The 66,808-nt window shown below is 34.8% G+C and overlaps 1 long non-coding RNA gene across 1 annotated transcript; it reads left to right on the forward strand.

Annotated features, from left to right (window-relative positions):
- The first annotated feature begins 38,736 nt into the window (after positions 1–38,736).
- Positions 38,737–39,822, forward strand: LOC141661867 (uncharacterized). The gene is made up of 2 exons (XR_012550155.1): positions 38,737–38,973; positions 39,136–39,822. It is a non-coding gene; the product is annotated as an uncharacterized LOC141661867 (long non-coding RNA).
- Positions 39,823–66,808: the final 26,986 nt, after the last annotated feature.

A 66,808-nucleotide genomic window follows, 5' to 3' on the forward strand; every position in this document is an offset into this window, starting at 1 on the left:
AACATTAGAGTAAAGAAGCCAAGGTACTTCAGGAATAAAGGACAATCCTTCAACAAAGACAACAGCTGGAAAGAGAAAGGGAAGTACAATTCTGACAACAAGAGTGGTTACAAAACTGGATCTGTTGACAAATCTAATATAAGGTGCTTTAATTGTGATGAACTAGACCACTTTACTACAGAATGCAAGAAACCCAAGAAGGCAAAGAAAGACAAAGCTTATCTTGAACTGGAAGCAAAGTATGAAGCTCTTCTGAAAAAGCAACAGAACAAAGCTTATATTGTAGAGGGAAAGAGTTGGGATGACTCAGATAATGATGAAGATAAGGAAGTTGGAAACTATGCTCTAATGGCCTTGGAGCAAGGTGAATCATCCTCATCAAAAGGACAAATATCAATTCTTACCACTATTGATTTAAATGTAAATTTATCAAGGAAACTGTTGAAAAGATGAGCATAGAAATGTTTCACATTCACACAAGCATGGTTGTTGCTAATGAAGAAGTTGGCAGATTAACAAAGATAAATAAGAAGCTTGAGAGTGAGAAGCAAGAAACTGAATTGTTGCTGGTTGAGCTTGAAGCTTTAAAACAAGAAAATACTTATCTCAAGAACAAGCTCAAGTGTTCAAATGAAATTGAAGCAGTGTTAAGGGAGAAGCTAGAAAATAATGAAGTAAAAATGAAATCTTTCAGAAATGCATCTGAACTGGTTGAACAGTATCATGAGAAGAATAAGCCATGTGCAAACATTGCTATTGGCCTTGACTATGAAGACATGAGTGATAAAAAGATGACTGTAGGTGACAAAGGGAAAGCCAAGAAGACTAAGAATGCTCCAACCTTTTTGAAAGAGGTTAATGCACCTACATTCAAAGCATGTGTAGTCAACTTCAGTGAAGAAGAATTGATAATCAAGAAAGAAATTGTTGATGTAGATAAAGAAAAGAAAACTGAAGAATCAGTTCAGTCTTCAAAAACTGAAGAGAAGCTCATGAACAAACACAATCCCAAGACTCATGTTCAAGAAACCAAAGCTGAAGATGCAAGAAAGAAAAAGAGAAATAGAAATGGAAAAATCGGGATAAACAAAAGTAATAATTTTGTTTATGTTGCAAATGCTCCTAGAAAGAAGTGTGAAAAATGTTGCTCTTCAAATCATCTAACTCACCTTTGTAAAAAGGTTGTTAGCAAGCCAGCTGAAGGAGCTTGCAAATACAATGAAGCTAATTCTAATGATCCCTATTCATTATGTGACAAGTTTGACTGCATTTCTTGCAACATGAAGGTAATGAAGAGTTGCCATAAACTGAGAGTAGATCTTAAAGAATCAAGAAATGAGTCTACATCAGAAGGAAAACATGCACAACAATTACTGAATTCTATTTTTTGTAAAATTACTCATTCTACTTCTCCTGAAAAAGTTATCAAGAAGAAACTACCCAACACTGCATGGGTTTCCAAACACACTTAAGACTCATTGTGTGCAGGGCAAGTGAAGTAAGTCATCTGGATCATAGAAAGTGGGTGTTCCAGGCATATGACCGGTGGTAAAGCCCCTGCTATCACAATTTGAGGTGAAAGTTGGCCCATTTGTGACCTTTGGAGACAACAGCAAAGGATTTAAAATGGGATATGGAAAGGATGTTTTGAAAAATGTTGTCTTTGATTAATGTAGCACTGGTAGCTGATCTTGAAATGAGTCTTTTCAGAATTAGCATATTATAGTCAATGGTCTCAAGTCTTATTCTACAAGGAGAATGCACTGTTATCAGCAAGAAAACTGGTGAAGTTGCTCTTAAGGGAGCAATGAAAGAAAGCTTGTTTGTTGAAGATTTTGACTCAACACATAAGAATGGTATTTATTGCTTCTACACCAAGGTATCAGGAGAAAGGAACAAGCTTGCTCAAGTTGAGGTTTATAAAGTTTGTCAGACTAAGGAAATGAAGAAACTACTCAACAAGAGAATCATGGAAATGAAAGCTCATCTCACACATCTGAGTTTGATTGCACAACCTCATGGGGAGAAAGAGGATCTTCGGATACTGGAAGAAAGCTCAACTTGGGATTATGACATTCCAAGGGAATCAGTTTTGGAGCTGTTGGTTTCACAGATACAAATTCTGTCTTTTTAAGACCTGTATCCTGATTTAACATTAAAACTATTTTTGTACCAACAGAAAAACAACTAGCTGACATTTTTACTAAACCTTTGGATGAAGAAACTTTCACTAGACTTTTAAGTGAAATTAGATTGCTCAATTCTTCATCCTAAGGTAAGAACTCAGCTAATATTTTGCAGCAGATTAATCTCTAATAAATCAAAATTAATTTGATTAAATTGGAAATTAACTGAAATATGAATTATAAATATTTCAGAAATCTCTGCATATTTGTATTTCAAATTCATTTAACTTGGATTTTTTTCAAAATTCTGAGTAAACTGCTTAGTTGTTAATTTACATCCTTAAATATGTAAAATTAACTCAACGCAGAATTACAATAACCAAAAGTATCTAGAGAACTGAGTTCTCGATGAGTATAAATTGACTTCTCGACAAGTTGTTAGGTCACACACACTGTAGAAGGGGGTTGAATACAGTGTTTACTACAATCAAATTGAATTTAGAATACAAGTAACTGAACACAGATTTTATTCAACACAATAAACTCTGTTACAATATGGAACTGTCCTCTCTCAGTGATGAACAAATTATCACGAGAGCTGATAGGGTTTCAATGAATAATAAACTCGATTATGATAACACATATAGTGTAAACCCTACGTCTGTGTTTATATACTACGCAATTATAAGATAATCTTCTAATTGATATCGAATATAATTCTGCTTCCTAAAATATATCAATCAGTTATCTTTTCTTCCAAGTATTCTATTCTTCATAGAATTCCTTCTTCATGTATATCTCTTCTTGCGTTTGTATTGATCTTCTTTCCTTTCAATCAGCCGTCTTCCTTATCTGAAAGTCTCCTTAAGTCCTGATATTATCTCCTGATAAATATCTCCTGATAACTTAAGTTCTAATATCTTAAGTCCTGACTTCAGTATAAGTACTGATTTCCAGTTAAGTACTGGTTTCTCCTGTTAAGTAAGATCTGAAAACTAAACACAAATCATCATTAGACATGACATCACAAATATATCAAACAATCTCCCCCAACTTGTAAATTAACATAATATACAAGTTAAACAGATATTTGATGATGTCAAAAACATTAAGTACAAATGCATGAAAATTTGACTAGATAACTACAACTTACAGTCCTTGCAGCTTTACCATCCTTAAAGTCTGATATCTGCTTCAGTCTGTATACACTTCAGAATTTAAACAGTTGTAGATATTCGACTTGGCTTCAATTTCTGATCTCTATGATGTCAAGATTTGTTCTGAGATAATTCTTCAAAAGACATCTCTCAGCATATTCAAGTTCATTAACCATCCTCCTTTTAGCATTTTTCAATTCAGCTGTATCTTCACCAGTTTGAAAAATAGTAGCCCTGAGATAATTTATTTTAGCTTTCCTTATTTCCTGATCAAGTCTGATCAGATATGCTTTGTCAGACTCTAGATTGAATTCCACAGCCTTATAACCCAGAAAAGTAGTTATGATCGTAGCAATGTTAGACTTCATTTCAACAATATCACCTTTGTGATCTCTGTACTTGGGAAAGTATGGGTTGTCAGACTTTACAGAGTAAAGCCTCTTCTGTCTTTGAATATTTGATTTTAAATAATCTGCAGCACCATTTGTAGATCTATTTTTCACTTGAAGTAAAAATAGAACATGTTCCAGTTCTTCAAAATACTTCAATGGAATAACATTCTTCCTGATCTGGAATACCCTACCATCTGTCATAAAATATAACATGATGTGCTCTTTCAAAACAGAATGGTAAACCATTTGTACAAATTCAAGTTGATTCAATCTCTCAGGAGTTGCTCCTACTCCTGGTTCACTTAAGGAAGTTGGATCATTGGTAGTGTTGTGTACTATTCTTTCATCAGAACTACCCAATCCAGATTTATCTCTTGCTTCCTTTCCTGTAACAACTCTTGCTTCAAAACCACTTGTTGCAGTCTTCAAAGGTTTAGTCTGTTGAGCTTTTGTGAATCCTGGTAGGAGTATCTTTGAAGGTTTAACATGAGCAATGTCAGAGGTTTCTTTTTCCTTAACTTCTGATATCAAGTCAACTTGAGCTATATCAGAGGTTGCTTGCTTCACTGTCATATCAGAACTTACTACATCTTGACTCTGAACAACATGAGCCATGTCAGAGGTTTTTTGAGAAATCTTCTTTTTCATCAGAGTAAGACTATCATCTTCTTCATCAGTTATTTCTTCATCCATGACTGGCATATAAACCCTTACAGGTTCATCAACTTTTTCTTTGCCCTTGGACCTTGGATCTACTTCCACTTGTGATTTAGCTTTGGTTGCCTCAGAATTTGTTCTTTCCTTTATCACAATACCCTTAAGCTTTGGAAGTTTCTTTTCAACAACAAAAGCTTTAGATTTAATCTTGACACTTTCTGCTCTGAGTCTAGCTTCTTCTTCCTTTAGACTCTCAAAGTCCATTCCTGAATTTTCTTTAAGAAATAATTTCTTTGAAATTTCTTCATCAAGTTCCAGATGTTCACCAGAACTTATCCTTTTACCAGTATCAGAACTTATTCTTCTCCTAGTATCAGAACTTGTTCCTTGACTTGTAATTCTAGCTTTACTTGATGAAAATCCTTTTCCTTGACCTTGACCTCTACCCTTATCAGAGCTTCCCTGGTCATCATTTCCATCATCCTTTGCCTTCAGTGTCTGAATAGATTTGTATTTGGACTTAATCACTTTCTCCCCCTTTTTGTCATCGGCAGGTAAAAGAAGAGAGACAAGCAATTCCACTGAGGATTGGATCTCATTGAGTTGAGTTTGCTGAGAAGCTTGATTCTTTAGAATTTCATCAATCTGAGTTTGTTGCTTCTCCTGAGTTTTCTCAATGTAGGCAATTCTGTCAAAGGCAGGCTTGAAAAATCTGTTATTTTCAAGTTTCACATTCATATCTTGCTGGATCAAGGTTTCTTGAATTTTATTCACCTTGGCATGAGTTATTGAGTGTTGACCTTGAAGGTGCCTAGTACTCAATGCAGTAACTCTCAGCTGTGCCTTGAAATCATCATTTATCATCATTTCATCAGCTTTTGCCAGATGCTCAACAAGAATCTTTTCAGTAGGAACAAAACTAACTGTGTTCCATTCCTTAGTCCACTCCTTTCCTCTAGGAGTTTCACTCCAAGGTACTGGTACTTCCTCTCTAACAAACTTCTTAATTAGATTAGCTTTATTAACTGTTTGTTGAGGTGCATGTCCTGATGGACCAGCTGCATCAGCATTTAAATTGGCAGCAGCTTCACCAGTAATATCCTCATTGGCAACATCATAACTTGTAGATCCTGCAGTATCAGGATCCTCTGATAAAATAACAGTATGTGAGGCTATAGAGGCTTCAACATCATCCTCTTAATTCTGATCTGCAGCTAAGTTCTGATCAACATCCACATTTTGATGCTCACCGAAAATCTGATCTTCAGCATCTAGATCCAGAATTGGTGTTGATGGAATATTGGCATTGAAATCAGCATCCAAAATTGGTGTTATTGGTGGAGTGAGTTGAGTTGGTGGATGTAATATCCGGGATATATCGTGTAATTATTTTTGCTATTAAATAATTATTATGTGTGTTCAGTATCTATTCTGTGAGTTAATTGTTAAGCGTTATCTGTACTTGGATATTTAAAAGTAATATTAATTGAGTATTTTAATTTTTATATGTCCAAAATAAAATATAGATGATTGTCATATCTTCCTAATTATTTTTATGTTGATTTATGGATTTATAAGGATCATATGAAATTTATAAAATCTTTTTCCGAGTATTTAAAATCTATTTTTATAAAAACGGGAACCAACCGACGTCACCCGTTGTTACGTTTTTGGAACCCAAAACTCTTCCGAGAACTCCTTCCTAACCCAATTGTAATATTCCGAGCATATTCCATGTTTCGACTTTTTCGATCCGGTTTACGGTTTGTCCTGCGCGGGTCCCGGCGCAACATTTTCGATACAATATTCGTTTCGGTAAATCAATAAAACCCGTATTTCCGATAAACGGGAGCTTTTTATTAAACTATCCCAATTATCACTTCGTAGTACGTGTAACTAGGCGCTGATACCAAGACCGCAGTACAAATTATACTGATTTGGATAATTATCCCGAAAACCGATACCGTTTGGATCAGTTTTTACAAATAAACGTACCGTTTTATATCCGGAATGATCCAACGGGATACTAATTTTCCGTAAATATAAATAGCCTTTTTCCGTATTTTATTTCGTATCAAAATCATTTGCAGAGAGATAAATATATAATTTTACAGAGAAAAATCCTATATTCATAAACTGTTTCAAGAATCAAACCAACTTTTGAAGGTGTTATTGATCTTTGTTTGAAAAACTCGAGTACTGGATTTGAAGGTCTTGAGAAGCTCTATCAGAATCTGTAATCCATACACCTGCAGAATCAAAGGTTTAATTTCTAAAAATTTATTTATTTTCGAATTATTTTTATGAAAAATATGAATTTTTGTTCGGATGATTGTTTGTATGATTTGATGATTGCATGTTATAGAGCTTGTTTTCCTGATGATTTTGGTATATTATACGTCTGATTTGGAGTTCAATAACATGTTCAAATTTGAGTTTGATTTTCGAATTTCAAAATTAGGGTTTATAACCCGTATGAATGTTCTTAATTGAAATTTGGGGGTTTCTTATTCTGGAATAGATTGATGTTGTGGTATAGTGGATTGTATTCTCTGTGAAATTTGTAATCTAGTCGTATAAGTTTCATGAATCACCGAGGTCTGTAGAGAAGGGAGTTGTATTTTGAATATTTCCGAAGTTCGCCGGAAACTGACAAACTTCACGGCCAAATTCCGGCCAACTCAGAGATGATTAGAACGATTTGTTGGCTTGGTTGTGTTCCTGGTAAAGTATAGATGTGATCTGGAGGTGTTGGTGGGGTGAGGACGCCGGGAACGTGTTCTCCGGCCACCCCCGACGTTTTCCAGCGACTGGACTGTAATATTTGCAGTTTGGTCCCTGAACTTTTGGGGACGATACAGTTAGGTCCCTGAAGTTTCCAGATTTTGCAAATTTAGGATTCCTGTTTATAAAATGTTTAAAAATCATATTTCCTATTTATTTTTATTATAAAAATTCATTTTTAATTTCTGAAAATTCTAAAAATTATTATTTTAATTCCGAAAATTATTTTTAATTCACAAATAAATCTGAATTAATTAGTTAATTAATTTTAGTTAATTTTTAATTGATTAATTGGTCAATTAATTCAAAAATTAATTGATTAATTGATTTAATTAATTATTAATTGATTTTAATTAATTATTTAATTAGATTTAATTATTTAAAAATTCCAAAAAATAGTTTCGAGCTTTAAAATATTATTTTAAATTATTTCCAAGGCTCGATAATTATTCTAAAATTATTTCGGAGCCATAATTGGCCAACCGAACCCTGTTTATTAACTCAAAATTGATCCAACGACCCGTTTTAATTCCGAAAAATGTTTTAAAAATCATTTTAAATACCAGAAAGCCTATTTATGACCCGAAATGTCTTTATAAATGATATGTCATTGATTATGTGACGTATTATGTGTTATATGTGATATGTTGGTTGACTGTCGGTTTATATATTCGATGTTTACTGATTATTGCGTAACTTTCAATCCGTTAATCGGATTTGGGTAAAGCGAAGGGTAGATAGAAGTATGTGTTGAATAGAATTCTATGAGTCGATTATTGATAGATGCTTATGATATGTGAGTAGAAGAGGCAAGGCGTAGAAAAGGGAAACAGATAGTTGAGGAGTAAGACAGTTGTAATTGGAAGCGAGTGCAGTGTAGTAAGCTAATACCATGCAAGTGTTCTGAACTTTCTCGAGATATTGTAGTACTTGATAGTCTTGTTGATATTGCAAGTGCTTTGAAGCACTGAAACCCAAACCCTGATTCCAGTTATTGTTCTTGAGCCATGAACCTTATTCTTTCTAGACCATTGATTGTTCTGTACCCAAACACGAATCTCAAGCATACGATACTACTCTACAAATACATGCAAACAAAATCCCAAACACTGGACTGAATTACTTGTATACTCAATCATTGCATCCTATGCTTTGAAAGCCCAAATCTTTGAAACCCTGAAATGTTGATTCCTTTGTTATCCAATTCTTTCATTACCCAACATCCAAGCTTTTAAATTGACTTATTGATCCTTACAAGGATTGAAACCCTTTCATTGTTAAATACTTATTGTTGTTATTGATTCTGGTTATTGTTTATTATTGCATATTCTGTTATTATGTTAGAATTGGACTGTTTTTATAAAATTGTGGACCAGATTCATGGTCAAACCATATAATGGTCAAGTTAGGCCAATGTGTGCCTTGGATCCAGTAGTTAGAGCAATGTTGTGTGCCTTGCTCGGGGTTAGTGCGTGACTGATCAGCAGCCTAACCTTGGTTTTTAAATTAAAAGTATAATATCCAATTCTAAATCATAATCCATTGTTCACTTGATATCATAATCATGTTCACTTGATGATCATTATACTCAGTTTTGTCATTGTGACTTGCTGAGCTAGTTAGCTCATTTGTGCAATGTTGTTTATATTCTTTCCAGTTAAAAATGAACCAGTTGGTAAAGAGGATCCCCAGTCCAGCGCGAGAGCTAGGGGTTCAGGTTGAGGAAGCTGAGCTAGTAGGCTTCTTTTGGAATAATTTAAGTCTGTAAAAGGTTGTAATAATGTTTAATACTCAGTTTGAGTTTGGAATAGTTGGGATTTGAACGGTTTGTAATATTTTAGTGTGCTTGGCTTGTGTGCATACTTTAACCTGTTGCGATCCGTGGTAGTTAGTAAATAGGGTCATTGCATATTATTATTATTTTTAATATTGTTATAAGCAGGTTTTAAATAAGGTGTGTGTGGACCCCAAACTTCTGACCCGGGTTTGGAGGGCGCCACAGTGGAGCTTCCAAGTATATAATCTCCGGCACATTCAAGTTGTGAATGTCAATTTCATCACTAATACTTGGATCTGTAGTGTGTACTTGTTCAATTATAGGTGACACAGGAGGTGTAGGCACTCTGTCTTGAGCAGTTTCTGGTTGTGCTGAAGGAAGTGATTCAATAACAATTGGTTCTGTTGGGATCATAGATTCCTGACCCCCTTCCTTAGCTACTTCCTCATCTTCTAAATCTGACTCAACTGTGTCCCTGTGAGCTCTTTGCTTTTTCATTTTCTTCAAGGGTGGAGACATTGTAGGAGCTTTATCATCAGGATTTGGCTTTCTAAGCCTTTTGAGAGGCCTAGAACTCCCAGTTACAGTATCTTTCTGAGAAGAGACCTTCTCAGCTTCTACAACAACAGGTTCTGATATGGGAACCTGTTCCTCAGTATCTGATTCATCTCTCAGAATAATTCTCCTTTTCTTATGTTGAGACTGAGGCACAGTCTTTGTCCTCTTTGGTTTGGAAGATGAAGGCTTCACTGTAGGTGCTGAAGGTTGAGGTTGAGTTGACTGTGTTGGTTTGAAAAATGTCCTGATGGAGGGTTGAGATGGTTAAGGTTGAGAAGTTTGAGATGTTGGTGTAGTTGTGGTAGGTACTGATGGAGTTTGGGTTGGTCGTGATGAGTTGGTGGGTTGAACATCAGGATAGACAGATGTGTATGTGTGTGGGTCAGCATTTACCAAGACTTGTTTTACAGGCTGAGGTATCTGTAAGGGTCTAACCACTTATTTCTTATTGTCAGCATTTAACAAATCATTAAAAGCCCTTTTTGTAAGCTTAAAGGGTGGAATTAAATCAGTGGTAGGTTGGGGTTCATCAGCACAACAAAAAGTATATATAAGCTGACAGAATCTGGAAAAGTATACTACATTCCTATCCTCTGTCATCCTATCCCCTATGAAACCTAGCACAACACTTGCAAAATCAAAGTGAGTTTGAAGGATAAGAGCATACCCGATTTGCTGACTCATGATGGGAATAACATCAAAGTTGGAGCATTTATTGGCAAATGCCTTAGTGATACAATCAAAGAAAAAGCTCTATTCCTTCCTGATATTGGATCTTTTCAGTTATCCAAGCTTTCCCAAACTTTTCTCATAACCCAGACTGGCCATAAGCTGTTGTAGAACAGGGTCCTCCACTGTTGAGAATGTACAGCCTTCTGGTAAGTGGAGAGCTTTACGAACTGCTCCAGGAGTAACCACATGCTCAACATCATTTACTTCAAATACGATGCTTGGAGTACCAGTAGCACCACCATTATCAAAAAGCCCAGTCCTCTAAAACGTCAGTACTTTTTGGCTTGAAATAGTTTGAGGTTGGGTCAAAGCATACCCAATCTCACTATTTTCTAAGAAATCTTGCACAAAGTGCAATTCTGATGGAGCTTCAGCCTTGTTCAAGATTGCAGCATAGTTATTTGGTACAAACTTAGCTCCATCAATAATTAAATCCTTGGGTGCCATCAGAAATAAATGAGAAATTAGAGTGCCTGTAAGGTGTTTGAGAAAATGTCTGTAAAGAAAACCGTCAGAAAATGTGAGAGAGATTAAGAAAAGAGAGAGAGTAGAATAAAAATAAAAATAAAAGATGTGAAAATCTTTTATCTCTTTTACTTAAACACCCCACGTGACAGCAGTTAATAAGAAGTGGAACAGACCTTTATACATGTCAGGCATGCAGCAGTTAAGGCAAAAGTTAATGGGCACAGTAAATAAGTAATAATTACATTGCACGTTCAGTTTTTGAAAAAAAAAATTGTTCCCACTAAACAAATGATTATGACTGCTTTATCTCACATAAACCAATAATCTGTAAAAATATGACCGTTCAAGTATGACTAAAAAATAAACCAAGTAAATAAATACTGCCACATCAGCATCAGAACTTGATTATTATCAGGATTTAAAAGTCATAAGAATATGGCTCCTTTACTCGAAAAGTGAATGTTTATTCCTGTAATTCTTTACACAAATACTGATATGGGTACATCAGAACTTCCATCAGAACTTATCCTCAGAATTCATGCAACTGACACTTAAACTGTTCATCTAAAATAACATTTATCACCAAAGTAATTTTCATCATTCATATGGAGTGTATGTGTGTGCATTAAGCTAAATATCAGACAAAGAGTAAAGTCTGATTCACTTCAGTACATCTTAGAAATAAGGCATAACTAAGAACTTTACTCAAAATCTGTCATTATTCTAAAGTTTACTATAGAATGAGTTCATGCATGAGTCCACCTCAACTATTTTGTGCTCATTTTATGCATCTTTTGAAATTCCATTTTACAGTGGCTTCTCAATGTAAGTGAGTCATGACTGCTTATCAGAATTTATGTTGTTATCAGAGTATTTCTCCAGTAATTAGAGAATGTGAAAAGTCACCAAGAAAATTTTATTTTGCTTTTCTAATGCATATTACTTAATACCAGCAATGCACTTGGGTCTTCCCTTTCACATTTTTACTCTAGATCTCAAAGGAGTACCTGACACTTATTTCTTTTATTTTTCTTTTTCTTTTGATAAGTGAGGCTTATCAACACTTAATACATCCATAAGATTTACTAACATCAGAACTTAACAGATAAGAAGTACCATTCTAGTTTTTGACTTAGTAATAAGATACACAAAGTAAACATAACTAAGCTCAATATCAGAATTTGCTTGTGTAAAAATATTTCCACATAAACAATTACTTCAAACATGGGACTTTAGTATATTTAAAGACTACTAGGTCAGCATCTAGCACAGTTATCCTCATTGGATTGAATAGTCACAGAAACATTCATATCACTATCAGAGTTTAGAAATTCACATCAGACAACAATTAGCACTTAGAAAATTTTAAATTAAGCACATAATACACAAAGATAGTAATATCTGTAAATACTAATCATAAAGTCTGACGTATCAGAATATAAACTAAGCAGATTTAGAGAAAGAACCTGAAATCATTCCAAGTTCATTTACCAATCTTGTAAAAGTAGCTTCACATAGTGGTTTTGTGAAGATATCTGCTAGTTGTTGATCTGTTGGAATAAAATGCAATTCCACTGTACCTTCATCCACATTTTCCCTTATGAAGTGGTACCTAATGCTGATGTGCTTTGTCATTGAGTGTTGAACTGGATTACCTGTCATAGCAATAGCACTTTGATTATCACAGTAAATAGGGATTTTAGAATATGTTAACCCATAATCCAGTAACTAATTCTTCATCCAAAGAATTTGTGCACAACAGCTTCCTGCAGCAATGTACTCTGCTTCTGCAGTTGATGTGGAAATTGACTTTTGTTTCTTGCTAAACCAAGAAACCAATCTGCCTCCAAGAAATTGGCAGCTTCCACTTGTGCTTTTCCTGTCAATTTTGCATCCTACAAAATCTGCATCTGAGTAACCTATTAGCTTAAAGTATGATTCTCTAGGATACCACAATCCCAGATCAGATGTACCCTTAAGGTACTTGAAAATTCTTTTCACAGCTGTTAAGTGAGGTTCTATTGGATCTGCTTGAAAGCTTGCACAAAGACAGGTAGCATACATGATATCAGGTCTACTTGCAGTTAGATAGAGTAATGAGCCAATCATACCTCTGTAATCAGTAATATCTACTGATATACCAGTATCCTTATCCAATTTTGTTGCAGTGGCCATAGGAGTGGATGCATTTGAACAATCTTGCATTCCAAACTTTTTCAACAAATTTCTGGTATACTTAGATTGACAAATAAAAGTTCCTTCTTCATTCTGCTTGACTTGAAGGCCCAGAAAATAACTAAGTTCTCCCATCATACTCATTTGATATCTTGACTGCATCAGCTTGGCAAACTTTTTACAAAGTCTGTCATTTGTAGAACCAAAAATGATATCATCAACATATATCTGCACCAAAAGTAAGTCATTTCCATGGTTGAGGTAGAATAAAGTTTTGTCAATGGTCCCTCTGTTAAATCCACTTTCCAGAAGAAACTGAGCTAAAGTCTCATAACATGCTCTTGGAGCTTGCTTAAGGCCATAAAGTGCTTTGTCAAGCCTGTAGACATGATTGGGAAATTTTGGATCTACAAAGCCTGGAGGTTGTTCAACATATACTTCCTCTTCCAATTCTCCACTAAGAAAAGCACTTTTCACATCCATTTGAAAGACTTTAAACTTCTTGTGAGCAGCATAAGCCAAAAATATTCTTATGGCCTCCAATCTAGCAACTGGTGCAAATTTTTCATCATAATCAATTCCCTCATGTTGAGAGTATCCTTTTGCAACCAGCCTTGCTTTATTCCTTGTAATTATGCCATCACTGTCAGTTTTATTTCTAAACATCCACTTTGTACCAACAACAGACCTGTTCTTTGGTTTTGGCTCTAGGGTCCAGACTTTATTTCTTTTAAATTCATTTAACTCTTCCTGCATTGCTTGCACCCAATCAGCATCTTGAAGAGCTTCTTCCACTTTCTTTGGTTCAGTCTGAGAAAGAAAAGAATGATAGAGACATTCATTTGATGTAGCTATTCTAGTTCTGACACCTGCATCAGGATTTTCAATAATTAAGTCAAATGTATGTGCTTTAGTCCACTTCCTTGCAGATGGAAGGTTATCTCTAGAACTGGATGCTCCCCCATGATTCATGCTGTCTCCATTAACATTTTCTGATGCTCCCTCTGAAATTATGCTCTCTGAGTTGGATCCTTCAGAATTTGAGTTTCCAGAAATATCTGAACATGAGTTTCCAGAATTATCAAAACTTGGCCCATCAGAACTTGATAAATCAGAACTTTAAGAGCCTGTTGTAGATTCTGATGCTTCTTGAAATGTGGTTGGATCTTCAATATGCTCCCCTTGCACAGGTGCATCTTGCTTTGGCGTAGTCACCACAGTTTCAATAACATCAGAGTTTAATCCATCAGAGTTTGCAGTATCGGGATTTAGACTGTCAGGATTTACAGAATCAGAATTTAAAACTTCATTTTCAAATCTCAGCTGATCATGATCATTGAAATATTCAAGTCCAGTAATCTTCTTATCATCAAAAGAGACATTGATAGATTTCATGACAACCCTTGTTCTTAAATTGTAGACTCTGGAGGCTTTTGTGGAAAGTGGATATCCAACAAAAATTCCTTCATCAACTTTTAGATCAAATTTGAATAGTTGTTCAGGATGAGTCTTAAGAACAAAACATTTGCATCCAAATACATGAAAATACTTCATATTTGTCTTCTTTTTCTTCACCATCTCATATGGTGTCTTTCCATGCTTGTTGATAAGTGTTGCATTCTGAGTAAAACAAGCAGTTTGCACAGCTTCAGCCCAAAAATAGGTTGGTAACTTTGCTTCATCAAGCATAGTTCGTGCATCTTCAATAAGAGTTCTATTCTTTCTTTCAACAACTCCATTTTGCTGTGGAGTTCCAGGAGCAGAGAATTCCTGCTTTATTCCATGGTCTTTGCAAAACTCTTCCATAATCAAATTCTTGAACTCAGTGCCATTATCACTTCTTATGATTTTCACAGAGTCTTTGACCAATTTATCCAGTTGTTTGACATGATCAATCAAGATAGATGCAGTTTCACTTTTTGTGTGCAAGAAATACACCCATGTGTATCTGGTGAACTCATCCACTATGACCATAGCATATTTCTTCTTTCCAATAGACATGACATTCACTGGACCAAATAGAACAACATGTAGTAGGTGATAAGGCTCAAGAATTGATGTTTCAGTCTTGCTCTTGAATGAAGATTTTCTTTGTTTTGCCTTCTGACAAGAATCACAAAGGCCAGCAGGAGCAAATACTGATTTTGGCAGTCCTCTCACAAGATCTTTCTTGACTAGTTCATTTATGTTGTTGGAATTTAAATGAGAGAGTTTCTTGTGCCAATTCCAGCTTTCTTCAATTGATGCTCTACTTAACAGACAGATTGCAGAACCATCAGAACTTGTTGAAAGCTTGGCTTCATAAATGTTACCATGCCTTTATCCTTTCAGAACAACTTTGCCTGTAGATTTGCTTACAACTTCACAGTGTTCTTCAAAGAAATCCACATGATAACCTATGTCACAGATTTGACTAACACTCAGCAAATTGTGTTTAAGTCCTGAGACAAGAGCTACTTTTTCAATGATGACATTCCCAAGATTGATATTGCCATATCCCAGAGTTTTTCCAATGTTTCCATCTCCATAAGAAATACCTGGGCCAGCTTTCTCCATAAAGTCTGATATCAGGGCTTTATTTCCAGTCATATGTCGTGAACATCCACTGTCCAGAACTAGGATGTTTTTCCTGTTGCCCTGCAATCACAAAGACCACTAATGATTAGTTTTAAGGACCCAGACTTGCTTGGATCCTTTGGCCTTATAAAGTTAGTTAACATTTGCAGCGGATTTAGCATCAGAGTTTATGTTAATAGTTTTTTATCAGAATTTACAATATCAGACTTTGTATTATAACTTACACTAGAAGGAATAATGCTAACTTTCTTTAAAGACGGTTTTATTTGATAATAATCATAGTACAAACTATGATATTCCTTACAAGTATAAATGGAATGCCATAAACTACCACAATGAAAATAAGGATTTTGTGGCCTATATCTAACAGACTGACTCTAACTCCTGACTTTGAAGGTAAGGAGTTTATGTTCTTATTCTTCCTGCAAAAATAAGCCAAATGGTTAGAATTTCCACAGTTATAACATTTCTTTCTAGGAGCATTAGGAACAGGCTTATAATCATTGCTTTTATTCACACCTTCCTTTCCATTCCTATTTTTCCTAGGTGGCTTTACCTTGTTTATATTCTTAACATCTTTCAGCTTATACTTAAGCTGCTTCTTTGTCATTAAGCCTATGTTAACTTCAGATGGCTTATCCTGTTTTGGTTTGTCAGAATTTAATTTCTCTTTAACTTCTGATTTATCAATATCAGACTTTACAGCTACAAACTTAACAGGATTTACCTTTGGCTTTTGTTTAACAACTATAGGCTCAATTTCTACAGTTCCTTTATCATTCTTATCATCTCCATAACCTAAACCCTCTTTCCAGTTTCCACTACTTAACAAATTCTGAGTTGTTCTGCCAGAGTTAGTCCAAGTCCTGATAATCTCTCTTTCCTTTTCTAACTCAGTTTTTAGAGATTCATTCATTTTAAGTACTTCATCCCTAACATAAAAGGCATCATCTCTATCTTTCTGAGTTTGATGGAACATGACTAACTTTTTTTCTAAATAATCATTCCTCTTTTTATTAGCAAGATTTTCACAAGTTAATCTTTCACATGTTAAAGTTTGATCTCTATAACTAATGAACATGGTTTTAAGATATCTTCTCAACTCAGTAATATCATCAGTATGAAAGGCATAAGTAGTTTGAGGTACCTTTAACTCAGCAGCATCAGAACTGCTATCAGCATTTGCCATTAAGGCATAGTTCACCTCACTTTCAGAATCTGAAGTGTCTGTCCAGCTTTTCTTCTTTGTGACAAGTGCCTTGCCTTTGTCACTCTTCACTTTCTTGCAATCAGGAGATATATGGCCTTTCTCACCACAGTTGTAGCATTTGACATTTGAGTAATCTCCTCTGTCAGACTTTCCTCCTTTGCCTTCAGATTTTCTGAAACCCTTCTTATCAGAACTTGCACCTTTCCTGGAAAATTTCTTTCCCTTTCTGAATTTCCTGTATACAATCCTTGTGATTCCTTTCACCATAAGAGCACACAGCTTCATCATATCTTCATCGTGATCCATCTCAGGTAAGCTTTCAGTTTCTGAGTCATCATCACTATCAGAACTTGATGACTCAGTATCAGACTTTGTGATGAGAGCTTTTCCCTTGCCTTTTCTTGAGGCAGCTACTTTGGGGACATCCTCCTCAGCATTAAGAGCAACTTTCCTTGACTTTCTTCCATTCCTCTTGCATCTTTGTTCCATCTCAAGTTCATGAGTCTTGAGCATCCCATAAATTTCATCAAGAGTTGTTTCATCAAGAACATAGTTGTCTCTTATAGTGGTGGCCTTCAAATCCCAACTTTCAGGAAGAGCTAACAGGAATTTAAGATTTGAATCTTCAAGTTCATATTCCTTGTCCACTAGTGACAGATCATTCAAGAGTTTGACAAATCTGTCATATAATGCAGTTCATGACTCATCAGGTTTTAAGTCAAAGTGCTCATACTCTTGAGTGAGTATAGTCCTCCTATTCTTCTTAATTAAATCAGTTCCCTGACATCTTGTTTCCAAGGCATCCCATATCTCCTTTGCAGTCTTGCAGTTGATTACCCTGTTTGACATGACATTATCAATGGCACTATGCAGCAAATGTCGTACCTTTGCATCCTTAGCAATAGATGAGATATCTTCAGCTGTATATTCACTTTTCTCCTTTGGTACAGTCTGTGTTGGCTGATCTGTAACTACAACAGAGAGCTTGGTTGGCTTATGTGGTCCTTCATTGATTCTGTCAAGGTATTCTGGATCTATAGCTTTCAGAAACATAGACATCCTCACCTTCCATATGAGATATTCAGATGGTTTCAGTATGGGAACTCTAATAGTCTCATATCGATTATGGATTTGAGTCTTTGGAGGTTCTTCAGTTTTGGTGGGCTTGGTTGGAGTTTGTGTTTCTTCAGACATGATTGATTTTGGATCTTAAACTGTTTGTGTGTTAACAGAAGGGGGTTGAATACAGTGTTTACTACAATAAAAAATAATTAAGAACACAAGTAAATGAACACAGATTTTATTCAACACAATAAACTCTATTACAATATGGAACTGTCCTCTCTCAGTGATGAACAAATTATCACGAGAGCTGCTAGGGTTTCAATGAATAATAAACTCGATTATGATAACACATATAGTATAAACCCTACGTCTGTGTTTATATACTACACAGTTACAAGATAATCTTCTAATTAATATCGAATATAATTCTGCTTCCTAAAATATATCAATCAGTTATCTTTTCTTCCAAGTATTTTATTCTTCATAGAATTCCTTTTTCATGCATATCTCTCCTTGCGTTTATCTTGATCTTCTTTCCTTTCATCAGTCGCCTTCCTTAACTGAAAGTCTCCTTAAGTCCTGATATTATCTCCTGATAAATATCTCCTGATAACTTAAGTTCTGATAACTTAAGTTCTGATAACTTAAGTTCTGATATCTTAAGTCCTGACTTCATTTTAAGTACTGATTTCCAGTTAAGTACTGATTTCTCCTGTTAAGTAAGATCTGAAAACTAAACACAAATCATCATTAGACATAACATCACAAATATATCTAACACAAGTCATTTTAGGACTTCTCGAGTGACTCTTCGATAAGTCAACTTACTGACTTCTCAAGTGACTTCTCGATAGGTTTAAAATGACTTATCGATAAGTTCTTGTAGAGTTCTCTAATAATGTTCATTCACAGAGTTCTCTACAAGTACAATTCTTGACTTATCAATAACCCAGAACTGAGATAATTTAAATTGAAATTATTTTGGTAAATTACTTTTGGAAAATTTATTCTAATTTTATTTTGAATTTATTCAAATAATAGTTAGAATTAATTCAGTCCTTTTTGGACAAACTGGGCATTTATCTGACATTTCGATAAGTCGTTCTTGAGTTCTCTATAAGAGTAATTTAAAATGACTTCTCGATATGTACTTCACTTCTCTAAATGACTTCTCGATAGACAAACTCCAAATGTCTATTTTTGAGTTCTCGACAAGTCATCTTATTTTACTATAAATACCCAGACTTCTCGATACATACTTATACTTACAGATTTCGAGATCTAAAGTGACCTAGCTTTCAATCCATAACCGTTTTCTCTCTCATTTTTCATCCTTTCTCAGAGATCCTTCCTACCCATTCATTCTCATCAATCAACTATGGCTCAAAATGTTGCTAGGGCATCTATCCCGGAGAAAGGAACTAACTATCTTACTTTCACTGATGCAAACCAAGCTCCTGATAGTTTCAAGGGGTTTGTAAAACTGTTGTTTGAATCCTATCTTGCAGGTGCTTTGACTGCAAATCCAGTACTGCATCTAGATGTGCTGCATAATTTCTGGACTACAGCTGTAGTAAGGACTGATGTTAACAACTCTCTCTCTCTCTGGTGGTGACATGCACAATTGGAGGCCAACAAATAGAATTCAATGATCAAGATGTGAATAGAGCTTTGGGGCTGCCAACTGAGAATTTAGTGGAGGTACCAACTCCTGATGAGTTGACTGAATTTATGGACTTCATCAATTATGGTGGGAGAATCAACCTGTCAAGCTTAAACAGAACCAATCTAAGGAAGGAGTAGTCATTCATCTTTGACTCTGTAGTAAGGGCCTTTATGTTGGGTTTCGAAGGCATAAAACACAGCGGATAAACGTAAATAAAACAAAAATTTCGAAACCCACAAACAGGATCCATGTATAATTATGGGCAGATTATGGAGATAACGAATCATACCTTTCAAGAGCTTAACTTTCACGAATTCAACGGAGATCCTACTATCACGCTTTGTGTCTACCTCTCAGAGAAACACCTCTATGGTATCCACACGAGCACCTTCAAGAACGTCTCACGAACTTGACTACGGAATGGATGTACTAGCCTCCTTCTTGACGATCTGAATTGCCTCTGCCTCTCTTTGCTGCTAGGGTTTTCTCAAAAACGTACAAGCCTCTTTAACCTATCATTATGTATTTATAATGGCTGATTAAAAAGGCCCATAACAGCAAAGCCCAACCCTAGTAGGTATTGGATTAAATAATAAAAATGAATTTCTATTATTTAATTAATAACTAAGTCATACTTAATTATTATGGGCAAAAACATTCCTTTTAATTCGAATTTATATTATCTCAATTAAGTCTTACTTACTTATAATAAAATTTAAATAATCATCAATTAATTTAAATCTATAATTTAAATTAACTATTCCATTAAGTGCTCTATTTGTGCGACCCTATAGGCTATTATTTAATTGGTAATAATTTTATTCTCTAATAAAATTATAAACAATGAGCAGTATCTAGTAATACATCATTGTTACCCAATTAAACAATAATTAAATCGTGATGAGATAAAACCTTTGGTGATTAATGTTTTTCATGTAATATAATCCCTTTAACCATATATATTATAGATTAAACTCGAGGCATGTATTTAGTCATCCTCTTCAAAATTTAATCTGGGTTTACTTGATCCATGAGTAGATTATCGAGACAAATCATTATTTGAGCATGACCATGCTTTTATAATCTCACTCAATCAAGAGACCAATAATATCTCTCCTAATTATAGGATGGTTAAATCCTTTATCTATCATTCATATTTCTCATACGACTCATGATATACCCGATGTCCACTTTTATCATCACCCGATCAAAAGTAACTTTTAATGTAGTCAAAGTATATTAATCCTCGTATAGAAATATAATGATTTCAAGTCAAAGGATCGTTACACCATTATCACTGTGAGTCTTTCTTATGACTTTATTAAACATGAAGAATCTCACTATGGGTCTGTCCAGTACCATGTACTCTCACATGTACCTATGTATTGACTTTAGTATCCCCATACTTATAACCAATGAGATGTGGTTATCTTGTCAAACAACATACTAGTCTATCTATGTATTATTATTGTCCTATATAATAGTACTCGACTAGGGACCTTTAAGAATATGATATATTATATAATCTCAAGTTCAAGTCATGTAATTAAACTATACAATTTGTATCATGATTCTAAGGACATTTATTATGCTAACAAAATATCGCAGTAATTAAGGTCATAATAAATACATTTGTTGAATGATCAACTGACATAAAGATTATAAAAGAATAATGTATTGCCTCTAGGGCACCTACACTAACAATCTCCCACTTGCACTAGAGCCAATCACCCATATATCTAATACCCATGGAACTAGTGTGACCATCGTGCTTCTGTTGCGACAAGCCTTTGGTCAGTGGGTCTGCAATGTTATCATTTGTGTGCACTTTACATATGTGTATATCACCCCTTTCATTAATCTCTCGAATAAGGTGAAATCTCCTGAGTATATGTTTAGCCCGGGAGTGTGATCTAGGTTCTTTAGCCTGTGCAATGGCTCCATTATTATCGCAGTATAGATCAATGGGATCTGCGATCGATGGAACCACTCCCATCTCAGAAATGAACTTTCGAATCCAAACGGCCTCCTTAGCTGCTTCACAAGCTGCAATGTACTCAGCCTCCATTGTAGAATCAACTACTGTTTCTTGCTTTGAACTCTTCCAGCTTACAACACCTCCGTTTAGACAAAACACAAAACCAGACTGTGATACAGTATCATCTCTGTCTGTTTGGAAACTTGCATCGGTATAACCTTTTACAACGAGTTTCTCTTCTCCTCCATACACCAAGAATGAATCTTTAGTTCTTTTCAGGTACTTAAGAATATTCTTAACTACCGTCCAGTGACCTTCACCCGGATTAGACTGGTATCTGCTCGTCATGCTCAAAGCATACGAGACATCAGGACGAGTACATACCATTGCATACATGATAGATCCAATTGCTGAAGCATATGGAACTTTATTCATGTGGTCCTTCTCATCCAATGATTTCGGACACTGGTCCTTAGAGATCGTTATCCCTTGAGACACGGGGACATATCCCCTTTTTGCATTTTGCATTCCAAAACGATGCAAAACCTTATCAATGTATGTGCTCTGACTTAGACTGATCATCCTTCTAGATCTTTCTCTATAGATCCTCATTCCTAGAATGTAGGATGCCTCTCCTAAGTCTTTAATGGAGAAATTGCTCCCTAACCAAGTCTTAACAGCCTTTAGAGAAGGTATGTCATTCCCCATTAGTAGTATATCATCAACATATAGTACTATGAATGCCACATAGCTCCCACTAACCTTCTTGTAAACACACGGTTCATCTTCGTTTTGAACAAAGCCATACTCTGTGACTATTTCATCAAAACGGATATTCCATCTCCTAGAGGATTGCTTCAATCCATAAATGGATCGACGCAATTTACATACCTTGCCAGCATTCCTTGGATCGACAAAACCCTCAGGTTGTGTCATGTACACATCCTCTTCAAGGCTTCCATTAAGGAAGTCTGTTTTGACATCCATTTGCCATATTTCATAATCATGGAATGCTGCAATGGCAAGTAAAATCCTTATAGACTTGACCATAGCCACTGGTGAGAAAGTTTCATCATAGTCAATACCATGAATTTGTTTGAAACCTTTTGCAACCAGCCTAGCTTTATAGGTCTGAACATTTCCATCCATGCCCTTTTTCTTCTTAAAAACCCATTTGCACCCTATGGGTTTTACCCCTTCAGGTGGATCAACCAAAGTCCATACTTGGTTTTCGTACATGGAATCTATCTCGGATTTCATGTCTTCAAGCCATCTCTTAGAGTCTGGACTGTTCATAGCATCTTGGTATGTGAGAGGCTCATCTTCATCTATGAGCATCAAATCACCACACTGAGTCATGAGAAATCCATATCTCTCTGGCTCATGGCGAAATCTACCAGATCTACGAACAACCTGTGTTTGTTGAGCATTATCATTATTCTGCTCTTGTTCCACTTCAGGTTCAATGCTATTTTGCGATTCTCGATCTTCATCGAGATCTATAGTTCTCCCACTGTTTCTTTTGGAAACAAAATCTCTTTCCATGAAGACAACATCTCGAGCAATAAACACTTTATGCTCAGAAGGACTATAAAAATAATACACATTTGTTTCATTAGGGTATCCTACAAAAATGCACTCTTCGGATTTAGGTCCAAGCTTGTCAGATTCTTGACGTTTCACAAATGCCTTACATCCCCAAACTTTCATAAAGTTCATGCCTGACCGTTTCTCCTTCCATATCTCATATGGAGTCTTTTGAACCTTCTTAGTAGGAACACGGTTAAGTGTGAAAGCCGCTGTTTCTAGAGCGTAACCCCAGAAACTAATTGGAAGATCTGCATGACTCATCATCGATCGCACCATGTCCAACAAGGTGCGATTTCTCCTCTCTGAAACTCCATTCCATTGAGGTGTTCCTAGCGGAGTGAGTTGTGATACAATACCACACTCTTTCAAATACTCTCTAAATTCGGTGCTTAAGTATTCACCCCCACGATCGGATCGTAAGATCTTAATACTTGCATCTCCGCCAATTTGCTTCTCTACTTCAACCTTGTATTCTTTAAATTTTTCAAAAGAATTGGATTTATTCTTCATAAGATATACATATCCATATCTACTGAAATCATCAGTAAATGTTATGAAGTAGTAGTAGCCTCCTCTAGCCATTACACGCATTGGGCCACATACATCACTATGTATTAGCTCCAGACGTTTAGTGGCCCTTTGACCCTTACCAGTGAAAGGGGCTTTAGTCATCTTACCAAGCAAACAAGATTCGCATTCTTGGTATGATTCAAAATCAAACTTATCCAAGTATCCATCCTTATGTAATTTGGATATGCGTTTCTCATTTATGTGGCCTAGACGACAATGCCAGAGGTATGTTTGATTTGAGTCATTCATTTTAAGTCGTTTATTTTCTATATTACAGACAGGGTTATCTAAATCAAGAACATATAAACCATTAAATAAATGCGCAACACCATAGGTTAAATCATTCAAAGCAAAAGAGCAACTGTTGTTCTTTATTGTAAACGAAAAACCTTTCTTGTCCAAACAAGAAACATAAATAATGTTTCTGCGAATCGCAGGCACATAAAAACAGTCTTCTAGTTCTAAAACAAGCCCAGAGGGCATAGATAAATAATAAGTCCCTACAGCTAAAGCAGCAACTTTTGCTACATTGCCTACTCTTAGGTCCACTTCTCCCTTAGCCAAAGTTCTACTTCTCTGCAGGCCCTGCACATTTATACAAATGTGAGAAGCACATCCAGTATCAAATACCCAAGATGTAGAAATAGACAAATTGACTTCTATAACATAAATAACTGATCCAGAAATCTGAACTTCTTTCTTTTTCTTCAGATCCTCCAAGTAAATTGGATAGTTTCTCTTCCAGTGACCATCTTTCTTACAGTAGTGACATTCACCCTTGGCCACACCACCTTTAGGCTTTAAAGCCTGTTTGGGACCTGACTTTGGCTTGGGTGTAGAATCAGATCCAATCTTCTTCTTACCCTTCCATTTGCCCTTCCCTTTGGCCTTACCTTTATTTCCCACCATCAGTATGGGAGCAGGTTCAGCTGTCTTCATGTTGGTCTCATATGTTCTCAACATATGCAACAATTCAATAGGTGTTTTGTCAAATTCATTCATATTGTAGTTCACAACAAACTGAGTGAATTTGTTGTTCAAAGAATTCATGATTAGGTCAATACCAATTTCCGGACCAATCGGGAAACCCAAAGTTTCAAGGTACTCAATGTAACCAATCATCTTCAGAACATGTGGGCCAACTGGTTCACTCGCCCCTTGTTTGCAATTAAAAAGTGACTTACTCGTGTTGAACCTTTCTTGACGAGTTTCGCTTGCAAACATGCTTTGCAAGTGCTCATTGATAGTATATGCATCCATATGCACATGTTGTCTTTGAAGCTCAGCACTCATAGTTGCCAACATAAGACATGCAACATCATTTGCATCATTCTCATCCCTTGTGCGTGCTGCTCGTTCATCAGCAGTAGCACCCTCAGGAAGGGGGCCTGGAGGAGGAATATCAATGACATGAAGCTTGCGCTCCTGCCTGAGGACAATCCTCAAATTCCTCTGCCATTCTAGGAAGTTGTTTCCTCCTGTCAGCTTGTCCTTCTCAAGGACTGAACGTACGGATAGTGTGTTTGTGTTGTTTGCCATTACTCAGTATCTACAATAATAAAAGTGCAAAATAAACATTAGATTGTTTGAGTTAAAATTTTATGTTCATATGATTATGATATATTCATAATATATCTCCCACTATTTTTTTTATCAAATTAATAGCCCTAACTATTAATTCAGAAATTATATCCCATAAATCTTTCTAGTGAGCCAAGATCCATATTTCGTCATGTTCTAAGTCAACCACTGGTATCCTTAAAACATGATTATTTAGATAGACAACAGTTGTCAATTATATCATATATAATTCTTGGATAATTTGGTGAACAACAATTGATCTTATCTATCTAATAGATTTTTAACCAAACTCTATGCTTCTAAGTTCATAATAGTTGAATATAACCGTTTATATTCACCTTATTCTGATGACTCAGTTAAGTTAGACCCAATGATACAACGTCCGAATATAACCGTTTATATTCGTCACATTTCACCATGATAGATAAGAGTCCCCTGCCACTGACAGCCCTTCCCCTTATCGATCTAGGATTTAATGAGTGTTCATTCATTGGAAAGCATCTGATTAAAACTTAATATTTTTACTTAGGGATTTTTAATTTAGAACGATCATGATCCCATCATAAAGAGATTCCCAATTTTTCCTTGAATAAAATACTTCAAATCAATACTCGTCAATGGTTTGATTTCCAGGTAGTGGAGGAGTCACATCGGTCTCGCTTAAAACCCACAGCCTTACAAGTTCTATGAACCCGTTGTTGACAAAATCGCCCCATGTCAGAAATAAAGAAAATTCGTATTTTATTCCGTGTTTCATAAACACGAGAATCTCATGATCGTTTGTTAATTTTAAATCTTGAGTCGTTACAGATTTTATCTTGTTTAAAGGCATGGCATGGGTGATGTATCTAATACATACATGCATCATTAATCTAATTAAAACATGCATTTTCTACTCTACACATACTATTTATACATCATATGAAAAGTGCGTAAAGTAAACGTGCAATAGTTATGGCCCAATCCTATGTGATCTTTTCAGGCTAATGAAAAGATCAAGGTCAGTCTATGGTGTAAAAATAACTATTACATATGTCTTCTCTATTACTTCCATTGTCTCATTGGCCTCCATAGGATGCCTCCTCTTTCCCTTGTCCTTCTTGGATGTTACATTAAGAATTATACTAATGAACTTACAAAAGAACTCGAGTTACATTCGAGATAAAACAACTACAAATAGAAAACGACATGCAAGTCGTATTTATTACAAACCAAAAGAATAAACCATTACAACTAAGGTCTTAAGGCCATAATTATGCACCATGCTCAAGTAACCATTAAAGAACATGATAGATCATATAAAGATGACATACTATTTATCACTTATCATGATCCAATCAAGAATAATAAATAAGTAAAGCATATGTCATAAGCACAAATTAAAAATGAAACCCTAAGCACGCGGATCGACCTCCGCGGTGAGGTCGCTGGGGGGGTTCGGGGGGCAGCGAGCCCCCCGATGGCGGAAATTTTTGCAAAATCAAGTATCAGAATACTAGCAAAACATGTATCAGAATACTATTCCAGAAGCATGTATCAGTATACACACGATCCATATCCCAGTTACCAAAAACATGTATCAGTATATATATTTTAAGAGATCGCATACATATGAGTTATGGCAGATCTTAAACATACTAGTATCATCATATAGATCATTAACAGATTCATCATATCATTCATATAACATAACTGTTATCATGGCAGACTCATATAATATAACTGTTATCATGGCAGACTCATCACACATGCATACTTATAAAAATACAGTAAACACGTAACCAAATCAGCTCCTTATACACGTAGCTCTGATGCCATTGTTGGGTTTCGAAGGCATAAAACGCAGCGGATAAACGTAAATAAAATAAAAATTTTGAAACCCAAAAACAGGATCCATGTATAATTATGGACAGATTATGGAGATAACGAATCATACCTTTCAAGAGCTTAACTTTCTCTAATAATGTTCATTCACAGAGTTCTCTACAAGTACAATTCTTGACTTATCAATAACTCAGAACTGAGATAATTTAAATTGAAATTATTTTGGTAAATTACTTTTGGAAAATTTATTCTAATTTTATTTTGAATTTATTCAAATAATAGTTAGAATTAATTCAATCCTTTTTGGACAAACTGGGCATTTATCTGACATTTCGATAAGTCGTTCTTGAGTTCTCTATAAGAGAAATGTAAAATGACTTCTCGATATGTACTTCACTTCTCTAAATGACTTCTCGATAGACAAACTCCAAATGTCTATAATTGAGTTCTCGACAAGTCATCTTCTTTTACTATAAATACCCAGACTTCTCGATACATACTTATACTTACAGATTTCGAGATCTAAAGTGACCTAGCTTTCAATCCAGAACCGTTTTCTCTCTCGTTTTTCATCCTTTCTTAGAGATCCTTCCTACCCATTCATTCTCATCAATCAACTACGGCTCAAAATGTTGCTAGGTCATCTATCCCGGAGAAAAGAACTAACTATCTTGCTTTCACTGATGCAAACCAAGCTCCTGATAGTTTCAAGGGGTTTGTAAAACTGTTGTTTGAATCCTATCTTGCAGGTGCTTTGACTACAAATCCAGTACTGCATCTAGATGTGCTGCATAATTTCTGGACTACAGCTGTAGTGAGGACTGATGTTAACAACTCTCTCTCTCTCTGGTGGTGACATGCACAATTGGAGGCCAATAAATAGAATTTAATGATCAAGATGTGAATAGAGCTTTGGGGCTGCCAACTGAGAATTTAGTGGAGGTACCAACTCCTGATGAGCTGACTGAATTTATGGACTTCATCAATTATGGTGGGAGAATCAACCTGTCAAGCTTAAACAGAACCAATCTAAGGAAGGAGTAGTCATTCATCTTTGACTCTGTAGTAAGGGCTTTTATGTTGGGTTTCGAAGGCATAAAACGCAGCGGATAAACGTAAATAAAACAAAAATTTCGAAACCCAAAAATAGGATTCATGTATAATTATGGGCAGATTATGGAGATAACGAATCATACCTTTCAAGAGCTTAACTTTCACGAACTCAACGGAGATCCTAGCTATCACGCTTTGTGTCTACCTCTCGGAGAAACACCTCTATGGTATCCACACGAGCACCTTCAAGAACGTCTCACGAACTTGACTACGGAATGGATGTACTAGCCTCCTTCTTGACGATCTGAATTGCCTCTGCCTCTCTTTGCTGCTAGGGTTTTCTCAAAAATGTACAAGCCTCTTTAACCTATCATTATGTATTTATAATGGCTGATTAAAAAGGCCCATAACAGCAAAGCCCAACCCTAGTAGGTATTGGATTAAATAATAAAAACGAATTTCTATTATTTAATTAATAACTAAGTCATACTTAATTATTATGGGCAAAAACATTCCTTTTAATTCGAATTTATATTATCTCAATTAAGTCTTACTTAATTATAATAAAATTCAAATAATCATCAATTAATTTAAATCCATAATTTAAATTAACTATTCCATTAAGTGCTCTATTTTTGCGTACCTATAGGCTATTATTTAATTCGCAATAATTTTATTCTCTAATAAAATTATAAACAATGAGCGGTATCTAGTAATACATCATTGTTACCCAATTAAACAATAATTAAATCGTGATTAGATAAAATCTTTCGTGATTAATGTTTTTCGTGTAATATAATCCCTTTAACCATACATATTATAGATTAAACTCGAGGCATGTATTTAGTCATCCTCTTCAATATTTAATCCGGGTTTACTTGATCCATGAGTAGATTATCGAGACAAATCATTATTTGAGCATGGCCATGCTTTTATAATCTCACTCAATCAAGAGGCCAATAATATCTCCTAATTATAGGAGGGTTAAATCCTTTATCTATCATTCATATTTCTCATACGACTCATGATATACCCGATGTCCACTTTTATCATCACCCGATCAAAAGTAACTTTTAATGTAGTCAAAGTATATTAATCCTCGTATAGAAATATAATGATTTCAATTCAAAGGATCGTTACACCATTATCACTGTGAGTCTTTCTTATGACTTTATTAAACATGAAGAATCTCACTGTGGATCTGTCAAGTACCATGTACTCTCACATGTACCTATGTATTGACTTTAGTATCCCCATACTTATAACCAATGAGATGTGGTTATCTTGTCAAATAACATACTAGTCTATCTATATATTATTATTGTCCTATATAATAATACTCGACTAGGGACCTTTAAGAATATGATATATTATATAATCTCATGTTCAAGTCATGTAATTAAACTATACAATTTGTATCATGATTCTAAGGACATTTATTATGCTAACAAAATATCGCAGTAATTAAGGTCATAATAAATACATTTATTGAATGATCAACTAACATAAAGATTATAAAAGAATAATGTATTTCCTCTAGGGCACCTACACTAACACTTTACTTACAGAAAAACAGGATATGACAATATCTCAAGTGTTGTGCAAAAGCTGGTGTATTCAATTGCCCACAACAGACACCTGAATGTTGGTCTACCGATCCTGGAAGAACTTGCAACCAGGCTGGTTATGCCTTTAACAGCTAGAGGTAAGGAAATCTGCTTTCCTAGGTTTATTATGTCCACTTTAAATAATAAAGTAGCTGACATACATCTGTTGAATGGTATAGATAGTACTAAGATAGGCAATTATAAGCAAGTGTCCAAGATAATATTTGGCTCACTTACTACAAAGAATAAGGTGAATGTAAGTCTGAAAATCACTCCATTTATGTTGGAAAGATTTAGGACTTATCCTTATCCTATGCCTGACATGAGATCTAATGCACAATCTAGTACATCTATGATTCCTGAACCCGTGGAAGTACAAACACAGGATCACCAACAGGGATCTTCCCAACCATTCTTTCACAACCTTTAGAAGCTAGGAAACCAACTACCTCATCTTCTCAAAAAGACGAGGTCACTAAAAAGAAGAGAAAGGGGATAAACCTAGTTGTGTTAAATGAGAGTGGTGAGGAGAAAGCTGAAAGAGTACCACCTCTGGTCAAAAGATCCAAAAGAAGTAAACAAACTGAGCTGACCACTCTATCTTCCTCTACATCCTCCCAAAAGGATGCAGTTGTAAAAAATAATCAGGAGTGAGTCTGCACAGCCTGTACAAGAAGCAATTCAAGTGTATGGTAGGAGAAATAAGGAAGACACTCACTGTAATAGCACATCTCTTGAAGCTCCCTCTTTTATTCAGAGGGAGCTGCCAACACTCACAACTGAGCAACAATCTCTTCTATCTAATATTTCTTCAATTTCAACTCCACTTGAATCCATTTCTCAAGTGCACCAAAAATCAAGTGACTTAGCTCAAGAAGCTTTGCTCACCACCCAGACACCTCATTTAGATCGTAAGAGGCTACATGCTGGGATAGACCTTGATGACACCATCACAAACACGGGGGATTCATTAATCTTTACTGAAGACCCCATGATTACCTCTAATGCATCTTCATGTGTAAAATAGTCTTCACAGACTGAAAGTTTAAGGGTAGTACTCCTGAGGGGGAGCTATCTAAATCCTCTCCAATTCAATTGGAAGTTCCTCAAGAAAGAACAACTCCCCTGACAACTCTAGCAGAAATTGCCTCTGCAGTTGAAGTTAGGAGTACAATTGCCCATGATCCTGTCATAGGAGAGGCAAGTTTAGCACATTCAAGTGCCAGTGTGTTGCAAGACACACAAGGGTTTGAGGCTGGTGCACATGGCAGTAACCCAATCAAATCCCCTCTAATTCAATTGGAGGTTCCCACTACAAGTGGAGGACAACACACTGTCATAGCCACAGAGAAATATGTGAGTCAAACTGTGATTTCAGTCACAGGAGTTTCTGATGAACCATCAAGCTCTCAATCTCAACAGCCTCACATACTCTCTCAGTGGCTACAAGAATCTGCCTCTCAACCAACTCTTGTAGATGATCTACTAGTAGAGCAGATCTCTGGACTGGCTAACATCTCACATCATCTTTTAACTTCAAACATAAGAAACCAAGATTATCAGGCCATTATGCTTGCTTATAATGAAGAAGTTGAGGAGCAACAGGAGAAAATTGCCCACGATGCTGAGCCATATAGGAATATGGATGCATGGCTGTCTGAAGACTTTGCCTTGGAGATGAATCAAGTTTTGGCCAGAATTAGAGAAGAGTATGTTACTATTCTGGGCATCAATGTAAGAGATTTGAGTCCAGAAGCTGTTTATGATGCCATTACATATGTATACAAAGCTCAGCTCAAAGCATTTCATCTGTTTGGTAAGGCACTTGAAATCAAGCTCACTGGTCATGAAGACAGAATTAGAAAAATGGTGAATGAGAAAATGGACAAGATCATACCATTCCAAGAGCAGATCTCTTCGAAATTCAAGCATTTTCTGAGCAAATGGCTAAGATGGATCTTGACTCTATTGAGAAGGAAGTCAAAAATCTCAAACTATCCTTCACAAATCTCCATACAGTGATCCAGCAACAAATTACTCACTCAAATGAGACCAAGGTCCAGCTGGATTAACTTCACCAGAGCAGATATAAGCCTTCAGCATTGCTGATGGAAGGGATCAAAGAGGATGTAGAAGAATACTTTGGCACATTTAGCAGCTTTTATCAACCTAGATCCACCTCAACAAATCTGCAAATTCAGTCTCTACAGGATCAAGTCACAGCATTGCAAGACTCCAACTATTCTCTCACTGCACAAGTTCAGGCTTTGACATCTCTTGTCAAGAGCCAAAAAACAGACATCCAAACTCTGGTGGACTCCCATAAGCATCTTCAAATGCGAAATTTCATAGCTTTAGGAGCCATCATGGGTAAACTCAACATACCACTACCTTCTTTGCCTGAACAAGTAAGACCTGAAATCCATACTCCCCTTCTCATGCCTGTCAACAAGACTAAGGGGGAGATAGAGGCTAGGTTGGCACAATCAAGGTCATCTCAACAATAAGTCCAAAGTGCTGAAGAGAGTTTAAATCGAAAATTTGATATTGGAATGGAGAGACTTTTTAAAGCAGCTGAGGGTCCCAGTCAAAGCAGAGAATTTGATGAACTGCTTAAGGCACACAGAGTTTCTCTCAATAACAATTTCTTCACCTACAAGAAAGCATTGGACAGGACAATAAACTCAATAAGAGTGATCTTGGTAACTAAAGACAATTTCAAGAAAAGAAGGATAGTGGTCAACATCAATAACTAGGGGATAGACAGATGTATGCAAGTGTCCCGTAACTATCTTATCTCTAGGAGGGCATATGAATTAGATGTTTTGATAAGCAAAGTCAAAATTTTGATTCATGAAGATACTCTCTTGCTAACAGAATTGAAGAATGCATAAGTAGCTGCTTTCCCAGAAGCTTATCTACAGCCTAGCAAGGGAGTGGCAGCCATTTGTTCTACTACCAAACATTTCAAATATTTTCAAGTTCCTAAGCAGTGTGTCATGGCAAACAAAAGGCTCATTATGACTCTTGAAACTGAGCTGAAAGTAAAAAGGAACAAAACTGTTGAAGATGAGGAGATGATAAAACTGTTGAGAAGATATCTAGATAATGCAGAAGCAAACTTGCCCAAAATAAAAATCAACAAAGATGATTTGGATGATGATGAGCAGAAGAAAGATGATCAAAATCCTTCTGGCTTAAATTCAAGTCAGTCTACTAAGCCATCTGGAAGCATGGGTGGAGAGAAGAAGAAGGAGGATGACAAGAAAGATGAAGACACGAGGAGAAAAGGGGAAATGAAGAGCAGAAAACCTCATGATGATTCAGGAACTCAAACAACCCTAAAAATCCAAAACAACCACCTCAAACCTCAGCTCAACTCACAACATCAACTATCTCTAACATCGAATCTTCCCAAACACCTAAGCCAAAATTATTTTATAGACAAATTGCCAACTCCTATCTAAAAATTCCAATCACCTCAAGCCTCACAAATTTCAAGAAAATAGCAACCCTAACTTTAGCCAAACCTTCACTAAAATTCAATCTCAAATCTGTGGGGAGAAAGCCTGAGAAAGTCAAGCCTGTAAAGGAAGTGGAAGTCGCTGAAAGGGCCATCTGTAATTGCTTTAAAGAATCTACTTTCTACCTCTAAATTGGTGCATCTCAGATGAAGACCATTTCCAAAATTCAGCTGAGGAAATTGTCAAAGTCGGGGTTGTATCACTGAGAGAAGTTATAGTCTATTTTAAGGGTGGTACATTCACTCTTCTAAACAAAGACTTATTGGATTCTTTGACTCCTGCAGAAATTAAGAGAGTGCTAAGTTTGTTAAAAGGCAAGGACACTGTTATAAGGACTTGGAGATCATCTTTGGCTGAATGGTTGATTGAAAGGGAGGAAACAAAGAAAAGAGATAAGGTTGAAGCTGGAGAAAGAAGAAGGAAACATGATGAAGAAATAGATATGTTTATAAAAAGATCATAAGAGATGAAAGCAAAAGGAATGAGCAGAATTTCTAAAGATGGTAGATTTCTAAACATTAAAGTTGGTGGATTCTGAAGATTCAGTTTAGAGTATCCGGACCAGGGGTACCCTAATGCAGCAAGGCAAAAAGTTGTTGAAGCTCTAAGTGGAACACTCATCATAGAAGAACTTGAAATTTTTAATCACTTGAAGGATAAACTTAGAGAAGAAGCAGATGTAAAAACTGTCTTTACCTGATTCCTGTAATCTTGGAGCTTGGTGAATCTTATGTTGTACAAGTTGTAATTCTATCAAGCTTTATGTTTTAATCTTATCTTCCATCAGTTTTAAACTTGGGGTTAGTCTTGTTAACAGGTATGAATTTGTGTGAAGCAAACTTCTCACAAATTGGGGGAGATTGTTGTAAAATACATGCATGTACTTTAACAAGACTAAGACAACTTGTCAACCCTAAGTAAGTTGTATTGTTATCTAAATTTGTATTCTGTACTTGTAACACTTAAAGTCTGTAAAATTGAAAAGGAGCAGACTGGAATCTTTTTCCTAAAATAGTATCAAGCCTAAGGATTCTATCTGGAAGAAGATCAAGAAGATCAAGAAGATGATGCCTCATAAGAATTTTGAAGAAGCTTGGAGTTGAATAAATCTGTTTGGAGAAAAATGTTCTAAGTCAGGATCTCTACAAGACACAGATTTAATGTTATAGAGAAGTCATTCGAGAACTCCAGAATGATTTATCGAGAAGTCATTCAAACTCCAGAGAGTACCGACGGATAAGCAATATCTACTCGACGGATGAGCAATATCTACTCGACGGATGAACTATATATCTACTCGATGGATGAAAAACATCTACTCGACGGATGAGCAATATCTACTCGACGGATGAGCTATATATCTACTCGATGGATGAGCTATATATCTAATCAACAGATAAGCAATATCCACCGGGAGTAGAGAAGTCAGGAAAGCTACTCGAGAACTCAAGAAGATATCGACAAGTCATTCTTTCACTAAAAAACTCGGAGTTATCGACAAGTCTATATCCATTCGAGAACTCAGCGATATCTACAAGTCAAGTGAAGTTATGAAGACTAGAGATTTCGATGAGCTGAAGACCTCTACAAGCCAAACTCATTATGGAGTACTAGAGATCTCGATAAGCCTATGTACTTATCGAGATATCAAGTGTTCTAATAATTCAAACTGGAGATCTCGAGGTACAGTCTCAAAGTACAGAATTGTAGATCAGTTCAATATCCAAGATAAACAATCAACAAACAATCCAACAGCTGGATTGACAAATCTACAAAAAGCAGCTTGAAGTGTGTGCAAGATCAATGGCAAAGATTAACTGACAGAGAAAGATTAAAGTAAACACGAGATGCTAAAGATATGCTAAGCCAGAAATGGAAGATTTGATTTTCTATAAATAGAAATGACAAGTGACAGTTTAGAAAAGTTAATAGCATGTTTATTATCCACTGTGTAAACCAGCAGTTAACTGAGCTATAAAGTTAACACTAGTCCTCTAGTTAGTTATAATAATTTAGATCAAAATTCTTGTAACACTCTCGAGAAGAAGCTGAGCTATTTAACTTCGAAGAGCTTAGAAATTTTCTAGCAAAACATCTTAAATTTTAATACAAAAATTTAGTGAGTATTGAAGATCTGTGTTCTTTATTTTGTGCAAGTTTAATTTCTGCATGAACACTTTTCTATACAAGATTTAATTTACTTTGTTCAACCATTATCTTTCAAGAATAGCCTAAAATCAGAAAAACACATTCACCCCCCCCCCTCTGTGTGTGATTCATTACCTAACATACTTCCTCCGAAAATTTTCGGAAGTACATATTTATACATACTTATCAAAGTGTACCTATCAACAAGCAATATGCTTGGGGAACAATATAATTCCAGTGATATGATGGGATTCTTACAAGGACAAGAAGGGGTAGACTCCAGTACTTCGTGGACTAGGGAGACTACCAAATTACTACCACATGAGAAAGTACCTTATATACCGATGCACATGCGGAGTATGCGAACCTGAGAGGGATGGACGCAAAACCATGTCTTGAGAGGGATATACACGAAGTGTGTACCTGAGAGGGATGGACACAGAAAAGGCCCGAATGGGCCAGGGTGATAACCGATAACCAAAGGGAATCGTCCTTCTACTAGTAGAACGTATTACGACTGATCATCGTATGCGGTGGCTCCGGTGAATGTCCTATTCTTTCATTTGGAATTTAGATGCAATAGTGTAACCCAAACCTAGGTGCTGGGTTACCATGAAGGTGTTTGCAGACTATTAAGTCAATAAAAAAAATATTTGAAAGAAGGTGCGTATCACCGAGAAGAACTATTTCTAAAACAAACATATTGATAGTATATGGAATCAGTCATAAATTTCTCATACAGTCTTTTCATATTGTACTTTAGTATGTTGGGCATTATAGCTCACACTTGTTTTCTTAAATTGACACAACACAACAGTGAATCAAGATGCCTATCATGAAACGGGTAGGTGTTCCGTAGGATGTTTGGTGTTGTACCTCAGGTATATCGAATAAGCTGGATTGGTTTTCAATTATTTTTAGTCCTTCTTATTTACAAGTATGTAAGATAATAAATAAGAAATATTTATGTGGCCGCCGGTCTATCCTTACATAAAGGTTACTTCCTACGGTAAGACTTAATCACTTTTGGGATTGTAATAATTATCACTTTATGAATTGATACACTCTAGTAATGCATGTTTCGTTTCCAAGACAATAACCTGTAAGTTTGTGCGTTGATAACTGTGGGGTCATAAAGGTGTGGGTAATTATATATTGTGGTATGAGATAAGTGTTGAACAAGATTCAAGATGACGTGGCCTCCTAGATCCCTGATCCCGGATTTTGCTATTATTAATTAATTAAGCATGTGCATGTATGTGTAAATTCGGTACTAATTGATTTTATACTTCTTATTTAGACTATTGTCACCTGAAGATGAACATATTGGTGTTGAGACAAATGAAAAAGAAAAAATGAAGATGATAACGTATTGACGAAGATAAAATATGAAGGTGAATTATATTGACGAACAAGAATGAAGGTGAAAGATTAAACATTGATAACCACTTTGACAGTGATTACTTTAAATTTTTAAATAATTCTTAATTTGTTGTTATGATTTCTTGTAACACAATTTAGTACATTTAAACATTTAATGTTTAAGTATTATGATATATGATGAACATTTAATTTTGCATCAATGTTGTATATGATTCTTATTTACATATTGATTTTGTTGTACATAAATATCAAGAATATTTTTTAAATGCCTAGTAAGTCTACCAATTTTTGGACAATATTCTCTACCATATTTTAGGCTTTTTCTACCATCTTCAAAGAGGCGGTAGAAAAAGTCTAGTAGGAAACAACTGAAAGGTAGTAGGAAATGGATGGTAGAACACGAGCGTTTGACATATTTCCTAATAAGTGACATACTCAGACGTTAACGTTAATTGTCAAATGAGAATTTTTGGTAACACTTTTATATATTAGTTTGCATCCTAATATTTTCTTCAAATCTCACTTTGCATCCTAGAATTTTGTAATTCATATTATTATAAAAAATAATTATAATTTCAAATTATCAAAAAATTATCGAGTTATATTATATTTTATGTTCACGTTAGAATTTTTAAAACCGGACCATTAGTTAATTTGTTCTAATGTATATAATTTTTTGACGCGGAATCTTTATTATTTTATTTATATTAAAAGTTCTAAAATGCAATTTATAAAACTTTACGGCTCACACAAAAATCACAAAATAAAGATTAATTCAGTGTTATTTTGACAATTATAATATAACTAGAAATAGAAAGAAAATATAGAGAAAGATGATTAAGAATTTCATAATATGGTATTACTTTATTTATAAAATTTATAAATCATAAAATCATAAGTTATTTATGGATTTAAGTATATATTTTAAAATATTATATAATCTTGACCATTTAAAATAATTTTCAAGTATTAGGATCTGACTATCTTTATTTATTTCCATTACGCTTATTTTATTTAGCTAATGATTATTTACCCAATTTTCTTGATATAATACTCCCCCGTCCCATAATTGAAGCTATTATAAATTATAATTTCATAATTGATTTTTAAATTATTTTTTTGTATAAAAATTTGAAAATTATATTTTTATTTGGAAGAAAATAAAATAAAATAAAAATTGACACAACTATTTTTTATACGAGTCTAAAATGTGTGTCGAGACCCCATCCCCCGATATAAAGAATTGGGTGGGGCAGAGGGAATATTATATTTCGACTTATTATACTTCATTTTAAATTATACCAAAACTTGGTAAAAGTTAACAAAATTATTTTAGATAAATTTATTTATTTTTGTTTAAAATAAATTTGGGATGCAAGCTGTTACAGTATAAAGTTATATAACTAAAATGAGATTCAAGATAAAATATGGGGTGCAAACTGTAATTTACGTTTGCATAAACTTTTTAAAAATATGCATTACCAGAAATACCACTCTCACGACGTTAACGTCTGACTTAACGTCAGAAATATTAAAGGGATACGTATTGATGGCGTTTCTAAATTTTGGGGTACAAATTGTTTTAGTTTAAAATGTTAAACATAAACTGAGATTCGGACAAAGTTTTGGGATATAAAGAGTAAATTAGTTTATAATAAAATAAAATATGAAAATTAGACTTACGCTTATATTTGGGTTTCATTAATTATATAAATTACATAAACTAAACAATACATTGCTAATGCAAAGAAACTTATAATACTAAACCTCAAACCAAACAATATATTGTTAATACAATGAAATTTGTAATATATATCCTTAAACCTAATGTATAAAATTTAAAAAGTGCTTCGCTTGAAAATGAAAAGGAGTTAGCTTCGTTTGAAATAATACATACTTACAAGAATTCATTCATATTTTTTTTTAATTTTATATAAAATACATATATTTAAATTATTTTGGGAGGTCGCGTTCCCCTTGTGGGCCGGCCCCAGTGTGTTCCATTGTATGTTTTTATGTTGGTTTTAACTCGTAGTACAATTTAAAAATTGACAAATACCAATTCCAAATTTAGTTAAAGAAAAAATTGGTTATTTAAGAATCACGAGGGAACAGAAAAAATGGTTACAATTTATTTGGTGGGTACCAATAACTTGGCAAATTGACTAGCAGGCTCTTCTTTATTGTATTGATTAAAGCCCCCAACACAAACAGTATACACCTCTCTTCCAAATTGAAGAATATCCCAGAAAATTAAATTGCTGGAAAAAGTAGTACAATGTCTAACCTGACTCCAATTTTCCCAATGCATGATCCCCAACACTACTTCTTCACTGACTATGGCTCCAACCCCCAATTCCACTATTTACAGGTTCAATACTAGTTCAAACACACACTTTTTTACCCTATGTTTAACGTGTATTTTGTGCACTGAGTACGATCTTTGATTACAAGTTACAAGAAACTTTCTGTATTGGCTTTTTTGTAACTCAATATAATGTTTATTTTATTGAATCAACATTTACATATATAGGTCTTAGAAGAAGCAAGGAAGCAGAAGAAAGAAAGAGCCGCAGCACCAACAACTCACCACTTCAAAAAGAAGCACAGCAGCTGCTCCAGATCCAAACGGTGGTTCAAAAACGCATTTCACTTCATTAAGGGTAAAATAACACAATGGCCTATCCACCAAAGCGCTCAAGAGCTTAATGATCTTGGTAGCAGAGTGTACCACGTACGCGCCGCCTTATCAGGCCCATTGTACATGACAGAAAGCAGAAGCAAGTCCGCGGCGCCATACAGGACCACCAGAAGCCGGTCATCTTCAGGCCAGCATTTTGCAAGGGAAGATAAGATTATAATACCCTACATCAGTATCAGGCAACTTAACACTGACCAGAGTCCTCCAAACTTAACCACCACTTCACTGCCAATCTATTTAGTCACCTAGCTCGTAGTTTTTTAATTAAGGTACTTTATCAGGTATACTATATGATTGATTATTCAGCTCTTTTGTTTCTCTGAGCTACTGTAACTTTTAACATGATGAAATGTACTTTAGCCTGTTTGGGAATAATTGAGTAATTATATGTAAACATGTTTAATCAGCAGTTTTAGAAACACAGGCTTGTCAGAGTCAGGACCATTCTTTGTCCCTCAGCGGCTGTGATTTTGAATTGTTCGATTTTTGCAACTAAAGTTTATTATTTCTATTTTCAAATTGTAGTTACCGTTGGTACTCTTTTATACTATAAGAAAATGACAAATAAGGATTACAGCAATCACACATCTATAATTTACTTCCCTTGTGCTCCGAAATAATTTTACAAATTTATACACGACATTTGTGATTCATTTTCGACTAGGTCATATTACAATGCTGCGTCGTCCGATAAGATAATATTAGGATAATACAAGCCCGAGAAGTTTAAAGGTCAAGTGTTCATGTGCTGGGGAAACTAGTAAGCAAATGATTCAAGGATGGTGTGGAGTAGTAGGGTGTACGCTGTTCGGATCGGATCGGTTATGGGGTAAAAGTCGAACCAAACCGCGAAGAGCTGTTTTAGAAAATTGTCATCCGTAACAGCTTGGTTTTAGAAAATTGTCATCCGCAAACCGCGGTTAACCGCGTCAATTACGGTTGCGAATTTGCGGTTATTGCAGATCGGTTTGCGGTTCAACCACTTATTTTAAAATAATTAATAATTTGTAAAAAAATAAATTCGAAATATTATTAAATTTAAGTTGAAGTTATGTGATAAATTTACATTCAAAAATAAAATAAAACAAATGCTTCATGCGGAGTAAAGATATTAAAAACATACAATAATATGGAGGCGAGCAAAAAGAAAAAAGAAAAGGATAAAAAAAATTACATGTTAATTACATTTTCCATTTGTTTGGTTATATATCTTATAATGATTGTGAATCTTATGAAGTCTTAACATTAACCTAAAATTAGTTAATAAATATGTATAGTTATTAATTTATACGATATTAACTACATTTTTTGAATTATATTTTATTATAAATATATATCGCGAGTTGCGGTTACGTTTGCGATTTTGCGATTTTCAAGAATTTAAAGCTGTATACAAACCACGAATGAGCGATTTTTAAAATTTAAATCCACAACCAACTTGTATTTTACGATTATCCGTAAAATATGATTCGATCACGAGTGGTTGAGAGGTTAGATGCGGTTGAACGGCTCGTTAGTACACTCGTGCAGTAGTGCATGTACCTAAATGCTTTATCTAGCGCTATAAAATCTACGTAACTGTAAATTTTCTAAAAAGTAACACAAAAAGATATTTGTACGCCTGGAGTCTGGACAACACAGAGTGAGTAGTGCCCCCATATAACACCATAGGCCCAAATGCATACAGCGTATCCATGTGAAGAAGACTGAACGGTCATTGTCCTAATAATCCATTTCGACAGCTCCGTTACTATATAACAAAATATAAATCCGAATAACTTACAAAAATATTAACGGGAGAACAGTTTTCGAAGTTGCAGAGAAAGAGTTATGTGAAAAGACTAAATTATATGTACATTAAGTTTTTCTAGGATTGCCGATATTAGGGATGATCATTAAAACGAATAAACCCTAAAAATTGTCTGTACCGTTCTGCTCTATAACATATCACGAAATGTGATTTTTAATTATCACGATACTATCACAGTTTGAACTTGATAAACCGCGCGATATGGTTTGGATCGCGGACTTACAGTTTGTGATCATAATAGTATGATTCAAACCGCACCACATCGTATCGTTATAATATCATATATTCATAATTATAGAAATTGCCTGATTTTTCAAAAATCGCCGATAATTCGCTAAAAAATTAGTCAAAAATATTTATTCGATTTGACAGATTCTTGATAAATCTCCAATAAATTATCCGACTTTTTATAAGTTGCTATCAAATCGGTACCTCAACCAATCGATGCATCAACCGAATAGTCTCAATTTCCAGCATTTATAAACATTCATATATTACATAAATTTATATAAGAGCATATATTATAATTCAAACCTTTGAGTTAATTTTTAATATATTATCACAATTATTTTGCTAGAATGTTTCAAACCAACTTGATAGCACATAATTCAATTACGATAATACTAAAGTCCAAATTTATAAATCTATGTAAAAATTGATTATTATTGTTATCTTCAATTTTTATATTGTTTTGAAGCATATAATAGTCTACTTTATTCGTATTTCGATCTATACTGTCACTTTGTTACCGAGTTAGGTTGTTACAAATTTATACTGTGTTAAAAATACATATTTCACGGAATTACAAAGTTTTTAAATTTTAATTTAATAATTTTTATATTTAAACCGCACAATTCCAAAAACCACATTTTTGTGGTGCGATTTATGTAGTTTTTCCTATTACGTGATACGGTCACGATAGGCGTGTTAATGGATCAGATTTTGATCGAATCGACTTAATTCATATTCGTATCTATTTATTTTTTGAATACGGATCGGTTCCGAATTTTTTATAGGCCGATCCATATCCGGATCCGTTTGGATCATGAATTTCGGATCGGATAACCGCTCGATTAATATATATTCATTTTTTAACATAACTTATCGCAAAATTTATTATAAATTGGAAACATACCAAAACTTAAACATATCGTTAGATTATAAAGTATTTGATTCCAGCAATGAAAAAAATTGATATATATTGTGTGGAACTGTGATGTGAATTGAGATTGGGGATGATTCACGGCTCTGAAAAGTTAAAAAAAATTGGGGTATAACATAGAATTGGACCGGACTAAAGAGACCAGATCAAATAAAACATAGACCATGGACGTTAACTGAGGATAAGAAATTCTAAATTAGAAGTAGTAAAAAATATTTGTATTATAATATATAGGGTCGCGCTCCAGTGAGAACTTTTTAAAATGAGGACCGGGAGAATCGGTGATTTATGTAGTTAAAATTGGTGATTTTCTGAAAAGTTAAAATTTCGAATTTGGTACATTGATAATTTTGTGCAAATCAAAAATTTTAAATTTTATAAAATCACCAAATTTGACTACGAAAATCACCGGTTCTCATAGTTCTCATTTTAAAAAGTTCTCATTTGAGTAAAAGACATAATATATATATATATATATATATATATATATATATATATATATATCGTCGTAGAGATTCACAAAAAGATTCGGTGTGTTGAAATCACAGGACGAGGGAGATCGTGATAGAGACTCGGCAGATAACGGTCGCCGTCTTAAAGAGATAATAGACTGTGTGTATGTAACTACGGCTAAAATATAGATACAAGTTTAACCGTACTTTGTCTTTACTTTTTTTTTTTTTTTAATTGTTAAAATATACTAGCCATTGGATCTAATTTTAATCCAAGCGCTGAGATTAAAATAGGGGGTTCTCTCTGAACCTCCATATAAGTCAGCCCTCTATGCAAGGTTGGCCTTTATATCGGTGCACTTTGATCCATTCTTAGGGTTAAATCCTAAACCCTAGCGACCATATCGGTGCACTTTGATCCATTCTTAGGGTTAAATCCTAAACCCTAGCGACCATTCTTGGTTGCCGTCTACCAAATATGAGACTTCATTAAATCAATTTTTATAAAATTTCGAATCAAACTATAAATCCTTACCTTTACCTTTAGGGTATGAAACTTCTGGAAGACATGTCTATGGGAATATTTTTTGTCAAAAGACATGTCCAAACATTTATCAATTAAGTATAATAAAAATTTAAAATATAATTGTTATATTGATATACAGTGAACTTGAATATAAAATTAAAGTTAGTAGATAGTAACTATCGAATACCATCATATTGCTTATTTACATTAGTAACTTTTCAGATATTCAAATATATGTAAATATTTTAGAATTATATTTGCTACTTTTTGGACGTTTCTAATATTAAAATAATTATTAAAAATAAAAAAATTAGTAAAAAAGTATGCTAAATGATGAATAGGCACGTCTAGCTAATTGACGTTATGATATGTCAATCTTGACATGCACGTGCCGCTGTGACACGCACCCTATGTGTCATTCAGTTAGACCCGGCAATACTAATATACGACACGTAAACACGGTATGAAATGACACGAATAATTAGTGTTTGAGTTTGAAAATTTGGTATATGAACACGAAAGCACACGAACACGAAAAAATATGAATATAATTAGTGTTGGGTTTGAGTTTCCAATGTAGGTACACGACACAGAATGAAAGTACACGAAAAAAATAAATAAATAAATTTTTAAAAATATATAATAGACATATATATATTAAATACCAAATGTGAATTTTACATATCCTAAATAACATATATATAATTGTAAATATTAAAATATATTTTATTATTTATTGATTACGTGAGTGAGCATTTCACCATTTATTATCTATTGTATTTTTTAACAATTAATATTTTTCATATATAATCTATGTACTTTAGTGTACTTTAGTGTACTAAAGCAGGTAAACACGAATATGTTAGTTCCGGTTTAATGTCATCAAATTGGTACACGAATGCAAATCCAGTTCGGGTTTAAAGTTTGGTACACAAAAACACAAAAATAAACGAGATACGATACAGAACGTTCCCAGGTCTACATTCACTCCCCTGACCAAACCCCCTTAGACACTAGGTTTTGTAGTACTCCAAAGTTCACAGGATTTGGTAACTTAGCAAATATTATTACCTTTGGTCCTTAAAATTTTTATCATTTATAAAAAGAGATCGCTGGCCCTGAGGTCATCCTCAGGTAACAATCCTGACATTAAAACCAATACAATACAAGTGGGGATATTTTTATAAATTCATGGGGGAGATTCAATTATTACAAAAATGACATCAAACATTTGTATAGAAATGATTATAACCTTAGATAAGATACCTGATGTCAACTTCAGATACAGTTTTCTCTTATAAAAACTAGTAATCCTTAATGGTATTTTTTTACAATAGAAACATTTATTCATTGTTACCTACCTGGCTCCCTTTGGCGTTCAGATTCATGAACTGGGCTTTGTACATGAACTTCAAAACTTTAACTGGGCTATTTACTAGTACTTGGTCCTTTCATTTTAACTAGCTCTATAGCCCGTGCAATGTACGAGCATGTTCTATAGTGCGTGAATTGATGTTATTTTGATTGTAATTATCGACGATATATTCATGTTGCTTCATGATGGATCGATTAACTAAATATCTCTCTTTATAGAATTGAGATCGATGTCGTACTTAACGTATTTTTTCTCAAAATGAATTGAATATGCGGAAATGAAATCGAAATATACGATCAAAATATAATACAAATGAAAGCACACATATCTCATGAAAATAATTACAACTCGTAAGAATGAAATATTGCGGAGTTTATTAAAGAGTTACTATAGTTGTTTAAATGGTACAATTAGTGATACAAAATACAATGAATATGAGGTAATCTTACTTTCCATATTAGAAAATGTAATGATTGGATATGAAAGCCGACATATTAAATATAAGATTGTACAATTGACAATATAAATACATTTTTCAATATACATCATTTTTTATGATAAATATATTAATAGATAGGTTAGTAATCAATGGTTATAAAAATTGAAATATGGACTAAATCGATTGAACTATTGATTTACGGTTTATTAAAAATCGAGGATTTATGGAAATGCTAAATCGAAATAATATCGAACATATTTTTATATTCTTTTTAAAATATATAAGTAAAATAATTATATTTGAGATGTGTAAAATTACATTTGTACATTCGTACTAAGTTATAACATTATTTTGTGTGCATTATTTATTAAAATAATAAAAATCTAAATCATCTTTACGCATCTCTCTTCTTCTTCCCTTATCTTTTCAGTTTCTATTCGGCAACCGTCTGGTTTCTTCATTTAAAATCGTCATTCTTCACCAACTCGATGCTGAGTATATTTCTTCTTCCTTTTCTTCTCTTCATAGCCTCAAATCGTGTGTTTGATTCGTCAAATTTTGACCGGGAAATTGCCGATTTTGATCAAAAATGACAAAAATGTTGTATGCTCTGATTTTGCTCTATAATATTATTTGGTTGTCTTCTAGCAATTTATCGGCGAAATTTTCAATTTCCATAACAATTTCCATAACACTACAGTAATCTTATAACTCTTTTACTTATACCTCTAAAAAAACTTTACATTGGTTAATGTAAAAAAATGATTCACCTTACTATTGTAAAATATTAATGTAACTGTAATTAACTTGATATTTTAATATTTTATTATATATATTCAAAATCTTCAAACCAGTCTTAGTTTATATCCGATTTGGTCATATAATAAGAATCTCAACTTTATTATAAACTCCCTCATAACCCACTCTTTTATTCATATACAAAGAGAATATCTATTATATTTCTTGAATTTAATACTTGTGTTATGAATCAAAAACTAGGGTATATGATTGTTGTATTTAATACCAAGGAACGTGAGCTTCGAGGCTCGATTTGACTGCTCTTGTGTTTCGTGACTCAATCTGCCTTAACAAGATGCCTACGTACCTTGCTGATTGCCAAGGATCAAGTCAAAAAACGTACTTATGAGTGATACTTGCCCTCAGGGCTATGGCGGCGAAGGCTCACCAAGGACGTAGTGACTTTCATGTCCTCCAAGGACTAAGTCTAAAACGTCCTTCTTATTGGTGGGGTGAGGCCCCTTTGTTAGGAATATGTGTATTAGTTTGATGATAAGTTAAACAAAACACTTAAGTAGAAATCTAGTATTTGTAGCCTCAACGGATAAGACCATCTTGGCTATCCGTTGAAGGAGTAGCTTTACTTAGCAATAAGTTTAGTATTATAGCACATTTCATTCTCTGGATTCAAGTTGTAATTCTTAGATGTTGTAGGAAATTATCAATCATGTTGACTACTAGTGGATATGCAAATAGGAGGGTTAATTGTAAATATTTCATGCCTTGTAATTTTGTATAAGTGAAGAAGTATCAACTGATATTGAAGACCTTCAACGGATAAGAAACAAAGCTTCAACGGATGTCTCTAATGCTTCAACGGATAATATCCATCAACGGAGGAGTGCTTCAACGGATAAAGACTTCAACTGATAATGCATCAACGGATAAAGCTTCAACGGATAAAGCCTCAACGGATAAGGCATCAACGGATGAAAGCTTCAACGGATGCTTAGTTCATTAGCAGTTGATAGTGATAATTCACAAGCTGACAGAGGCACATGGGTTGACAGAGACAAACTGGAATGTGGAAGCCTCTAGGAGGAATCAAGAAAATGCAGCATTTCCATTCTGATGCAAACAAGGAAGTATTCAAAGATCTACAGCCAAGCCTAAATTGCATTTGATAGAGAAATGAAGAAGAAACATGTGAAGAATCTTTTTAATTGTATTTTACAGTTTTGTTTTCACTTGTAAACTTGGTGATATATAAACCAAGTAGCAGCTAGTAATTAGAAATGAATTTTCCAGAGCTGTTTAGAAAAATCCAGAGAGAAAATCATCTAGTTTATACTAGGAAGCAGCTGTGATTTAATTCTTTGAATCACAGATTTTCTGAAATAACACATCTCTGGTGGAACAACAAATCCACCAGAAAAGTTTTTAAGTTCTCTGTGTTCTTTACATTTGTGTTTGAATATATATATGTCTGCATTGGCTTCAGTCAATTCACACACACTTGTTCTCAGAAACACTTAGCCTTAGAAACTGCTCAAAACTTGAAAAAGTTTTGAGATTTATATTCAACCCCCCTTCTGTAAATCTCATTGTTAGTCCACTGGGAATAACAATTGGTATCAGAGCGTGCTCTTAACATACAAAGAGTTTAAAGATCTATTCTGCTAACATCATGAGTAAGAAGGATATTGGTGTAAAGATTCCAATCCTGAAAAGAGATAACTATCATCACTGGAAGGTGAAGATGCATTTACATCTTCTCTCTCAAGATGAAAGCTACATCAACTGCATTGAAAATGGTCCTTACATCCCACACAAGGTGGCCCCAGCTGCTACTGCAACAGTTGTTGTTGGACAGTCTATTCCCAAGCCAAAGGCAGAATGGACTGTTGAAGATATTGAAGAGGTCCACAAGGACAAGAAAGCCATGAACATTATGTTTAATGGCCTGGATCAAGATATGTTTGACAATGTCATCAACAGCCAAACTGCTAAGGAAATTTGGGATACTGTGCAGCTTATCTGTGAAGGCACTGAGCAAGTTAGAGAAAACAAAATACAGCTTCTCATTCAACCAGTATGAATATTTTCACTTTGAAGAAGGAGAATCATTGAATGATACCTTCAACAGATTTCAGAAACTGTTGAATGGATTGAAGCTGTATGGGAGAGTGTACCAAGTCAAGGACTCTAATTTAAAATTTCTAAGGTCTCTACCAAAGGAATGGAAGCCTATGACTGTTTCTCTAAGAAATTCTCAAGATTAAAAGGACTTCACACTTGAAAGATTATATGGAATTTTGAAGACTTATGAACTTGAGATGGAGCAAGATGAGTTGTTGGAAAAGGGAAAGAGAAAAGGAGGATCAGTTGCACTTGTAGCTGACAGTGAGAAGGTTGAAGCCAGGAATGAGAAAAAGACAATGCCAAGTCTCAAAATTGGCACAAGCAAATCAGAATCAAGCAAGGGTAAAGAGCAAGTAGCTGAGGATGAAGAAAATTCCAGTCAGGATGACTCTGATGATATTGATGAACATCTGGCCTTTCTGTCCAGGAGATTTGCAAAGATGAAGTTCAGGAAAAATATAAAATTCACTAAGCCAAACAAAAACATGGTGGACAAATCAAAGTTCAAATGTTACAACTGTGGCATTAATGGACACTTTGCAAGTGAGTGTAGGAAGCCAACTTCTGATAAAAAGAAATTTGAGCAAGTTGATTACAAAAAGAAGTATTTTGATTTGCTCAAACAAAAGGAAAGAACTTTTCTCACTCAAGATGATTGGGCAGCAGATGGGGTCAATGAAGATGATGATGTGGAATATGTCAACCTAGCCCTGATGGCTAATTCTGATGAAAATGAAACTAGTTCATCAAGCAACCAGGTAATTACTACGGATCTCTCTCAGCTTTCTAAACATGAATACAATGAAGCCATAAATGATATGTCCAATGAATTATATCATTTGCGTGTTTCCCTTAAATCACTAGCTAAAGAAAACACTAGGATCACGGAGAATAATGTGTTTTTAAGTGATAGGAATGCTGTGTTAGAGAATCAGGTAATTGAGCTTGAAAAGATTAAACTTAAATGCTTGACTGTTGAGAGTGATCTAGAAGAAGCTGTTAAGAAAGTAGAAATTCTTTCTAAACAGTTAGAAAGTGAGCAAGAGGTAATCAAGGCCTGAAAAACATCTAGGGATGTTAGTGTTCAAATTGCCAAGGTTCAGGGAATTGAATCATTCTGTGAGGATGCCTGGAAGAAAAACAAAAAGGAGTTAGAATTAATTGATGGATTATCAACGGATGTGGAATCAACGGATGATGAAAGTTATCTGTTGAAGGAAGAAAAGGAGCATCCGTTGAAGGCTCATCAATTAAAACAGGAAAGTAATTTTAAAAATAAAAACCTTAATAAGAAGAATGATTCAACTCTCAAGAACTTTGTCAAAGAAGGAGCTAGCACATCCAAAGATGTCAGTAAGGTGAATATAGGACACATGACTTTAGATCAGCTGAAAAATAGGCTTAAGTTGGTTGAGGATAAGAAGGAAACTAAAAGAAAATCTAAAAGAAATGGGAAGGTAGGGATTAATAAACATAACAATTACACACCTGATAGGTATGCTCCTAGAAAAAGCTGTGTGCATTATAAAAGTGTTAATCACCTATCTGATAATTGCAAATCTGTTAAAAATGCTTCCATGTCTTCAAATCCCTCCATGCCTAACATGTCTATGTCTCCTCTGCATGCCATGCCTGTTATGTCTCATCAGAATCCCCATGCACATTTTGCAAACATGCCATATATTAATAATCCTTATTTTACTGCATTTAGTATGCCTCAAATGCCATACAATATGCCTATGTGGAATAACATGTTTGCACAATCTATGCCTTATCAAATTCAATCAAATGTGCTAAATGATTCTGTGACTAACCCTACACTTCAACCAACCACATATGAGATCAAGGTTGACCCAAAGTTACCTAAGTCAAAAGATGCAGGAGGAATAAAGTCTAGGAAAAAGACTAACAAGGCTGGACCCAAGGAAACTTGGGTACCAAAATCAACTTGATTGATTTTGTTGTGTGCAGGGAAAAAGAAGGAATCTATGGTACTTGGACAGTGGATGTTCAAGACACATGACAGGAGATTTCACCCAGCTCACAGAGTTTAAGGAGAGAGCTGGCCCTAGCATAACCTTTGGAGATGACAGCAAAGGATTCACTATGGGATATGGCTTGATTTCAAAAGAAAATGTCATCATTGATGAAGTTGCATTGGTTGATGGTCTCAAACATAACTTATTGAGCATCAGTCAACTATGTGACAGAGGGAATACTGTTTCCTTCAATTCTGAGCATGTATTGTCACAAGTAAGAAGGACATTAAAGTGGTTCTAACTGGAGTTAGAAAAGGAAATGTGTACCTAGCTGACTTCAACTCTACAGATGCAGAATCCATTACTTGTCTTTTCAGCAAAGCAAGTGCAGTTGAAAGTTGGCTATGGCACAAGAAGCTGTCCCATTTGAATTTCAAGACAATGAATGATCTAATCAAAAAGGACTTAGTTAGAGGAATGCCTCTAGTGGAATTCACAAGGGATGGACTGTGTGATGCTTGTCAGAAAGGAAAGCAAAAGAAAGTATCATTCAGTAAGAAGCTTGAATCTGCAATTGATGAACCATTACAACTGCTACACATGGATCTTTTTGGACCAGTCAATGTATTGTCAATTTCAAGGAAAATATATTGCCTAGTGATTGTAGATGATTTCTCAAAGTTTTCATGGGTCTATTTTCTTGGATCAAAGGATGAAGCTAGTGAAATCATTATCAATCACATCAAGCAAGTCAACAATCATCCTGATTTCAAAGTAAGGAATATTAGGAGTGACAATGGAACTGAGTTCAAAAATTCAACCATGAAGTTGCTCTGTGAAGAAAATGGGATCATGCATGAGTTCTCAGCTCCAAGGACCCCACAATAAAATGGTGTGGTGGAAAGGAAGAACAGATCACTAATTGAGGCTGCAAGGACAATGCTTGAAGAGTCAAAACTCCCAACTTACTTTTGGGCTGAGGCTGTTAACTGTGCATGTTATACTCAGAATATTTCTCTAATCAATCAAGCAAAAGGCATGACTCCCTATCAATTATTCAAGAGAGAAAACCAACTTTAAACTTTCTGCATGTCTTTGGTTGTAAATGTTACATCTTAAGGAATCAATCTGATCACAAAGGGAAGTTTGATGCAAAGGCTGATGAAGGAATATTTGTTGGTTATTCTGCTGGAAAATCTTATAGGGTCTACAATCTAAGAACCAACATTGTCATAGAATCTGTGCATGTTGTGTTTGATGATAAAAAGATTGATGGACTAACAGATGAGGGACATCATGAAGGACTCAAATTTGACAATATTGAGATATATTGTGATGATAGTGAAGATGAGAATGATGAAGAAGGCATCTCAAGAAGAATTCAGAAGCTACCTTTGGATAATGCACAGAATGTTGCATCCGTTGAAAGTCATAATTCAGCTTCCGTTGAAAGGAGCAATGCAGCATCCGTTGAAAGACAAAGTGCATCATACGGTTAAGTTCATAATGAAGCATCCGTTGATCACAGTCTGTCAACGGATAATCAATTCACTTCATCAGTTGATAGAGCTCCCAATTCCTTTCAAAGGATCAGCAACTCAGGGGAGTTTCAACCAATCAACATTCTATCTCACATCATGACAATACTGAGGCAACCTCATCTAGAGCTAATCTACCACCTCAAAGGAAATGGACCAAGAATCACCCTTTTGAACTGATCATTGGTGATGCTACATCTAAAGTGCAAACTAGAAGGGCTACTCAAGATGAATGTCTGTATAGTAGCTTTCTATCACAGGAGGAACCTAAGAGAGTGGAAGAAGCTCTATTGGATCCAGATTGGATTTTAGCAATGCAAGAGGAGCTAAACCAATTTGAAAGGAACAAAGTATGGAAGCTGGTACCCAAGCCAAAGAACAAGAGTTCTATTGACACAAAATGGGTATTCAGAAACAAGATGGATGAAAATGGCATTGTCATAAGGAATAAAGCCAGATTGGTTGCTAAAGGCTATTCTCAACAAGAAGGAATAGATTTTGATGAAACATTTGCTCCAGTTGCCAGACTTGAGGCCATCAGAATCTTTCTAGCCTATGCAGCCCATGCCAATTTCAAAGTCTATCAAATGGATGTCAAGAGTGCATTTCTAAATGGGGAATTGGAGGAAGAAGTTTATGTAAGCCAACCTCCAGGATTTTAAGATCCAAACTTTCCAGACTATGTGTATTATCTGTTGAAAGCACTCTATGGACTAAAGCAGGCACCTAGAGCCTGGTATGAGACTTTGTCAAAATTCCTTCTAGATAATCACTTCACAAGAGGTACTGTTGACAAAACTCTCTTCTTTAGAAATGTTAATGGCTCTAAAATACTTGTTCAAATTTATGTAGATGATATTATATTTGGATCTACAGATGATAAGCTTTGTAAAAAGTTTGATAAGTTAATGCAAAGTAAATATGAAATGAGCATGATGGGAGAGCTAACTTATTTTCTTGGTTTACAAGTTAAACAAGTTAGTGATGGAATTTTCATTAGTCAAACTAAATATATTTATGATCTTTTAAAGAAGTTTGACTTAATGGATTGTTCATCTGCAAAAACTCCCATGGCCATTGCCACCAAGCTTGAATTAAACAAGGCTGAAAAGTCTGTGGATATTTCAAATTATAGAGGCATGGTTGGCTTACTTTTATATTTAACTGCTAGTAGACCTGATATAATGTTTTCTACATGTCTCTGTGCTAGATTTCAAGCTGACCCTAAAGAATCTCACTTAGTAGCTATTTAAAGAATCTTCAGATATCTCAAAGGGACTCCAAATCTAGGAATTTGGTACCCTAGAGAATCTGGTTTTGATCTAATTGGCTACTCAGATGCAGATTATGCAGGCTGTAAAATAGACAGGAAAAGCACAACTGGCACCTGTCAATTTTTAGGGAACAAGCTTGTGTCATGGTTCAGTAAGAAGCAAAATTTTGTTTCTACATCAACAGCTGAAGCTGAGTACATTGCTGCTGGTAGTTGCTGTGCACAGATACTATGGATGAGGAATCAACTATTTGACTATGGTTTGACTGTTGACAAAATTCCAATATTCTGTGACAACACAAGTGCCATTGCCATTACTGAAAATCCAGTGCAGCACTCAAGAACCAAGCACATTGACATCAAGTACCATTTCATTAAGGAACATGTGATGAAAGGTGAAAGGAATATGTCCTAAGTCCAATCATGTATTAGGATTTAGGAATAACTTCCCGTGTAATCTGTTTTGATTTCATTGATATTAATAAAAGATTTGTTTTGTTTTTATTACGGGCTCTATCTATTTAAGTGTTTAAATAAGATATACCATAGTTTAGAGTAAAGCTTTTTATGGATTATGATGAGATCATAATAGTGAGACCTAAAAGATGATAACTCTAAACTTAAATAGTTCCTGGTCATAGGATTACTAACTGGTAATTAATAATCCGCAGAGATCGGTACATACTATGCTTGCTTCATTATGAAGGATGTCTGTTCTCATAGACATTTGTGTGGTGACACTATAGCTAGTATGTAGGTGCTTATTATAGAATAAGTTCACTGAACATGACTCGCACAGCTGAACAACTGATGGAGTTCACTCACGTGTCAGCAGTTGTTCACATAGTGATAGTTGTACCAGTATCCTTAGACTTGAGGTCATCATAGTCATCTTGTGTACACTAAACTATGCTTTGGTTTAGTTCTTAGTCCCCAGGGACAATTATTAGGGCTCTACTGGGTATAGGAATTTGTACACGAAGAGAGTGTATGATCAATAAAGGATCTACCCCTTCCAGTGAAGGAAGCAAATGTTCAAGCCTGATCCACTTATGCTAGTTCAGGAATCTCTGGCCAGAGTAAATGAAATTAGAAAGGAGTTTCTGATTTGCATAGAACTAAGCATAGTAAATGGTAAGCAAGTGATTAAATTAGATAGGCTTGACACGAGATCCATGCCTTGTATTTAATCGGGACATTGTAGGATAGAAGGAGTTTATTGTACGGTAACTATTCACTGAATAGGTTCTTAGTATTCTAAGCAGTGAATTCATATTATCCGGATAGTCGCGATATGCTGAGAAGTATCCCTCACGATGTATAATAAATGTGATTAATTAATTAATCATATTTAATAAATTAGAGAATTTATATAAATAATGATAAAATAGTTTTATTATTATTTATTTCTACTACCGGCTTAATATTGAACCTACAGGGTCACACCATAAAAAGAGAATGATTTAATGGTGGAGGAATTAATTAATAATAGCTAATAATTATTTTTATGAAATAAATAATTAATCGGAAAATTTAATAATTGATTAAATGAGATTTAATTGATTATAAATTAATTAAGAAAAGTTCTTAATATTATTAATTAAGGATTTAATTTTTGGAAATTAAATCAAGAGAGAGAATTATTTCTAAAGTGTTTAGAAAAAGGATTAATAATTAAAAGGTGTTTTAATTATTAATGAGAATAATAAATGGGATAATAATAATAATATTTATGGGAAAATTTCAGCTGAAAATTTTGCCTATAAATATACTATTATAGACCCTATTTTTATTCTAACCCAAAAACCCAAAAGTTTTAGAAAACCAAATTCTCTCCACCTCCTCCTCCTCCTTAACGTCGTTTTCTTGGTGGATACCGGTGGAGTGCTTCACGTTTGAGGAGCAACTGCTAAGGATCTCCGATCGTTGCTTTTGGATCGCATATTAAAGGTTAGTAATCGATCCTTACGTTTTTACCACGATTTATATGCTTTTATTTGGATTTTATATGTGTAAAAGTGTTTTGCCATGCCTCCGCTGCGATTAAAATCCAACAATGGTATCAGAGCATAGGTTATATGTATATAGATCTGTGATAAAAATTTCAGAATTTTATGTGCTTGTATGAATTAATTATGATTTTTACAAGTTATATTATGGATTAATTTTATCTGATGAGAAATCGTTTCTCAGAATAATTTTGAATGTTGATCTGGGTTCTACAAGTGTTGTAGATCGTCTGGGTATTTTTTTATAATTTATGATGTATAGATTTTTTATTATGAATTTTTGAAGTTCTTACAATTTAATTAGTAATTAAATAATCATATATATATATAAATTGTAAGTATGTAAATATATATATATATATGCTGATGTTGCTTGTCAATCTGCTGTGTTGATTACTGTATGGCAAGGACGGCTGTACTGATGTGATAGTCAGGCACGGGAATCAAGAAAAGAGAAAACGGCAGAAGAGGAACAGGCGCGTGCAGAGCACGCAGAAGGGGGGTGTCGCGCATTCCGGGAATGCGTTACACCCTGTGGCGCATTCACGGAATGCGTTACACCTTTTAATTGGTTAAAAGGGTTGTAACGCATCACCGGAATGCGTTACAGGGCTTGTAACGCGTTCCTGTAATGCGTTACAGCCCGACTGTCCAGATTAAAATTGATTTTCTGGGAGTTTCGTAACTCCGTTTTAGGCATGCAATATACCGTTGGATTCGTTTTTCCGAGAAGGATCTAATGGAGTGATCAATTTTAGTTTATATAAAAGTTTTGAACTATTTATATTTCCGAAAGTGTTTTAAAGCTGTTTTTAACTGTTTTAACTGCTTTTAAATGCTTCATGTGATACCTAGAGATGTATAATGCTTAGACCAATGTGCTAGATGATGTAACATGCCTACCTTGATGTTTATTCATGTTGATATATGTGATATATGCTTAGTTTATCATGCGATGATAGATTTAGGTGAACTTAAATGAACATAAGGCGTTTGTTAGACAACCTAGCATAGTGAAATTGTTTCATAACCTTAATAATAATATTATGAATACAATCATGAGATTCTTGTGTTTATGAAATACGTAATTGAATATGAATTTTCGATATGAGAGAAAGGATGATTCTGTCAACAACAGATTTCTATCTGTAAGAAAGGGTTATTAAGTGACGCCTCTTGACAATGCTCCACCCGATCTGGGAATCATCTGATTATTTATTATTGATTTGAAATATTTAATTTAAAAGGAAGAATCTCTTTATAATATGATTATGATTTTAACGTAATATAATCCCTCTAAAATTAAATAATATCAAGTAGTGATTGGCCAATGACACAACGGGCTTGTGTCGGTCATAGCCTTCCAACATGATAGAAAGTAGTTCTTATTTTTAAATCATTGTCGTTTCGTGCCACAGCCGAGGGCTTTGATTTCGAAATAAGAAATACTTGTCTATTACATAGAGATGTGTACATTGAATAAGAATCTAAAGGTCGTTACGTGCCACAGCCGTGGGCCTTTGGGGACTGATTCAATTGTACGAAATGTTGGGTTAGACTTGACTTAGAATATTGAGTTTGTCGTGCCACAGCTGTGACTCAATTATTCAAGAGGCTAAAGTTTGATTAGGGAATAACATTAGATGTAATTGACAAGAGTTGTCTTCCTATTGAACATTACATGGCGTTTCGTGCCACAACCAGGGTTGTGTAATGGAATATAGGATCCCTATTCCCACTAGCATTATGAATGCTTAATTTTTCACGTAGGGGGTTGAATAAATTAGGTAAACTAGTGGGAGCCACTTATGAATAAAGACCCGATTCATATAGTGTTTTAAAATGAAATCAAATATTTTTAAGTGTTGTTATGTGTTTATCATTTACAGATTTATAATATACATTATGTCTTCTGCACTATCACTCAGGAGCATACTGAATGCTCACAAATTGACTGGTCCTAATTATGCTGACTGGCTTCGAAACTTAAGAATTGTTCTCAGGATTGAGAAGCTGGAATACATGATTGACTCACCTAAGCCTACTGAACCTGCTAGTGATGCACATAATGATGAACATGTTGTGTATCATAGGTGGATAGATGATACAAATGTTGCTCAATGCATCATGCTAGCTTCCATGAACATTGAGCTACAGAAGCAACATGAGCATATGGATGCTCACACTATCCTCATGCATCTACAAGAGTTGTATGATGTGGCAGGGAGGACAGCTCGATATGAGATATCGAAGGAGTTGTTCGGTTGTAGGATGTCTGAGGGATCATCTGTGAATGACCATGCACTTAAGATGATCAATTTGATTGAACGTCTTGGACAACTTGGTTTTGCCATGGATGGGGAGCTGAGCCAAGACTTGGTCTTGCGATCGCTTCCGAGTTCGTTCTCGCAGTTTGTTATGAACTTTCACATGAATAAGTTGGATGTCAGCCTTCCTGAACTCCACAACATGTTGAAGACTGTTGAATCGAATTTTCCCCCTAAGAAGAGTTCTGTTCTTCTAATTGGTGAAGGTTACAATCCTAAGAAAAGGAAGAGGAACTCTTCTAAGAAGAAGAAAGTAGGTGAGAAAATGTCGAATCCACCAAAAGCTGAAGACCCCAAGAGCAAAGTTGTTTGCTTTCACTGTAACAAGGTGGGGCACTAGAAGAGGAACTGCAAGGTTTACCTTGCAGAATTGAAGAAGAAGAAGGGTAGTGAGACTACCGCTTCTGATTCAGGTATGTTCATGATTGAAGTGAATATGTCATTAAAACAAATTTCTACTTGGGTATTAGATACCGCCTGTCGTTCTCATATCTGCAATTTGTTGCAGGGACCAAGGAGAAGTAGGACTCTTGAGGAAGAGGAGGTGATTCTACTGATGGGAAATGGAGCAAGAGTTGCTGCTGAAGATGTAGAATCATTTCATTTGCATATGCCTACGGGCAAGACCATTGTTTTTTAAATAATTGTTATTTTGTTCCCTCGATTGTGAGGAATATTATTCCCATGTTAGACTTGGCTGGATTTTCATTTATTATTGAGAATAATGAATGTTCTATTCTTAGAGATAATATTCTTTATGGATGTGGTGCTTTAAATAATGGTCTGTATGTATGTGACATAATTTATTTCAGATTGAACAAACTAATAAAAGAAAAGGGATGATGAAAATCTCACTATATAGTGGCACTGCAGTCTCCATTTAGTAGACATGGAGAGAGGGCTGTAAATTTGCTAGGAATGGTACACACAGATGTATGTGGACCAATGTCTACACAAGCCATGGGTGGATTTTCATACTTCATTACTTTCATGGATAATAGATCTAGATTCGGATATGTTGTGACGACCTCAATCTCGGGGTTAGGAAATGAGGACTCACACACCTCTAATCTACTAATTAAATATGTATAAACCCCGATTAACTACTAACAGGATCAACAGGATAAAGTATGAGACAAGATTACAACTACCAATCACAGAATATAACTTACAAACCCAAAATATTATTAAATAATCAGTATCGATTCCGGCTGGGAACCGACAGATAACCCATTGTATCTTTAAACACCTCTTACTAGGCGCGAGCTCACTCATAACCTGTACTACCTGCCCTGGCAACTGGAAGCCCTCAACACGGTAGGGACGTGCGCCTAAGCCTGGCCATCTTCTTGCTTAACTGCCATGGTTAGATTAAGACAAAACAATGAGTATAAAACTCAGCAAGTAACTAAATAACAGTTCTACAATAACAATTCTCAATATGCTTTGAACAAACTAGGGCATTCTATTTTAGCTAATCTAGGTGGCAGATTTCCATATATTCATTTTTGTTTTCTTTGAGATAAGGAAAGGTATCCGAAGAATAGTTGGGCTTTCAAGAAACAAGGCTCGAAACAGGATGAAAGCCGACATTCAACACAAATCATTATAGGATCAAAATAGATCTTTCGGTAGAGGAAAGCAACAGTATTTCAAGATATAGAATCATTCATATGATCAACAATTTCAGGAATCAGGGTTCTGAGCCTTAAGCTCCACAATAACATAATCAACTCTTTTTAAAATAGTATAAACCATTTTCATTTCTAAAAATCAATTTACTGAATAAAAGTTTCAGTTCCCTTTTTAAATAATCATTTAGAACCCATGATTGGATCACTTATCTTTCCATTTCATTATATACGGGTGATCAGCCCGTATCGACCTCCATTCCGGTCTTTAAGGTACCATTCGGCATAATTTCAGCCTTAAATTGGACTAGTCCCACTAGCCTCTTACCATGACTGGACTAGTCCCACTAGCCTCTTACGTCTCAATCCAATCCATCAGGAATTCATTTGGAAAACCTTGAGTTGGAAAACAATAGGTTTTCTAAAATTCATTTTATCATTACCAAGCCTTTGAAATCATTCGGACTCTTTCAAGTCGAAACTCATTCTTAATTCAGATTTTTAAAGAAACAAAGTTCAGGGAGTGAATCAAAGATACGCAAAGAACAATTTTCAAGGATTCTGCATCAAAGATAATAAGGTACTAAATTTGAAGGACCAGTAATAACTTAGGGATCATTAGGGCGATCAAGAGAAACAGGGTATCATTAACAGAGTTATCCAAGATAATTAAAGGTTCAATATGATTCATGGCATTATAGGAAACTGGAACAGAAAGGCAGATTATCAAAGGGTGAAATCAATAGGATTATCAATAACAGGTTATCAAGAACAAGGGTACTTCAAATCAATATCAGGGTTTCATAAAGCAAGGGTTTCATACTTTAATAGTTCAATACTCTACATGGTATGAACAACATTTCCTTTATAATCATTTATACAAGTAATCAGAGTTACTTGCCTGAAATTGCTTTCCTGAGGGTTGAACTACTGCCACCTAGTATACTTTTCCCTTTCCTAGCCCGAATGCCCTCACGCTCCGAATCTACAATAAAACCAGAAATCTTAATTAGATTCCCAACTCTCGTTCCCGGAACGATCACTCTATACGATAACTCGATTATATTCTTGACTCGAACTATACGAGTATAGCTTATACAAATAAGCACACAGCACATAGCACAATTCTTTCTCGTAGTTTTCATATCCTTATATACCTAGCAATCAAAGCGTACTCGCTTGACCTAGGCTATTTCTCAAATCACACTAACACTACTCTTTTACGAGTACTAGACCCATTTACAACCAAACATTTTCGTGCATACTATCACTTATATCAATCGACTTAATTCCCTTTTCTTTTATTCCTTAATTCGAATCAAAACAACAATCCAATCAAGCAAAATCAAAGATTTTCACATATAACACTCAATCATTCTTTCAATTACCAAAATCAAGTTTTGACCTTTATTTCTTATGGCCTATTCGGCCTTATTGCAAATACCCACCATAAAATCAATCAAATACTCACTTTAATTCACATAAACATGTATCTTATTCAACAACCTTTAAAGAACCACTCTCCTTTCTTTTAATCATAAAAATTCTGAACCATAATCATACATATACAATCAAATTTCTCAAAAATCACACCATGCAACTTTAGTTCTAGCATGATCCAATATTTAAACTAGCACCATTTTCTTTATTAACAAATTTCAAACATAAACACCACTCAATCATGGTCATGAAATCAAGTTCTCATTAGTCACTAAGATTTTTAGCAAAAAAATCAACTCAATTCTCTTTTTAAGCCTAAGACCCATTCGGGTTTATCAAGAAAACACACATGCAAAGTTCAATCTTGACATGCAAAGTCTTATATCACATTTTCAACTTGTTTTAAGCCTTAACTTAGTCATTGCTCTCATTTTCATCAAGATTTTCGAAGCACAAAGCCAAACATCACCTAATGACTCAAACCTTAATCAAATTATTCAATCAACATGCATGCATTCACTTAATCACAAATCAATCTCTTCTAAACCCATTTTCTATTCGGCAAAAATTCAAAAACTCACAATCCAAGAACCAAACAATGACATGTATCACTAACTCCTCTTTTAAATCAACATGCAACTCTATTTCTTACTAATTAAACTTAGTTTACACCAAGATCACGTCACAAAATTCAATTCCCTTTTTATTAGCATAAAAGCCGAACCAAAACCTCAACATGCAATCATAAATTCTGATTTTCTAAGCAACAATCACTTGCACACATTCATTTTATAACCAAGGAAATCATTTTACCAAGCACCCACTCGATTTTTATCGAAGAAGCCAAAACCCCCTTTTTTCAAATTTTCAAGAAATCATAACATGCAACATTAAAATCTAACAATCACATCATGGAAAACCCACCGGCTCTCCTTTGGATCAAGGCCGGTGGTGGTCGAACTTGAGAGAGTCCATGACGGATCTCCTCTCGAGTTTATGACCTCCAAAACCTCTTAAAATCACTCTTATAGTTATGCTTCAAGAAATTGTTTTTCTTAAACACAACCATAGTGATCAATCATCAAAATACTTGCAAATACTTACATGCAAATAGGAATCAAGAAGTATACCGAAGATAAAGGCTAAAGGTAGCAATATCTTTGAGTTTGAGTAAGATTTGGGGGTTGCATGCAAGTGAGAGAGATGAGAGATGAGAGGGCCGAGAGGGAGTGAAAGAGAGAGAGAGAGTGTTCGGGAGAGAGATGAGGGAAAAGAAAGAGAGAAGAGAGAAAAGAGAGAATGAGTGAAAAGAAAGAGAAGTGGGTTATATATAGCACTTAGAAATAAGGGCAATCTAGTAATTTACCAACTTCCTTTTACTCACTCATTCCTTTTCTTTTTACTTAAATGCGATAAAATTCAAATATAAAATATATCTCTCTCGGAAAGTCGAGAATTATTGAAAATGACATTTTTTAACGCGTAGGCCTCGAAATTAGCTTTTTATCCATTACTTATAATAAGAATTTGAGCAAACGGTTGATTTTATATGAATTTTGCAAACTTGTTTTAATAAATACATTTTCCACTTAAAATTAATTTAAAAATGCAAAGATCCACAACACTTATCATTTTTAAAAAGTCTCTAAGACCTCTACGAAGATAACAGAACAAATCCCATGTTTTTACCCATCTCAGATGATTTTATAAAAATGCACGAAGGTTAAATAAACCCTTATGTAAATCACATAATTCCTTTAAAATTCACAGAAATTAACACAGAACATATAATCATGCACACAGTCAAGCAATCACACGCATATAGTCACATAACGACTCAGGTCTGATCATAGAATCTATCCCTCTTTAATCTTTATCATCTTTTATGCGTACCGGGTCACGTTCAGCCTGACGGCCCGACGCTCAGCGTTTCGAATACGCTTCTCATTACCTTTGCCAATCAACACGTCTCTTAAGACGAAATACTTCATTCATTCACTTCACATATAATTCACATTTTATATTATTTAATTTCCATATTAGGACGGGTTCCGTTCTACCTGACGGCCCGAAACCACAGCTTGACTTCTAAGCTGACTCTTTAAATTGGAACGTTTTTATCCACGCTCCTTAACTCTAGTATACAGATAAGACAAATAATTACCACTTAATCACATAATTATAATCTCATCACATAACACGTACTTTACTTTCTTAATTACGACGCAAAATTCTCGGTCGTTACATATGTGTTTGATGAAACACAAGTCTGAAGCCTTTGAAAAGTTCAAAGAGTATAAGTATGAAGTGGAGAAACAAACCAAACATAGTATTATAATTCTTCGATTAGATCGAGGTGGTGAATACTTGAATGGAGAGTTTCTGGATTATCTCAAAGTAAATGGTATAGTCTCTCAGTGGACGCCTCCAGATTGGTATCTGAAAGGAGAAATCGAACTTTGTTAGACATAGTTCGGTCCATGATGAGCTATGCAAATCTTCCAGTATTCCCATGGGGTTACGCATTGGAAACCTCAGCATATTTACTGAATAAGGTGCTTTCCAAATCTGTTCCTCAAACTCCGTATGAGATATGGAAAGAAAGGAAATCGAGTCTTAAACACGTTAAGATTTGGGGATGTCCAGCTTATGTCAAGAAAGTTGACCCAGATAAGCTGGAATATCGATCCGTAAAATGTAGTTTTGTGGGATATCCTAAAGAGACTTTAGGGTATTACTTTTACACCGATCATCGGGTGTTTGTCTCCAGACATGCTACCTTATTGGAAAAGGAGTTTATCCTTGATGAAGTTCAAGAAGCACAAACTGCTACGGATCAAGTGGAAACACCTGTTCTGACTGAACAACCTTTTGTGGAACAGCCCATTCATAGATCAGGGAGAGTGTCTCGCCAACCTGAGAGGTATTATGGCCTTGTCATTGAGAATGACAATGAGTTGTCGATCATTGATGATGACGACCCTGTGACCTATAATGAGGCTAAGAGTAGTGTTGACTCAGAAAAATGGCATAGTGCCATGAAATCCGGAATGAAATCTATGTATACGGTATACGAAAGAATGATTAGAGCAGATGGCCAGGTAGAGACCTATAAGGCCAGGCTTGTGGCAAAAGAATTCAAACAAAGGCAATGTATTGACTTTGATGAAACCTTTTACCTGTAGCCCTGTTAAAATCAGTTCGGATTTTGCTTGCGATTGCCGTTTACTACGACTATGAGATCTGGAAAATAGCCAGATGGTTTTCTTTCCAAGAGAAAAGAAAACCTAGTGTGTAAGCTGCTGCGAACCATATGTGGTTTAAAGCAAGCTTCTCGAAAGATGGAACATTCATTTTGATGAGAAAATCAAAGAGTTTGATTTTATCAAAAACGTAGATGAACCATGCGTCTACAAAAGGGTTAGTGGGAGCGCGATAACATTTTTTGTGTTGTATTGAAATAGAATTGACACACATAACAACATAGCAGACCCACTCACAAAGCTATTTTATGAAAGTCACTTTGATCGTCATAAAGACAAGATGGGTATTAGATACCAGAGTGATTGGCTTTAGTACAAGTGGGAGATTGAAAGGAATATGTCCTAAGTCCAATCATGTATTAGGATTTAGGAATAACTTCATGTGTAATCTATTTTGATTTCATTGATATTAATAAAAGACTTGTTTTGTTTTTATTACGGACTCTATCTATTTAAGTGTTTAAATAAGATATACCATAGTTTAGAGTAAAGCTTTTTATGGATTATGATGAGATCATAATAGTGAGACCTAAAAGATGATAACTCTAAACTTAAATAGTTCCTGGTCGTAGGATTACTAACTGGTAATTAATAATCCGCAGAGATCGGTACGTACTATGCTTGCTTCATTATGAAGGATGTATGTTCTCATAGACATTTGTGTGGTGACACTATAGCTAGTATGTAGGTGCTTATTATAGAATAAGTTCACTGAACATGACTCGCACAGCTGAACAACTGATGGAGTTCACTCACGTGTCAGCAGTTGTTCACATAGTGATAGTTGTACAAGTATCCTTAGACTTGAGGTCATCATAGTCATCTTGTGTACACTGAACTACGCTTTGGTTTAGTTCTTAGTCCCCAGGGACAATTATTAGGGCTCTACTGGGTATAGGAATTTGTACACGAAGAGAGTGTATGATCAATAAAGGATCTACCCCTTCCAGTGAAGGAAGCGAATGTTCAAGGCTGATCCACTTATGCTAGTTCAGGAATCTCTGGCCAGAGTAAATGAAATTAGAAAGGAGTTTCTGATTTGCATAGAACTAAGCATAGTAAATGGTAAGCAAGTGATTAAATTAGATAGGCTTGACACGAGATCCATGCCTTGTATTTAATCGGGACATTGTAGGGTAGAAGGAGTTTATTGTACGGTAACTATTCACTGAATAGGTTCTTGGTATTCTAAGCAGTGAATTCATATTATCCGGATAGTCACGATATGCTGAGTAGTATCCCTCACGATGTAGAATAAATGTGATTAATTAATTAATCATATTTAATAAATTAGAGAATTTATATAAATAATGATAAAATAGTTTTATTATTATTTATTTCTACTACCGGCTTAATATTGAACCTACAGGGTCACACCATAAAAAGAGAATGATTTAATTGTGGAGGAATTAATTAATAATGGCTAATAATTATTTATTTATAAAATAAATAATTAATTGGCAAATTTAATAATTGATTAAATGAGATTTAATTGATTATAAATTAATTAAGAAAAGTTCTTAATATTATTAATTAAGGATTTAATTTTTGGAAATTAAATCAAGAGAGAGAATTATTTCTAAAGTGTTTAGAAAAAGGATTAATAATTAAAAGGTGTTTTAATTATTAATGAGAATAATAAATGGGATAATAATAATATTTATGGGAAAATTTCAGCTGAAAATTTTGCCTATAAATATACTATTATAGACCCTATTTTTATTCTAACCCAAAAACCCAAAAGTTTTAGAAAACCAAATTCTCTCCACCTCCTCCTCCTCCTTAACGTCGTTTTCTTGGTGGATACCGGTGGAGTTCTTCACGTTTGAGGATCAACTGCTAAGGATCTCCGATCGTTACTTTTGGATCACATATTAAAGGTTAGTAATCGATCCCTACGTTTTTACCACGATTTATATGCTTTTATTTGGATTTTATATGTGTAAAAGTATTTTGCCATGCCTCCGCTGCGATTAAAATCCAACAAAAGGTACAGTGGAACTTCACTTTGTTCCAAGTGAAAAGCAGATTGCAGACATATTTACCAAGCCACTTGGTGAATCAAGATTCACAAGATTAGTAAGTGAGCTAGGTATGCTTAATTATTCATAAATTTATGTCCTCTATATAATCTGCATTGAAGCCTGAAATAAATTTGCTGTAAGAACAAAGTTGGCTTAAAGAAAGACCTATCCTATCAACAGATATTCACTATCCGTTGAAAGCCAAAATTGTTCTATCAACGGATGTTCATTATCCGTTGAAAGATAAATACATTTCTGGTAATTTTATCCCTCAACGGATAAAATAGTGTTGGTCATCAACGGATAACTATTTACCTTATCGGTTGAAGTGTCACATCAGTTACTTTCAGTAAGTCACAGCCGTTGATTTCTTTACTTAACCGTTGATACAGATATACACTGTTGTATGTATTTGTTTTAAAGGCAGTTTAGAATTTCCACAGTTTTATTTATTCTTGAACGGCTGTAATTTACTTAAAAGTATCATTTTATTTACGTTTTAATTCAAGAAAGTATAAAAGCCCATTGAACTCTTATTTTCACTTTACGCTTTCTTGCAATTTTCATTCTCCTTCTCTCCCAAAATTCTCAAGTTTTTCTCTGCAACCTCTACTCACAACAATGGCACCAATAGTCAAAATTATGTCTCAAACAGGATTTGTTTATGAAAAGAATAATTTCGTAGCCTTGGTTGAAAAGAATGAAGCCCATTCTGATTATCACAAGATGATGGACTTCATCAAAAATTGCAAACTGAGCTATGCAATGCTGGAAGCCCCAACCATCTACTGTGAGGTGATTGAGGAGATTTGGACAACTGCAGAGTTCAACTCCACAGATATGACTATTGCCTTCTCTCTCAAAGGTAAGGATTATTGCATTAACTGTGATGATATACAGTCTTGCTTTAAGTTACCTGAGAATAATGCCATAACACCACACACTGATAAAGATGTATCTGCTATGTTAGATTCCATAGGCTATGCTTTTGATTCTGCTAGTTTAGGTAGCATTAGAAGGAAAGGACTTAGGAAAGAATGGAGTTTTCTTGGAGATGCCTTTATTAAGGTTTTCTATGGGAAGATTAGCAATTTTGATGTCATAACTTCATCTCTTGTTAATATGCTTTATATGCTAGTTTCTGATAGGTACTTTAATTTTAGCAACTGTGTCATGCTAAAATTAGGTTCCAGATTAGGTAACAAAGTTAATAGACCACATAACATCTACTATGCTAGATTTTTTATGTTATTGGCTAACCATGTTGCTGAAGGATTGGTTATATCAAATGAGAATAATAAACTCAAATGCTGGGCACAAGAGAAAAGGGTCCTTGCAGACCTTTTGAGAATGAACCTCAACAGCCAGGTGCCATTG

The sequence above is a fragment of the Apium graveolens genome, chromosome 5, assembly GCF_009905375.1.
Source record: "Apium graveolens cultivar Ventura chromosome 5, ASM990537v1, whole genome shotgun sequence".
NCBI lineage: Eukaryota > Viridiplantae > Streptophyta > Magnoliopsida > Apiales > Apiaceae > Apium > Apium graveolens.